The sequence below is a fragment of the Amblyomma mixtum genome, chromosome 3, assembly GCF_055824585.1.
Source record: "Amblyomma mixtum isolate Tamu chromosome 3, ASM5582458v1, whole genome shotgun sequence".
NCBI classification, from domain to species: domain Eukaryota; kingdom Metazoa; phylum Arthropoda; class Arachnida; order Ixodida; family Ixodidae; genus Amblyomma; species Amblyomma mixtum.
Window position 1 is genome coordinate 215,501,429 of NC_143014.1, and position 71,859 is coordinate 215,573,287.

The 71,859-nt window shown below is 46.4% G+C and overlaps 2 protein-coding genes across 2 annotated transcripts; both read left to right on the forward strand.

Annotated features, from left to right (window-relative positions):
- Positions 1-3,156: 3,156 nt before the first annotated feature.
- On the forward strand, positions 3,157-30,720 carry LOC149353652 (nose resistant to fluoxetine protein 6-like). Its single transcript, XM_089575843.1, has 8 exons — positions 3,157-3,457; positions 14,560-14,771; positions 17,034-17,148; positions 22,876-22,963; positions 23,058-23,161; positions 26,983-27,259; positions 28,989-29,087; positions 30,008-30,720. The coding sequence occupies exons 1-8, from the start codon at positions 3,157-3,159 to the stop codon at positions 30,504-30,506; spliced, it is 1,695 nt and encodes a 564-aa protein (XP_089431969.1). The 3' UTR covers positions 30,507-30,720.
- A 1,463-nt stretch (positions 30,721-32,183) lies between these two features.
- LOC149353653 (nose resistant to fluoxetine protein 6-like) lies at positions 32,184-44,154 on the forward strand. Its single transcript, XM_089577386.1, has 5 exons — positions 32,184-32,382; positions 32,461-32,583; positions 35,680-35,987; positions 37,415-37,557; positions 39,393-44,154. The coding sequence occupies exons 1-5, from the start codon at positions 32,348-32,350 to the stop codon at positions 39,639-39,641; spliced, it is 858 nt and encodes a 285-aa protein (XP_089433512.1). The 5' UTR covers positions 32,184-32,347; the 3' UTR covers positions 39,642-44,154.
- The last annotated feature ends 27,705 nt before the right edge of the window (positions 44,155-71,859 follow it).

Genomic DNA, 71,859 nt, shown 5'->3' on the forward strand with positions numbered 1-71,859 from the left:
CATGATGACGGTACGAACACGATAGCACCACTAAAGTTCTATGGGAATATAAATTCCGAGAAAATTTTTCGGAGCATCTAAGGATTCAACGGAATGAAAACAAGATCAGTCCCTTAAACTCTTCGGAGTCTTTTCGTTATTCAATGAACTCCCATTGTATGAAGTCTAAGCGGGGTGATGGTTTCTACTAAAACTTTAATAACTTTATTGTTAGCCATTGTCAAGTATTCGCAACCTTTACGATATCGCTGATTAGTGATTTCCAGATTATTCTGCTAATTTTGTAACTTGAGATATGTTTAAGTTCCCAGCTGCGAAGTTAGCTTTAGGCTGCAGTCTGTGCTCAAACAGATGAATAAAAGTTCGTCGAACGAATTGGCCGGCGAGATAGAGGTACCGGAGAGGCAGCTTCTTTCTCACGGGGCGGGCACTTAATCGATAAGTCCTAATTAGTGCGCATTATTTTCTTCTTTTGATGAACAACTTTTGAATTGAAGCCTTCGGTTTGATTGAAAACTTTAAGCTCGTAGCGCTTCATTTTTAACCCGCAAAGGTAAATCCGACTAACTGTCTCCAGAAAAGAAGCTTCTGAGTGATGGTTGCAGTTACCTTCATGCACCATAAGCATGCTCAGTGACCAAGGGTGAGGAATGGACATCGGAAAAAGAATTGCGCTTATGCTGCGCGAAAATTATTTGTTCCGCATTTACTTGCGTTTTGACCTTGAATCATTCGCTAATTTCATGGACAATTATTTGATTAGCTTTCGCATCCAGAGCGGCCTTTTACAGCAGAAACCTTCCTACGTCTGCTATTTACGTCTTCTGGGATTCTACTTGTTTTGTCGTTAAGTGTTACGGCAGCTGTGCGCGCTTCTGCTGATGTACAGGGGCGTTTGCATGCGAAAATTGTTGCATGAGTCAAGATCGAACTTTGAAGTTCTTTTATACAAGAACTAGACAACATAAACGCAAATATATTTCATTACCAATATGTGGAGGTGGGCTAATAGTACTTTCCAAACCCAATCGAACACGAATGTAATAGCTTTGCAACCTAATCGAACACAAATAATGTAGCTAAAGTCTGAGTCGAATACGAATCGAATAGTGGCAGAAGGGAGCTAATGCGAATCGAAGAGTTAACGAATATCTCTACTTGAGTTAATATTAGTACAAAACTAATAATAGGGCGAAGCAGCTACGCACTAGCGGCGGTGCTACGGAGCGGGGCTATAGCTTACGAAGTTGTAGCCATACAGCGGTCAAATTACGCAACACTGATGTCTAGTAAGGGAGCGCAACACGAACTCGGTACATTAACTCTATGACCATCATTTGATTCTTAGAAGGAAATTATCTGTTTGCTATAAATTACGGCTGCCAATAAGCCAGCGCCATGCCTCAGTAAGCGAGAGGGGCGTAAGCTGCATACGAGCCATGGCCGACGAGAGTGCGCACCAAGAGAGGGTTTGATGAACCTGCCTGAGCCCCGCCGCGTCGCCCATTCTTGGAGGGCATGCAAGAGCATTACGAACGCTGACACACGAATGGGGCCCGTCGCGGCGCTAAACACTCCGTCCCGAGCAGACCGACCGCGGCAGCGTGCTGAGAAGCGTCGAAGGCCTGTTTTTTTGTAATAGCCGTCGAAGAAAACTGCGGCGAGGATTACTAGAACTTCGTGCCGACTCGTTGTTTCGGATAATTTTGTACGTACGCTATTTGATTCGTTCTGAGAACTTAACTAGACGATATTCGGTTCGCTATTGAAATGCATCGATTATTCGCACGCCCTTACCGAAATGCAACTCCATGTGTTGCAAAAAGCCGAGAGTGCGGTGAACTTCGTCGCTCAGTGAACCGGCATCGACTCAATGCTGGCAATCATAGGGAATTAAGGAGCATAAATTTTCGACTGTATTTTACGTGCAGTCTTATTTTTCTTCTCTTACACATGTACACGCAGGAAATTCGGCATCCATCAAATCACTTTCACGCATGCAGGGCTGTGCTGCGAATATATCTAAGAAAATAAAGACCTGGGCACCCAATAAAGCCGGCTGTAAACGCACCGGTCGCGTACATGCTAAGTGAATAGACATGTGCTCCCGATTAGCTAAGCGAATAGCAGCGGGCAGCGTGGCAGTCAGAGCCAAATGGATCCGAACTGATTGAGGACAAAAAAAGAGTTTCTTGCTGGAAGGAGCATGTACCGGGGGCAAAAAATGGAAAAATAAGCACGGGAGCTCAGTTTGTACAACCTCCGCGGGTTTCCAGGTAAATCCACCATCTGCCACTATTTTAGGCACTCAGCCGAAGAGTAAAAAGCCTCAGCGAGGCTGTAAAGGGCAATACCCGACCTGCTTCAAAGGGTCTGAAGCATTTCCTTAAAATAGGCGAACTCCTGCGATTGATCCCCGTCACGAGCACGGCTGCCTTTCGAGAGCCAAACGACTCGCGCTGGGCTTTGAAAGCAATCTCCTAATTGTCTAGCGCAATTGTATACATCGCTGCGTCCAGGAAGCCGCGGGCTCGAAGCGCACGTCCTTTATCCAACGATACAGTTCCTATAGCGGCTGTCACTCGTAATGGCACCGGTATGGCTCAGAAAACGCTGCGCTTCAACCCTTAATCACGGCTCGCTGAAAGCGGAAACGCGCGCGCGATGCGAGCTACAGGCTGCTCCGCGGTCACGCAAAAGGGGATGCCCGGCCACATGCCGTGCGGCTGTACGTTCGCGTCATCGGTGCTTATGTACACACTCACAAAAGACAGGGGTCCAGAGTCTGCCGCCGCCCCCGTGTACGCTGCCCGTCTTTCCTGCTCTTGTAAGGCGGGCGAGCGGCGGGCGGCAGATCGTTGTTGTTCCGCCGGACTTCCTCGAGGAACTGGAAAGAGGAGAAGGCCCCTAGGAGGAAGGAAGGACGCACGGACGGACCGCGGCGGAAGATGGAAAACAGAGAGGGGAGAAAAGACGAAGAGAAGCACAACAGACCGCGAGCGAAAGAAGGCGAAAGGAATGAAGGAAGGAACCCCCTGCTCTCCATTCAGGCGAAAGGAGTTCCAGTTCTTTGCGGAGGGCCCCTCAGAGAACAACAACGCGTGTCCCTTCACAGCATCGCGAGCGTGCCTGGCTACCAGCTGGGCGCTACCCGCAATGTGGACCCGCACGACGCTCGCGGCCTGCCTATGCCTCGTCGCTGCGGCGACAGCTACGACGCCACCGCAAGTGTCCCGCGCCGTGGCCGACGAAGCGCCGCTGGCCGGCGCCACCACAGTGTCCGATGACGCACCGGACGTGGAGGGCCGCCTCCGCGCCCTCATGGACCGGCTTATCCACGAGTCGCTGCCTCGCATGACGGCCTTGGGCTCCGGCTCCAACGTGACCGGCGACTGCTCGGCAGCCCTCTTCCGGCTGCTCCTGGGAATGCGCAAGTTTGAGCCCTGGGCTCTCAGGCGTAAGTGTGGGCAGCTCGCGGTGCGTGCTTCGCTTGCCGCCTTGTAGATGCGTATTCTTGGAGCCCTGAAGACTCCACTGTGTCCTTCGCAATGTGTGCCGTGGCTGTACGAACAGCACCAGATTGAGGGCAGCCTTCGCGAGACCACGCACACTGCAGCTGCCTTGCGACAGCTGCAGTGTCCGTGGTGAGCGTGTCGGGGACTCGAGGTTGTGTGTTGCCGTCGTACCTCTTCATACTGTGCCGGTTTCTTGAAAGTTTGCCCGTCACTGCGCCTGATGTCGGACGTGTTGTCTATCTAGAACATTTAGGTCGGGAAAAAAATTGTCGGATAAAAAAAAGGAATAGGATAGAAACATTTTTCGAACATACTTGGGAGAAAGCTATCGCAGGATTCCATGCTCGTAATAAGTGGTAGACCTCTTTTCTATCAATATTCTTTCTTACAAAGAGAGCAGGGTGTTGTGAAAGTCGGGACTGTGCAATCACGGGTGTGGAAAATGAATTACTCCTCAGTGATTGCGTTCTCTCGCTAGCCAACGATCTGATCAATTCTTTCTTTGCGCGAATGGAGCCCGGAATTAGCCAGAAACTCACGGAAAGATTTGCTTGGAATGGCAGAAACAAACTTTACCAGTTATGCTTCACTGACAAGTTTTTTTTCGTACTTTTTGGAAGATAAACTTTATAAATTATATTCAACGGCCGTATTATGGTCGTTTACTGACAATTGGTGAATTTGAATTATCAGGCAACCGCTCTAAAACCAGTGATTACGATAGCCTTTTGCAGCAGTGCGAAAAATAGGATTCACCTCTCCAATCATGCCACTGCAATGAATATCGAATGCAACGGTGCCACCTAGCGCTCGCTGGAGGCGCCACAACGACCGCGCGCACCGGATCGACGCCGACTGGGACGGTGCTCTTCCTTATAGCGGCGAGCTTTGCATCTTTCCTCCGCGTCCTAAGGGATATGCGCCACCTGTTATGCAACATCGATGGCGCCAGCCCAGGGACTGCCAAGCGCGCAGCTTCCCGGTCCGGGACCGGCGCTGTGTGGGCCGCCAGCGGTCAATGTCGGTATCGCGCTGGCGCCTGTGCGGGCAAGCTTTCCTCAATGGCAGTCCTCTCTCGGACGCCAGGATAAAGTGGTGCCAAAAGGAGACCACTACGCCTAGCCCGCCAGCTGCAGTGGTCCTCAGGCCGCGAGGAAAGCAGTGCATCCGCGGTTCAAGGCCCCGTTATCCGGTGATCTTGGGCGCGGAAGAAAGGGGTCAGTGTATACAAATTGCTTCATCTGTTGCGCGTTGTTCGCTGGAGGCTACGTCCCTTGTCTTCCGGGAGTGGTGCATCCTTCAATTCTCTCTTGAACAATGAATGCATTTAAGACAGCGGTGACGACACAATGCTTCATTCTTGGTCCGCAGGAGATGCACTCTCCGGCACTGAGTGCACGGTGACATAACCTGTCTCTGTGCGGGGCTGACCGAGCGTTGTAAGGTATTCTTTGTACAGTTGTTATTCACAGGTTGTGTTCACCGTTTGGGACTCCTGTAAAGGCACGCTCTTAAGCTTTTGGTCAAGTTCAGCCGCCGCCTTCTCATTCACGTCAGCGGTAAGGGGTGTGATGAGCTTGTTTTATTACCGCTGTTTCCAGCAACAACAGTTTTTACTTTGCTCTGCACATCTTCACTAAATTAGCTTGGGCTCTTCAACGCATTCAAAATGTAAAATTGCATCCGGTTAATTTAAATTTTATGTTTTTTTTTGTAGGAATGCTAGCGAGGTTTTGGTAACGGCTACGTAGTAATGATCGTATAGCCAGCACGAAAAAGCTGTTTTTTTTCCCCTCGGGGTTGAGACACTCATCAGAAGCTGTGCAAATGCCAGTAACCGGATCCGTCGGTTATCGAGTGCAGCTTCCAGCGTAGAGCTCTCTTGAAAAAATAAAAGAAAAAGAAAGCATTTCTATGGAAGGCACCAAACTATCTGCGATCGAAGTAAATCAGTTTGCTTACGATGCCTCTGGCGACAGCATTGATTCTTTGTCGCAGGTCACTCATATTCGGCAAAGTCAGCGTGAACCGGCAACGCTCATAAGCGAACCTTCAAAACAAGGCGCACTGGCGCTGCTACCGGCACATGGCCAGTCACTGGCCATCACTCGAAGAGCCTTGAATGCAGAATACTGAAAACGTTAGCACGTATATTGATATCCGGAACTACAGTAAGGCGGATTTTCTCGCTTTGTAGTAGGAGCCAGGGAAAGGCTACAGAGTGGGGAATGAGACGAAATAGCCCCGACCACTGTTTTCGAACGTGAATTCGTGGTTTGTTCAAGTCCTGCCGTACGTACGAGAACCCACAACCTCTAAATCTCATGCCGCCGGAAGCCGCGGCAAGCGCTTGCTCGTGAAAAGTGCACCGCAAAAGCTCCCCCGTTCACAACGGCACCGCTGGAGGCGAACGCTGCAGGCGCGGTGCTCGTACACGCGTGGAGGCAACAGGCGTCCGCAGGGGGACTGGCGCGCTCGGCGGCGATCGGCCGCGCGCGCAGCTCGCAATCTACCGCGTCAGCTCTGAAGCACGTGTTACTTGCGCGCTCTATCTCTGGCTCGAGGAGCACATGTCCGTGGAGGAAGTTCCAAAATAACCCGAGACGCAGGGCTATATACTTTATCGACATCGCAGTGGCGGATCAAGTCCTTCCGTTCTTCCGAGACGGAAAACGGCCGACAGGCCCGCCGCTTACGCCCTGACGCGGAGCTGGCGAGGGCCATCCCTGCCGCGGCTATAGACAGCTGTTTTATGCGACTGGCTGGGTTCATTTGCTCGACGTGATCGTCGTTTACGGCTGTGCGGCTCGAACAAAAGTGAGAAAAGAATTCCTGCCTGAGGCAGTGCAAGGGGCGTAGACGAAGAAGGCGGTGCATAAACCGTCTGGTCTGCGCGGCGGCTGATGCAACGCTGCGTGGCATGACAGCGCGCGATGGCCACGACGGGGACTTTTTCCGCTGCGTCGGGCACCTCGCGCCGTTACGCATGGCGTCCCAGGCGACCTCTGTGAGCTGTGACCCTCTTCGACAACGGATTACCCAAGCGCCGTCTGAAGGACGCCGGGCGTGAGCCAGTGGCTTCCTACGTGCGCAAAGCTCCCCGGAAACAACGAATACGGCGCGCGCTTAGGAAGTCACCCCAACGGCATCCTCTGTTGCACGGCTTCCCTACAGCGCGGGCGTGTATGGGCTCGGAGAACGACGGCGCCGCGAATTCGTCGACTCGAGGAGCTCGCCACTACGCGGGTTCTTGGACGCTTTAGAAGTGCGGCTGCTGAGTGGAGATCGAGAACTGTTGTCTTGAATTTTTTTTACTTATTTCCCAGTGAACTCCAAATCAGAAAAGAAACCCTCCGACAATAAGAAGCGCGACTTGCTTTTCACGCGTGCCTGATTCGCCTTCGTTGTGTAAATGGCTCTGGTTGAGAACGATCTTTGAAACGTACGATATCGTCAGTCGTAGGAATAACCAATACAGCCCTGATGAAAGCGCGAATGTTCTGACGCTTCGGTGGTTTACACTTTCTGTTAGTTAATTTTTAGAATGATATGTCATTCATTTATCGTTCGTTACATGCTCGGCAGCACCTTCCGTTGTGAAGAGATCGTCGGTGACACATTTTATCAAACCCACTGCTTCAGAAACACTGCATTGTTTGACTCGATCATACGTTTGGCCTGCATTCCCCGAGTGTGTGCGACCATTAAACTGATTCTCGCCATCCCGAGAAATGGCAAATAACGGCTTCGTAACCACGTCAGGCGCAGTCCAAGTCACCTCAAACTATTGCGCGAACTTTCACTGAACTGCACTCGGAACGTGTTTTCATTCGCTCGCTCAGATAATGCGGCTAGATGTACACATGAACAACATTGGGGTGTGTAACAGTGCATTTAGCGAGAAAATTTTTCCGCTTGTTAGGAGAGTATACGTCGATGCGCATTAGCGTTTGGTGCCCTTTACCAACTCGGAAGAGGAACGACCGTTCATCCAGTCGGGGTGATAGGCAGGCCGCTACTTTCTATTTTTCCGTTTATATCGGCCGTATCCTCATACTTTCGCCAGCGCGAGCCGGAGACGACGAAATTCCGTTCCCGAACACCGACTGTTGCGCAAACGGGTTCCGTCGGCGTAAGTTCCTCTTGACCGCCAAAGCAGGACAGTAAACACGCAAGCTTACGTAAGCAAAGCCAGATACGGAACAAACAGGCAAATATCGCTATCTCAGCTTAGTCGCCGTTTGCGCAGGGTTCCTCGTAACCTCCCTGACGCGTCGTTTCTCGCCCGCTCTTTTCTCTTGGTTCCGACTCTGCTTTGTTTTTCGTTTTTTTTTTGTCTTCCCTCGTGGCCCGTCCAGACTTCCTCGCTTTAGAGGCGCCCACATAACTTCCGTAATCTGCATCCGGTGCGAGCCGGCGCCAGGACGGGTCTCTGAGCCCCCCAGAACTTCCTCCCCGCTAAAATTAACTTGACAAACGCCAGAAAGCGAAGCCCGCGGAGTGCTTTTGAGGAAACGAGCGGGGAATGACGGCTACCCGCCGCCGCCTCCGCCACGGTGGCTCCACGCCGGATTGTAACGAGCCGCGGACTGCCAGAAAGCGTCCGAGCACGTAAGAGGAAAAGCAGCGAGATTTGTCCGCGGCCCAGAGCGAATCAAACTGCGCTGCGCTGCAGAGCGATGGCGGAATGAACGCCCGCTGACGCCGCGCGCTATTCGAATCGCTAGTGGTACCCCCATGCATGCCGCTCGGAGGTAATTTGCCACCGGAGCAGCCATTTGTTTGCTTTCTCGCTCAATACGATGCATACGTTCGTTTCTCAGCTTTGATGAGCTCTGGACTATTAGCGCAATAGGCGGAGAAAGTGGCTGCTGTATATGTGTGTCTAAAAAAGGGAAACTAAACAGAAAAAAAGCCAGCCTGCAACAACCATCTCACTCGAAGCCTTCATATGGCTCATTATTAAAAGGCCTAATTGGGACGGTGTGCATGTTTCGAGCTTCGTCTCATGTTTGACATTTGCCTGGCATTGCTATGAGGTTTTTGTATTCTTTGACTGGCGGTCGAATTGTGGTTCAAAACGTCGGGGCTGGTTTCGAATGGAGATCAGTATGTAAAATCGGTGCGTTATAGACTGGGCCATCCAGGTGAACTAACTATCACGTTGACCAACGAGGGGATAGCTGACGCTCTCAGCAATCGCTAACTCATATCAAATCACCACGTAACAATTTTTTCCATATGGTCTTCATTGTTTACAAATTGCACTTACTGTCTGACTTCGGCAATTTCCCTGGTTTATATGAGGCCAGAAGAAGCAAAATTTGGGCTAAGCAGCAACACATTTCAGCGAAGTGAGCAACCGATGACATAGCGTATACGGAGACAAAGTTCCAAGGTCCTTACGTACTTTATAAGCTCTGGAAAGCCTCTTTGCTTTTCATAACACCAGAAAGATAAATCTACGCGAGTAGAACGATTTCATTTTACCCTGAAAAGCAATACCATAGGCGGGAAACTACAGTTTCACTTATACATGAGCTTAATTTTCTGCGCTGTAGACCGCTCACTGAGTTACCGTTCGCGGGACTGAATTAAAACTGGCTAGTGACAAAATAAAGGCTATCTCCATGGTGGTTGATGTACCCAGAAGATAGATGCGAATATATAGAAACAGATCAGCTTAAATGTTCCAAGAAAAGTACTGATAAGGTAAATGCTGGAATTTCCATCACACAGATAATTTCTCGGTTACAACGATGCTGCCACCGAAGGCCATAAAGAGTCAGAGCTCTGATGCAATGTGGACTCATGCTTTTGTGTGCTATTTTCTACCCCTCACCAGTTATACAAACAATACGACGCCACCGCTGGCGTAATTTCGTTCCATTTCGCAGGCAACAGCCTGTGTACAGGAGTTCCGACAAGCTTCGAAAGCTGCCGGCGTACACGCAGCCGAGTGAGCTACGTGACCTGGGGAGGAGGGGGGCCCCCCGTGTGACCCACGTGGGAGGTATGCGCAGGTTGCGTGCTCCGTGGATGGTCAGAGGGAGCGTGGCAGGTAGAGCAGCACAGAGGGAAAGTCCTACGACGAGAGCACGGTGAGCCTGAGACAGAGGGAAAGAGAGAAAATGAATTTCTTTTTGCCTTCAAAGTACAGCTCTTAGGGTATAGGTAAATATACATTACGGATGTAATGGACCAGCTGGCGCAAAGAGTACGTGGTAGGGAAAGTGGGGCGCGGTCTAGGCGGGCCAGTCTGGCGGCCGCGGCGTCATGCAAACTCGGTAGAGAGTAGGAGGCGTAACCTGCAGGCTATGCCCAGGGAGTTAGGTTATTGTCACTGTACGCTTAGCCGTGAGAACGCTGAGGGAGATACTGTCCCCGCGAGATTTAGTGTACTGTGTGAGTGGTAACGAGGGAGAGCATCTGCGTTTGACAGTTAATTGCAGGCATTCATGAGGGACAGCAGGATGAAGGGAGGGAGAAAGAAGGAAATGTTAGAGCAGAGGGAGCGCAGCAGTGAACGGTGCTGTGGCCGGCTTAGTGCTTTGAATGCTACGCTCCCTTTTTAAACATGTGTCTCGGAGCATCACCCACAAGAACTGGGAGCATGCCTCTGCCCTCTTCTTGGGGGCTGTATAATTCTCTGTTCACGTGATCTGCAAGCACGGCATTGATCATTAGAGTACGTTCGCATAAACTCCGCTCTGTTTAGTCATTACGGTCAGAATTCAGCGACAGTAGATGCAACTGTTCGCAGCTCAAGGGGCCTGCACAGCAAGGAGATGGTATGAAGTTGTGTTGTGTTGAGTTTATCGTACAAAGTATCTGAGGCTACCATGCGCCAAGCATGAGGTTAAAAAGTGCGTTTGTTTTTCTATTTAACTATAATTTATCTAATATATACTTTTTAAAAATAGATTTGCTTCTTTTAAAAACCTGAAATCATAGGACAAATGAACAAGAGCTTTTTCACCTAAGAGTTGTTTAGACCTAAGAGTTGTTTAGTGTTGGGTTTGATGGCACTTAGGCATCTAAGGCCATCATCATGCACCAAACGCAAGGTTTAATTTGTCTGTTTGACGGGAGGAAGTGAAAAGGTTTTATAAAATTTGTAACTGGTTTAGAACCGTTGCTTCTTTTTAGAACGAAACAACACGGAAAATATCGAAGAGTCAATTTTATCCGCAGAGTAAACTATTAATGAAATGGTATGTGTCGATCGAAAAACAACGGAAAATGCTTTTTCCTTAGTTTCTCAAGTTTCGTACTAGAAAATAAAAGGTGGCTTGTGTTGACAAGCTCTTCGCAAAATTCACTCGTAGGTTCATCTTGTTTTACGAGAATGAAGTGGTGTGTTAAGCGAGTGTCTGATGCGAAAAGCGGCATAAAATTATTTCGATGAAGCTTTGGAAGCACAGGATCCTTAAACATAATTTTAATTGCGGGGCAACTGTGGAATTTTGTAAGGTACTCTTATGGAAATACTGAAGGTAAGTGTTCATTGTTCCGATGGGTAGCTAGATCTTTCTTTTAAAGTTAGTCCATCCCTTGCATCGACAAGTTAGAAAACCAATAAAGAATGCTTTTGACGACAGCAAAAGCGTTAATAGCAAAACAAATGCAAGTCTGCCTAGGGCGGATCTGCGGCAATATTGATTGTTACAGTGGAATTTTACGACATAAAAAAATTGCGTTCATAAACAGCTGTGCATTGAAAAATACACTTGTCCAGAATTTTTGGACAAGCTCTTGTCTATAGGTAGTTCGTTGTTTACTTCCCACGTGGGCTGCCATTTGGCTCTGAGTTTTCTCTGTACAAATTGAATGATATCATTATGTGGTATATGTATTTGCTGTATTTTAGCATTACGGGCTGCTGCGGAACATTCCTCAGCTCCCTTGTTGCCACTGATTCCAGCGTGGTTTGTGGTGTCATGCCACATGGTGTATTTGCTTATATTATTAAGACAAAGGAATAATTACGTAATGATGTGATCTTGCTGCTTCACTGGAGAGTTTTGATGACAATACGAGGTCAAAATTTTCCTTCGCCACACACTTCCCGAGAAAATTCCTGCGTGAGCGGTCCTTCCTGACCGCATGGGTTTGATATCTGCCGTGAAATACACATGGAAGCATTAGGCTACATTGAAACCATTATAAGAACCGCTCTTGCAAACTGTGTACGAGAAATGTGGCATTGGTACCCTTTTCAAAGATTGTTGAACCAAAAATTCTAATATGCCAATTTATTCCGATGTATTGCACACGTCTTTGTCACGAGGCATGGCGGCTACCATTCTGGCAGCGCTGCAACCCTTCATAATGTGAACCGGCTCATCACTGGCGCATGAAAGTGTTTGACCGCCAGTCGGGGTCATGTTTAAATGAGCCCAAGCCCTGAGTCTTCTACAGAAGTCTTCGCGAGGATTCGTCTTAGAGCGCTTGCACGAAATTCATTCCGAGGGATTAAGAAGCCATGAATGATACTTAGGCCATTCACATTCCATCGTCGCCTCCTTGCCTTATCAGCCTGTGCTTAATAGTAGCCTCAACAAGTCCACTAGCTCCTCTCGATACAAACGCGGGGCCCCTCCCGACAAACTATTCTACAGAGCAATATGAGCCGGGAGACATGTCTTCAAGCGGTCCTATAAGGCATCTCTTAATGTGTGAGCAGTGTGAGTGTCATTAGGTGGAAATGCCGGCGTGTGTCTCTGCATGACTACCTCGTGAAGCCTCCGGGGTCTGCAATGAGCCGAGTTCGAGAGCTGTCTCCCAACGGCAGGCGAGAGAGAAAATTTGCACCGACGGAGGCGGAGAGGCGGGCGCAGGGACGCCGACAAATGAGTAGAGAGTGTGGAGAGATGGCAAGTGCCGCCGAAATCGAGGGTATAACGGAGCTAGGGCGCGCCATCGCCTGACCCAAAGCGGCACGCCAAGTAAAGCAAAATGTGCATAATGCAACAAATGTAAACGAATGAAAAATATTTAGTGGGCCATAAGCCCAGCCAAAGCAAAGCGAAATTATTTGATGCAACTTTAAGGGAACGGGTTGCGGCAAAAGGGGAAAGTATATGGAAAAGCACCGAACAGAGAAGCATCGGACGGAAAACCAGCACCCTAAAAGCGCATTCCGCTTTCTCAGTTCATCGCATCGGACTATCTGAGCGTCTGCCATTTTTTTCTCAGGCTGATTCTCACTTGTCTTCATGGTTGCTCCCCTCCCCTATGGGTCACTAGCGCACTAAAAGCTAGAGTAGATAGCATAGGTGACGCGTGCGAAAGGCTTCGAGGGCTTGGCTAATCGAACCCATATTGCTGCGCGACTTACAGTGATTCTTGTATCAGGAAGAATATGTGGAGTGTATGGCATCCGTATTTAACGTAGTTATAGGAGTTGTACGTCGCAACTTGCAACTGAAGTCAGTCTTGCGATGTCAGGCAATTCAAAGGAGCCTGGGTCATGTGGGCTACAGCTGTACACAACCATTGCCCTTGAGAGGGCCCACCACCAGCGGGAGTAGCCTTGCGTTTTTAGGTAATGAATTACGGTCGACTGTTCACGACACAAATATTATGTACCAACTGTCTCAATTTTCCCACCATTAGTATGAGCGTATAAAAAAGTCACCAGGTGAAACCGCCATCACCGATACTCCAGTTCAGTGTCATGGAAGTGCAGAGGAAGACGGGCGGTTGAGGAATCGATACAGTTATCGCCCATAGTTTTGTCACCCCTGGTAAAAGTGAATACCGAGAACTTTTACCTTCCTTTACACTGAGGCGCTCGTGCACGCACACTGCTCTGCTTGCGTGAACTGGAGATGGGCAATGGTCGTATAGTATTTTCACATGTTCAGCATTCTTGGAGAAAATTTTTTATTATATTAGAATATTCTAAGGTTCTGTTTCGTAAATAATGAAAATAATGGTTGATTCTTCCGATACTTGCAAAATCCTTCTATTGCAGTCTTTCCATCGCTTGCATCGAGCAGTTAAAACTGCCATAGCAAACCAACGAGGTACGTTTTTGACGATATCTAAAATCTTAATAACAAAAGAAAGCATAGCTGCCGGCGGGATATCTGCGGATATATTGATTGTTATAATGAAATTTTACAATATATGAAAAAATTGCCTCCATAAACTCTTTCCTCTTGAAAATTGCTTTCGTCCAAATTTGCTGGGTATGTTTTCGAAATAACGAGATCAGAAATTGGGAAAAATATTGTCAGGTCGATCATCAAACTGGATACGAGAAAACTGCGATGGCAGTTAGATTTACCTTTGATGATTAAATTGATGCTTTTACTCTACTGATTGCGTTTACTCTAAGCCGAGGCTTCACCTACGCGGCATAATTTTTGTGGGGAGTGGAGGTCGGAAAGGGAGGTGGGCCGAGGACGGCTGTGTGTGGGGGGTGGCTGGTGGGTTGTGCTTCTGGAGGACAGAGTTTGGTGGGTGAATGGGTGAGACGGTGATGGCAGCAGTATAGAACATCTGAATGTTGTTACATTTCGCCAATACTTCATAGAAGGTTATATTTCGCTCTTTTCGAAGCGGTAATTTGGACCTAACCGAACCAAACAAGCGACCTGCGCCGCTGGGTGCAGCAATGATTGCCATCGCACACTATTCCATTCCTTGTTCCTTACAATGAACCTGATTATTACGTCGATGCCTCATTTCTCTCCTCTAGTTAAACCGTTCGAAGCCCACCCGCTTTCGCACGCAGGAGCTGAATTTCTACTGACTAGACATGCATCTTAGACGTACCTCGAACGCTGTTCCACTGCGACCGGTGGTCGCTGCGAGAGCCGAAATCTCTTCGCGTGCCTTGCGTCTCGTCTTCCCCAATCACGAAGTTAGCAAGGTGAAATAGTCGGTACATATACAAAGACGCGGGCATTTATACTGGGGCCACCAGGAACAACAAGCGATCAACAAAACTTGACAGAACAAAAACTCTCATCGCAGGGCACGGAACCCGCCAGACGCATGCCGCAGGTACTGAGATTTATTGTTTTGTGCGCAGTGCTGGACGCCAACTCTCGCCCACCGGGGGGTCTCATTTCGGGGACGTTCAACGACCTGGGCACCTACGACCAGTGCCTGTCCACGGCGGCGCGCGATGCCGACGGTGGCGTCCACTTCTCGGGCCAGTATTGCACGCTGTACCTTCAGCCACGCCGGCTGCCCTTCTTCGAGAAGATTGTGCGCCGGCTCCACGACGAAGTCTACGATGGCGTGAGTGTTCCCCTCTTGGCTCTTCGGTCTCTCATAGCGCTGCAACCTCGGAAGGCCATGCCCAATAACAAGTCTGGACGAGCAGTTATTTCCCGTTTCTTTCACCAAAGGCCATATACTATAAAGATAATTTTTTCTTTCGGTTTCTACCTAATCTTATCGTCCCCGGCGCCGCCTGGAAGATCGTGGTGATAGCGGGCGCTTGGTGCCGCCGTAGTCAGTGACGAAGGGGGAAAGTAATTTAAAGTAATCCGAAATAAAAAAAAACATATGTTAGACCACACCTTGTGCCTTGCAGCTCACTTTGGCGATTCTTTTTACCTATAATATTTCGCAATCAAAGAAAAAGAACAAAATTCTTTGTACGAAGCTGGTGGTTGTGGGGAGCCTCAAAACGGAAACTGAAATGCAGAGGTCTTCACATGAATGCGGTTGCGAAAAGTATTCAGGCTTGCCCTAAATGCAGCTGTATACTTACCAAGGAGTGCTCTCTAAACGCTGCGCAGGTTAAGCTGACACAAGAGAAGGCATCAATAAGATGAGACATAGATTACGCAAGAGGAGGCGGTCGTGTCCGGTTCAAGCATGTTCAAGCCAAACAGGGAAGCTGGCAATTTCTGCTCGCGTTAACTGCCCTAGCTTAGCACTTTGTTGCAGGCAATGGTACTTCTGCCAGGGCGTCTGGCATAGGGCACTCCAGGTTGTGTGCCTCACAGGATCGTGCCTACACTCTTTGTATTTCTTTCTTGGCAGAGTCGCCGCAATCTACCGAAGGAAGCGACTGCAGTGCGAGTTTAATGGTGCGCGAACGACGACAGTGGAGCCAGGTACACGTTATGTGAAGTCTGTGCCTGGGCACAAGCGTGCGAAGAAGCAGCAGACTAAGGAACTCCGTCGAGTTTTATTTGTTCTGCGATACTTCGTTCATTGCAGTACGGAGATAGTAAGAGATGGATTTGCGTATTTCGCACCAAAAGATATCTCCTGTAAAAACAAAAAAAAATTGACAAGCAGTCCAAGAACCTACTGAGGAATAGGGGAGGCATAGTGCAGGCAAGTTAACAAGTCTAAATAGGCTAAAACCAATGAACACAAAGATACGATAAAAATTCAGTGAACACAGCTAGCAAAAGAAAATAAAAAAAAATCATTTGCATGTACTTGGTCAAAGACATGTTGGTGTTGCACGAGGGTTCAGTACTTCCACCTCAATGTATATACCACCCGAAATAATCCTTTGTGGCAGTCTTCAATACAGCAATATTTTGCAGTAGGAGTGTATGACGTAGCGCGCACGGTGGTGGTCTATTGTTGGGATCCGTAGCATTCAGCCTGTGTCTTTGGTATTTTTTTATCTGCCTTGTTTTAATTAAGACACTTTTTGTGGTGTTCGGGACTGGCCACTTATTTCAGAAGAAAACTCACGGGTTCCGACACCCCTGTTTACTTCCTGAGAAAAATCTACTACTTTCTGTGCTGTTTGGTTTTTCTTTTTGCTTGCTGTCCTTGGGTGCATACATTCGCGTAAACACTTATTTCCCCAGCGTTGATTCATGCGGGAAGTCTGTGGCTGTCACGCCGACTTCATTTCTGCTACTGTACTTTTAGCGTCACGAAATTTAATGCACGAAATATTGCTCCGAATATGCCCTAATAAATTAGCGAAAAATAACGAAAGTTTTCATTGAACAGGTTGGCACTAATGTTTATGCGCTTTTACTGACATCAGTTTGTGTCCAATGTTAGTCCATCCTTGAATAGAGCATATTGAAATATCTCTCAGTGTTGGTACCCCACGCTGCATAATGTAGTAGTAGTAGTAGTAGTAGTAGTAGTAGTAATAATAATAATAATAATAATAATAATAATAATAATAATAATAATAATAATAATAATAATAATAATAATAATAATAATAATAATAATAATAATAATAATAATAATAATAATAATAATAATAATAATAATAATAATAATATTCTGTTTATTTCAACAAGTTTATCCAGTAAGCTGCCAGCTACGCTGTAAAAATGTAATTACTCTAAATACCATAGATTTTGCTTCGATAAAAGGATCATCCACATTTTAATAAAGGCACAGTGTGAGACTGCGCCTGCAAGGCCTTCATTCTGCACCAGAGACAACTCAGGCCAGAGCAGAAATATCCGCTTTGTCACGTTTTGTATTGAATGTTTTTCCTTGAGAGTATGTGATTTTATGCGAGTATGTGAACTTATTCGGTGCGTCAACTTTTGTTTACAGGCAAAGCTGGACTTCTTCAGATTCATGTACAACGACATGGCACACGGCCTCCGCCTCGGGGTCTGTTTTCCTTCGGCGTGCTCAGCGCGCGAGTTTCAGTTCCTCATCGGATCGCGTAAGTACGCGGGCGTATTGCGTTTTGCCCGTCTGATTTTAAAGACTATAAAAGGCGAATTTCACTTACATGGAGCTAATATTTTTTTTTTACCAGAGGCTGCGAAAGAAAAGGTATTCCAAGGTTAGGTAGACGCGCAATATCGAATGCTTTCTATTTTTAGCGTGTTCACTTTCCATGAAGCTTTCAATGAAGGTGCTAGGAGCCGCGAAAACGTGTTCTAGCATCGTTACGGTCTTTTAGCTCGCGCTGATAAGTTTGCTGCGAAACTTCTCGAGTAGTGTTTTAAGGAGTGACTGAACGCAAGATACTTGTTCCGTGTGCATGCGTGTTGCTGGGTTTGCACCAGCAGCGCTACTTGTGAACAATTTGCTAAACATTGCAGTGTGTACAGAACGATAAGGCTGGATAGCTAGCTCTACAATCAAAGTGTTCTTTTTAAGTAAGGCGCGTATTTGCGTGCATTCACATGTCCGGCAGTGATTGGTATGTTTGAATGCACGGCTGAGTGTTTTAGCAGGATGCAGATTATTTGGGTGGCAGAAAGTTAATGTCAGAGCAGATCATAAAATTAGATGGTACCATTTTCTATCCCTCATTTTGACACAAAGAAGTACTAAGGTGCTTAGCATGGTCATTTAACAATTTCCTTCGCGACTTGCTGCGGCCCTCCACACCTCAAATATAGGCGGAAGGCGTTTGCATGCGGGTCTCCAGATCGAATACTGCTATCATGTACCGGCCAGTGCATTTTTCTTAGCTTGCGGTTAGGTTCTTTCTGCTACCAAATCAGCTACCTCAGATTTTTCTGGTAGGCACTTGCAGCACTTTTCACATTCCTAAAATTACAGAAAAATTAATACAGCAACCATCACACAGCTCTGAGCGTTGCTTCGGCGCGTATTTGCCTATGTATGCTGAATAGTTGGAAATAAATCCGTGCGCTGTATGCATAGTTTGCCAAGCAACACAAGTAACGCCAGACCCGTCACATGTACTAGTCATGTGAGGCAGCACGTGCTTTTTAAAGGGCTGTAGATTGGCTTTGGTGCGATAAAACTAAAGCTAGAATGTCTTTTCTCTGTGGGATGGGAAAAAGTCTAGGAGGATTTTTTCTTTGTCACATCATAGTGTTGTGCGTCCTGTATTGCATCTTTTGCGGGAAGTTAGTACCCCAGTCCTTGAAATGACTACATCGGTGTTTGAAGCTGAAAATTTTAGTCTTTGAAGTTGTAATTTTTGTACTCATAAAGCTCTTTACTTGATTTATTGAGCACTTCACAGGTCATTGCTGTGTTGGCAAACCACTGAACGTATAAAATTTAAAAAAAAAAACAGGTTTAAAAAATCAAAAACAATTATTAGTCCATAAAATGGCAGTCTTGGCAAAACCACTGTGATCAAGATGGACACATAAGCACACTATACAAGTATGTACACCTTATATATTCAGGAGCATCGCATACAAAATGCACTGTTGCGTATGCGCGCTTCCAGGTAGTCACCCGCATTTCTGTATCGAATTTTTTCCTGTCAGCCTATGCTATTATTTAGATGTTACAGGGGATAGTTTCATCTATATCCCGAAATCCGGAAAGCGACCTTTTTCACAGAGCACCCTGTGATGATATTCTCATGAAGAAGCCTGCTTGTGGGTTCTGATGGATGGTTCTTACTTATTGGGACACTGAGGATGAACTGAAATTGGGCTGTATAGATGGATTACCGTGTTCTAGCGGCAAATGTGCTACTTTATCTGAAAACGGAGCTTCTTATAAGTAAGGAAGGGTCAAAAAACGAAATACTGGTGCTGCCACCACCAGCTGTTTTCCCAAGCAAACTGAGCGCGTCGATGCAATTTTTTGTCCGCAGATCCTTCAGGCTAGGTTAAAGCGCTACTCACTCCCCAAACGGTGACCAAGGAGTTTTTTTTTTTTTTTTTGGCCCCGACGTCACGAGTTTGAATCGAGCACAGGGGAAATTTTTTAATCCAATGTACGAAGCAATAAATCGCCTTTTGCTGCCGGAAAAAAACCAACACAACGAGAAAGACCCATGGAATCGATATTTACTGAGGACAATAACTGAATGGTTGGTTGGTTTATGGGGGTTAACGTCCCAAAGCGACTGAGGCTATGAGAGACGCCGTGGTGGAGGGCTCCGGAAATTTTGACCACCTGGGGTTCTTTAACGTGCACTAACATCGCACACTACACGGGCCTCTAGAATTTCTCCTTCATAGAAATTTAATCGCCATGGTTGAGATCGAACCCGCGTCTTTCGGGCCAGCAGCCGAGCACCATAACCACTGAGCCACCGCGGCGGCCTGAAAATAACTGACTGAAGCGGTCCTACGTGCCCATTAACTGAACGCATCTTGCTTTATTTAGGAGCATCATAGTCTTAGTTGCTTTTCCGCCATTAAACTTACTAAATAACTTACTAAATAACTTACATTATTAATGTCAACGAATATCTGCAGCTGAGTACTCTGAAATTTAGGAAGAGCTTTAGAAAGAATGGAAGCATTGTAATATTCGATAAAGTGTAAAGGATTTCGACGGATCTACATGCGAATCAGTAGGAAATAAATAATGCCACCTGGTATATTTTATTTCTAAATACACAATGTACATTTTTGGTAATATACGCGAAGCAGTAGGAAATAAATAATGTGACCAGGTATTTTTTATTTTGAAATATACAATGTACATTTTTTTTATAATATTAGCTCAAAGAGGTGCTTACATCAATAAAAATGGCAGCCTACCTTAGTCGGTACACATATAAGCATATTTAAGGCTGACCAAATTTCTTAAATGAAGACGTTCATACCGTGGCGCGCTCGCTCATGAAAGGCGGTAAGTTGTGTAAAGGTGAGCTATCCATAAAATGTCAGGAAGATTCATCACGGCTCGCACTCTGTCATTAAGTGTTGAAGGTTACGTGGCAGAAGTAATGAAAGAAAGTTCGTCTGCGCTGTATTGTAATGGCTACCTACATTCTACCACGGAATAAGCTGCCACAGAGCTCAACAAACAGTTGATTCTGAGCTGGCTTCGTGTGACGTGAAAGCCTGACCTTTCTGAGGTCGATCAGAAACCAACATACATTATTTTAGGGTATAGAAAACAGAGACGAAAGACGATCACAACCTTCTTTCTTCTTCGAGTTATGGACTGGTTGCTTTATTTCCGGTAACTGCTTTATGTAAGCTCACACCAAGCTAAGTAACCATGAAATGATACGAAAAAAGAAGGAAAGTCCAAGACCACGGTATAAACTGTTCTGTTCGTGTCATCCATCTGATTTTGCGATTATGTGCAGAACAGCAACAAACTTTCTAAATGCGCAGATGCAATAAATATGTGAGTGATAGCTCTCGTTCCAGTCCAACCAGACCAGTCATCCTTTCCTGGTGTGATTTTTGCTCACTTTCCAGTAGAAATAGCGATTCAGTCCTTCAATGCCGAAATTATGAAGGAGTGAAAAGAAGAAATCGGTACATAAAATATGGTAGACAATGTACGCATTCAAAGGAGAAAATAAAAACTTTGTTAGTGTCGCTAAGACTCCAGATAACGGTATGTCGTCGGTACAGCAAAAATTAGCATTTTGTCAATTTTGTGCTGCTAGTCTGAGTTATGTGGAACCCCAAATCGAATACCTCGGATCAACTCGATGGCCCAGAAACTGTCGACAGTTTTTTATCCAGCTAATATCTCGCTATTCTTACTGTGAAGGTTGTTAGGAAGTTAGGAAATTAGAGGCGAGGGATCGTTGGACGCTGGCTGGAAGTCGCACCAGCCTGATGGTACCCGGAGGATAGCTGAACGCATGCATTTAGTTCGCCCTTTTTGTAAAAATAAAAACTGCGTTAAAGCGACTTCATCGGAGTCGGTTATTTTTTGAGAAATCAGCTTCACACCGCGTCAGAGTGTTTCATCCGCGCCAAATGGAACGCGAACAGAACAACTGAAACGCGAGCACAATCAAAAATATTAGCGGCTGGAGAGGAATTACTTGCGTGGCCTAATAACGCCTAAAAAGAGCGGTCTTTTCGCCTTCGATGCGAAAATCAACTGATTTAGTAGTCTGCCTCTCGAGTCTAACATCTTCCGGTTTTGCAGTTCGCGCTATTGATCGCCTATTGATCGCTATTGATCGCAGTTGATCGCAGTTGATCGCCTTTCATTTGACGCTCAAAGTACCTTGAATGCGTACATGCGACTCTCATTTATCTCTTTTATACTGCCCCGAAGAATGTTCGGAGTGCAAAATGAGTGTCTTGAACCCTCGACGGATCTTGTCCGCACGCATTATCTGTTCAACCCTTTTGTAGTACGTTATTCATTTTGTGTGCTTTATGTTATTTCATCTGTTTTTTTTTAATACGAAGTAAGAACTTGTAGTCATGGCTTGTATTGCCGACAAAGTCTTCCTTACTTAATTTTCTTGAAACAAAAAAGGGTATACGCTTGGAGGTCATATATATTCCCCCGTCAGAGCGCGCATACATTATATGCTCGTGTGTGTTTAACAGCCCTTAAAAAAAAACAACAACCATCCCTTCTGCAGCCAAAGTGCCATTGGAAATAAGTGAGTAGTCACTGCGCTTCCTAATAGCCTCCTTTTCAAGATTTGTGCACCAATAGGGGCGCTTTGAGACGCCTTCCAAGTTGGTTTGTTTGTCTGAATTAGCTATCAGCAATTTCCTAAATTAATAGCCGCCACGGGGGCTCAGTGGTTATGGTGCTCGGCTGCTGCCCCGAAAGACGCGGGCTGGATCCCGGTCGCGGCGGCCGAATTTCGATGGAAGCGAAGTTCTAGAGGCCCGTGTACTGTGCGATGTCAGTGCACGTTAAAGAACTCCTGATCTTCGAAATTATCCGCGGAGTCCTCCACTACGACGTTCCTCATAGTCTGAGTCGCTTTGGGACGTCAAACCACTTGAAACCATTTTTCGAAATTCGCGAGTAGCCACAACTTCCAACACTATAGCCAAACGGGCGAGTTGGTGGTACATATTGAATGCCAACAGCGCAAACGACGCAGACAAAGTAGAAGAAAACACAGGACAAGCGCTGTCAAGGAAAGTAGTACATTTTATAGAAAAAGTGGCCAACTTATCAGCTAGTAAACACAACCCATGTTTCTACGTGGCATCAAGGTATGCAACCTCACTGTCATATAAACACAGGACAGCGCTTGTCCTGTGTTTTCTTCTACTTTGTCTGCGTCGTTTGCGCTGTTGGCATTCAACAACTTCCAAGCTTCTCGCGCTTCACTGTGGGACTGTTTGTGATTTTTACCTAAATGTGTGCACTCCAGTGTGTGTATAATAACTAAATATGCGTCACAAAGCTCTGCTGCAAGTTTATGAAGGCACTGAAATACGTTGTACGGAGCACAGAGAAATGTCACAGAAAAGGAACCGTGGACCAACGGATGCACAAAGTTTTGCTCACGTTCATGTAAACATTCAAGCTTCGGCTATATATTTTAACTAGCGCTGACAAACGGAACTTTTGCCGAGATATCAGGAGGATACAGCTTGTTTTGTAGACACATATTATCCTCGCCATTGCAAATAACCGGTCTAGTAGCACGCGTTCTGTAGGTAAAAATGACACACCTTAGCACAAGTCAGTGCATGTGTTTACATAACAGGTTTCAGCTTTCCTGCTATGAATGAACTTATATCTACCTTGCACGGCTTCTTCGCAGTGGTTAACCAACACGGCTTTGACGCCACCGTCAAAGGATGCGTGATTAAGGAAAAGACGCCGCTGAGCGCTACGGAGAAAGCCCTCATGTAAGTCTCGCATAGCCTTCGCGCCGAACGAAAGGCTTGAGCGATGCGGAACGGCGGTCATCCATCGTCTCTCTCTTCCCGGTTGCGCGCGCAGGTATTTCATGGCCTCGTGCATATCTTTCGTAATCGTCGGCTCGCTCACGGATATCTACCTGCGCAAATACGGCAAGGAAGCTGGACACGACCTCAACAACATTGGTGAGTGCTCACATTGGCTCGCTGGAGCCGCCCAAGAAAGATACAGGAAAAAAAAAGAAGGTATGCGCTAAAAAGCGACCTGTAGAGAGGTCATTCTATCCACGTTGTACAGCAGAGGAAGGAAGCGTTTTCTTCTGACGGAAGAATCGCTCAACTTTTTGAAAGGTTTTTCAGAAGTATATTAATCTCTTTGTTGTAGTCTTTCGAGACAGTACTTGAACACCAGCGCTCCTGACCTACGTTTCGACTATAGTATAAGTAAACTTCAACAGCCGCGTAATATAAAGCATGTGTCATAGATTTTTTTTTAACTGATCTGTTGCCATCATAGCTTTTGAATACAGTCTAGAATAAGCTCTCTTCGATACCTCGCGCCACAGCAAAATGCTATTCTGCATTTATTTATAATTTGTCTCACCTGTTACGCGCTGCCCTCCACTCGCGTCTGTTTCACTACTCACATGAGTAATGGGGATAGACAAGACGCGGGCCAATTCGCTACCCAGGTCGTCAACAGGCACAACTGTAACCATTCAATACTGCACTACCTCTATCGCTCTCATTTTACTTGAGGAAGACATAGCGTGCTGTCGACGTCGAATAGACGCTTGCTTGGCAGGTGCAACCCCTTAATTAGCTTTGAGATAAACGGCCACCTTCTGTCCTAGCTTGATAACTACGGCGAGGAAGGGATGGATTAAACAGGGGTGGAGGGGAGTGCCGACTTAAAGAGTATGGTGTTAACATTAGATGATGCTCAGAACCAAACAATAAGCATTCCGAAATTGCCTTGCGCACGGGCGGAAGCAAATCTTGAGGGTAAAATCAGTCTTCAAGCCTGCAGGGCCTGTTATTTATTGCCAGTAGGGCTGGAGTACTCGCCCGTCCCAAACGAGGCGACGCTCGGTATCCGCAGTGTTGCATTGTGGGCATAGTCCCGGTGAGAATCATCTTCGTTAAAACTATGTCAGCAAGATGTGAAAGTAGCGTGGGCCTGAAGTTGACGAAGTTGTACATGTCATCGTGTGTTGGTGTTCGCATTCTGAACGTGTTGCTGTACAAACCGACTGCGCTGTTTGGCCTGCGTTCGAACTCAGTCGATATACATAAGGTTTAGATGTTCTGGAAACGTTAGTGCGGAGGAAAAGACGTCGTTGGTTTTCTGGGTGTAGTGCTCGGATGCAGAGATTTGCCGTGCAACGACGTGACACTTCAGCGTTCGTGTTAAATGGGTAGAAAAGCAATGCGCAGACGGCTGCGACATCAGCATTCAAACGCAACTAGACCATGTACACACAGAGATTCCTCGCATTGACGCTGCTTCGTTAAAAATATCCACGAATTGTTTTTCCGTTGCACAAACAAATTCTGAACGAACCATACATTTTTCCTTTTATTTCACTTTCTGTAAACAACTGCCTGTTGCATTCTCTGACAAGTGACTTCACTACTCGTGTTCTTACACAGCAACTTGAAAATGAGGGTTCGTTAAACAGCATAAAATGAAATCAACGCTGCGCCGGGGACCAATGCATCTACTGTGAGAAAAGTGAGCCGCACGAGGTTCACTTAAAAAGCTCTGGTAAATACTGCGCAGACATAACGGTAGAATATGAGTTGCCTGTCTGTCCTTATCTGTCTGTAAGTGCGTCTTTGTCCCCTCTCATTCCTAAGCACCCGCCGCGGTGGCTCAGTGGTTACGGATTTCGGCTGCCGACTCGAAAGACGCGGGTTCGATCCCTGCCGCAGCGGTTGAATTTCAATGGAGGCGAAATGGTAGAGGCATTGTGCTGTGCGGTGTCAGTGCATGTTAAAGAACCCCAGGTGGTCGAAATTTCCGAAGCCCTTCACTATGGCGTCCCTCATAGCCTGCATCACTTTGAGACGTTACCCCCCCCCCCCCCCCCCCCCCCCCTTTCCATTCCAACTGATTCGAAAGCGAGGACAGATGAAGAAGGGACTGTATGAAGAAAATAAGAAAGGCACCGTAGCGAATTCGACCTTCTGCATGGGTTTCTTTGACATGCGCTGACATCGGACACCACACGAACGTGTTTCGTATTTTTACGCGGCCGCCGCAGCCATGCGATTTCGGTATAGGCGGTTCAGGTAAGAGCTATGACTCATGCACGTAATACACCCGACGCGTTTCTTTCTCACGAACTTCAGAGGACACCTGTAAATGTACCACTCTCATTCACTCTGTACATCTGACGCTGCTATCAGCGCTGAAAACATTTGTTGCCCAGTTGCTGATGGCCGTAACTCATGGTTCCGCCGTCTAGCGCCGGCTCTTTTGAAGCGCACTGATTTACCTTTCATTGCAATTCACGCTGTACATAACTCGCTGCAACCCACTGCACATAAAGATGTGGCGGGTTGCACACACGGACCACGCGGAAGGGACGCTGACCGCAAACGCGCTGCCCGAAAACGTGCACAAGTGTTTGCCCACATATTTCATGGACAAAAATTGGCAACGTTTACGCCATACTGCGTAATGCGGGAAGCCCTGCGGCAGAAGTATCCCCTGTCCGCGTTGGTGACGCTTCACTTTTGATTCATAGCATGACATTGCAGGATGCATGAGCGTCCTCGCACAAGAGTTTCTCGTTATGCTCTGTCTAGTCGTCTAGAGCGAGAATACGGTAAGCGAGCAACTCTGTGCATTTTTTTGGAGGAGTTCAAACTTTCCAATGCAGCACAGCATCCACACCTCAGCACATGCCGTGACTGGACACACTTAACGCTGTCTTGGAACGGAGTCGCAGCCTTACAACGAACTTACGGCGTGATCCCACCGAGATCGTACTATTATAGCAGCAGCGTTAAGCTTTCAAGGCTCGCGGAAGCTCATGCTCTAAGGGTGACGCTAAATGCAGGTTGCCCCTCTTTGCTGATTCTTGATAGCCATTTTTTTCTCACTGCGCGCTCAAGTAATTTTCAACAGCGTTTTCAGCTCCACAAGTAAATTTACGCTGCGCCATTAAGGAAGAGAGCTTCTCAAGAATTAAGCGGCATTGTTGGCTCTTGTATAGCATGTTGATCTTAACAAGAGTCGGAAAAGGACGAAATTTTTCGACACTAGCCTACACTATAGTTTGTTCACGTTTACGTAACATTTTGCATTTCGTTTCTCTTGCAAAAGGTTAGTGTTTCTTGCTCTTCTGTGCTGTTTGTCCGGGAAATGTAGCTTCAGGAGCGGCAAGCTATACTGTGATTTTAAATACGAGCAGATCTGAGCCATAACGCACGCTCTTCGTGTCTGTGCGCTTACCTTAGCAGCACGCATGATGACATGTAGAGTCTTACTTATGGCAGGATTTACAAGTGACTATCCATAGATGTCACGTCACAAAATGCGGTGATTATCCGTTAAGCGCATTATCGCTTAATTTCGTTCCTCCCCGTTGCATTTTACATCGATAGTGCGCATAAGTAGTCTTTGTAATGCGTCGGTTCTCACCCGAGGCTGAGCAACTATACCAAAAGGAGGCGACAGCCGATGCATCGATCGCTCACGGTCCGAACTTAAGAACTGCAAGTATTTGCGAGTCTAGTCCCACAAACGAGTCAAAGGAACAAGTGAGTAGGTTTTATGCCGCATTTTGAGCGTTCATAACTGATTATTGCAGTATAAGTACGTATCCTGGAACACGCACCGTGCTTACCTCGCGCATTATGACCGGCGTGCTCTCTGGAATGAAACCCACGTACCCAAGCTGACGAGTAAGCTGAACTCTTCGGCGAACCGCCGTGGCGCTCTGGCAGCTTATGGATCCTGCCAGTGACTGACCTGTGACACTGGTGTGGGCACGCAGGAACCTTCTTCAAAGTGGTTCTGTCGTTCAGCGCGGTGGCCAACACGGAGAAGCTCCTGAACGTGCGCGCCGAGCGTGGTAGTGACGCCTGGCGGCTGCGGTTCCTACACGGCCTACGGTTCCTCAGCGCCAGTTGGGTGATTCTGGGCCACAGCTACCTGACCATCGAACCGACGGCCGTGGGCGAGCTGCTGCGCATCGTGCGCTTTGGGAAGAACTTCATCTGGTGCCTCGTCGGAAATGCGTACCCTTCTGTCCAGACCTTCCTCTTTATGAGGTAATGGTGTTCACACATCACAGCCGCTAAGACCTTCATAATGGCTATTGTGGATCGTTTGAGAGGCTAAAGCGGCAGCGGAAGTGCTAGCCGTTCTCGAGTGTCGTTCTCCAAAAAAGATATCTACGGTGGTTGAGCACCAGGAGCCGACATTTCCGAGCCTATTCCGTGCCTCTAAGCCTGCAACTTTAACCGCTTCTTTGCGCGAATAGTTACTTATACCCCTGTCAAGCGCTCAAGCTGAGTGCACTTACGGCGAGTGCGCTTCGGCATCTGGAGTGATACTTAAGGCTACGCGGTGCTAAGCGGGAAAGCAAAGTGCACTCGTAGGAAAATAATGAGACAGAAAATGAGCAAAATATTTGAAGAGGGCGAGGGAAAAAAAGATTTTAAAAATTTATTGTTTGACGTAATAGCGCAAATAAAACTACCTTAAACAGTTTTTAAGAATAAAAAAAAATTAAAATAGCAGAAAGAGCCAAGACAAGCAAAGACTATCCAGAATTTTGACAATGCACAAGATGGCGGCGCTAGATAGCTGTGCTAGAGTGGACTTTTAGCAAGTGACACTCTTCGTAAGTGTACTTTATTTTGCGCGCTTGACAGGGGTATGAGATGATTAGCACGTTCACATGGCGCATTTCAGGTATGCGCCTGTCCTGTTCTCTTGTCTCATGTCCAACATTCTGGGGCAAGAATCTTGGAAATTGAAAAAAATTATAAGACGTTGTTATGGAAATATTGAAGGTTCTAGTTATTTCTTCTGATATGCAGCATAATCTTTCTTTTGTAATGTATCCATCGATCTCATCGAACCGTTAAGACAGCCACAGAAAACCAATGGGGAACGCTTTTGACGAAAGTAAAAACATTAATAGAAAAAAAAATTTCATGACTGCCACGGGGTGATATGCGGATATATTGATTGTTATATCGCAATCTTACATTATATGAAAAAACTGCTTTCATAAACGGTTTCCAGCTCAGAAAAGCTTTTATCCAGAATTACTGCATATGGTGTCACCGCTACAGTTGTTTCTTCAGGTACAGTATTGTGAAGTACATCGCCGTATAGCTCATTTTCCGATTCTATTGCATTTCAATGGCGTACGTATTGCTTCATGTATATTTTATGGTCGCACGACTAGTAGTTGGCGACAAAAACGTTTTCCCTGAACTTCTTGGGACTATAATCGAAGCGCTGTCACACTGGGGCAGTGTGCGTATGGACTTCCCTACGATGGAAGCGCTTAGATGAGGGCCATAAAGTAAAAGGGAGAGCGCCACACTCAGCTGTTACTTCGCACCACTATATGCTATGAATAATCGATGATCTATGAGTGTAAATTCGATAATGACCAATTCCTCATATATGGGCGTTAACCCATCAAAGCCATCTTGCTATACCCTTAAGGCAAAGCCTAAGTGTCCTCTCTTATTTTCTGAATGCACACTGCAGGTCAGTGCCAATGCCTGCAAAGCACAGTAATGATTTTTTCAGAGGAAGACAGGACCGCGCATGTCACGGTGGCCGCAATAACAGCCGGGAACGAACAATCTTTAATCGCTTATATCTTGCCAGCGTATCTAATGTGGTTTCCTAGACCGCGTGACTTCATAGATGCGTTGTTCGTTAGCGGAAGATGCGTGTGTACTGCTCCGGCAAAAGCACGCACTCGTGGTAATTCCCGTTTTGGTTTCTTTTTTATTCCTCTTGGAACATTTCCAGCGGATTCTTGCTGAGCTTCAACATCGCCAGGCACTTGAGGAAAAGAAAAGGAAGCCTCTGGCTGCCGGTTACCTTGCTGCTAGTGAGAAGATACATCAGGTAAATATTGTGACTCACTGGTTGCTCGTTACAAAATACATTCCGGCTAGGCTCGTTCGAAGGCAGCGGCGGCCGGTGACGAGCCGTGTTAGGCTTTCCGGCACCGGGATTTCGAAAAGCAGACATGACTCAAAAAACAGGAAAGAAGAAAACTTACCATTGGCGAAGGTGCAGCCCTATCGCGGCGTGCATTCTCTTTTATCACGTGGCAATGATGCGACTACGGTTAACCATTACCAGCGGCGCAGTGATTATCGCGCGACTCTTCCGCTTGTCATTTTTAAAATCGCGGCTAGAGCACGAACAAATGTGATTCGTGAATGCACATTGCGTTGCTCTTACAGATTTTATTAGTTTGATCCGCTGATTTTGCAGTTCTAATATTTGCTTCGCCCCCGTCTCCTGCTATTACTTATTCTGCTGTGTCTTGCATGCAGCTTCCATGTCCTTCGTGACTACTAGCTCTCCGCTACAACGGTGATAGTCTTAGACCTAAATATTTGTTTCTTTATTTCATCTTTTTGTTTCTTTAATTTATTCTCTTGTTTTTTTTTTCTTTTTCGGCACCTTTATAATGCGCCAGAATCCGTACTTGCAGAGCCTCCTGCCCAAGCACGTGACAAGGTGTAATTTAGCGTCGGGGTCGTGCTACTCTTCCGTCCGCTATCGTAACTGATCAGCCCTTACGTGACAGCCAATCGCGCGATGCTCTCCCGTGAAATGACTGCTGTCATTACGGCTTCAAATACGTCTCACCAGTAACAATAAGTTTCTATCATCCGCTCCCGTGAGTCAAGTTCACTGCGGTATGTTTCGATGGCTTCGAACCTACAAGCGAAAAGATAGCTTTCAAACAACGCACACAGTAAGTGCAGAAGGGTCGACTGAAGCGTCGAGGCTGGCGCCTGATTGTTTTCCAGGTTGACAGCGCCGCTCATGTTCGTGATCGGCGTGTGGCTGCTCGTCCCGCTGGTTGTGGACGGACCGCTGGCCAAAGAGCACCACCCGTCCATCTTCGCCACTTGCAACCGAAACTGGTGGCGGGCGCTCATACACATCAACAACTGGAGCGACCTACTAGACATGGCAAGCAAACTTCATGCTTTGTGGGCCTTAAAACGGCTCCTTGCTTATAGGAGATGCGCACGCAGCGCGTTGCACATAGCAGCGCTGGCCGTGAAGAGGCAGCAGGGTAACCCTGAGCAAGATATTGCTATGTTTGGGGTTTGCGCCATCACCGTTTGCACTACTAGGGCCCCCACTTGTGCGATACTCCCGCCGACACCACGTCGCAGTCGCGCTCCGCCATCCCCGTTCCCGACGTGCGAGAGCCATAGGCGTCGGAATCACGCGAGCAACCACGCGGCGGCTATGGAAGCGCGCTACTCGTGCCGTGTCCTTTCATGCGGTTGCGTTTGAGGCGGTGTTGGCTGAACTGCCTTCGCTCGTCCTACTCGGTTTAACCACGTAAAAACCATACCATTTACTACATGGAAAACAGCATGATAAGCACACATCAGAAAGCCAACAGTAAACTAACAAGAAAAGTCAACATTCACGCAATTCTGCTTTCTCACGTTTATATAATTTAAGCAAAAATTCCCTGTCATTTTTTAGATCTAAGCTTACTGGCTTAGCGCATTAATTCAGTGAAAGCTGATTAGCATTAACAGCCAAGAAGTCTGTGGCAGGCCCGTTCGGGGTCTGCCAGTTCGGGGTCTCTCAAAGGTCCGTTTCGGCGCCTATACACTCACATTCATACTCCGCCTTCTTCCGCTTGCGGTCTTCGGTTCGATCGCGTTGCCGGCACACTTCACGGACTGAGCGACCGCTTACACGAAGCAAATAGTCTTGTTCCCAGCGTTGCCTAATTCGCAGTCTCAGCCCTCCGTTGGTTCTGAGGAAAGGAAAGGCGCATAACTGGAACATTGGATCAATGGTCACCTCAATCACACTGTGGGGCGGCGGTGGTGTCCACATCGAAATTGAGGCAGCTACGCGTCTTTCCTATTCTCAAAGTGAACGGAGGGTTTGGACTCTGTTAGTTTTGAGGAAAGGAAAGACACATAACTGACTGCCTGGGTCAGTGGACACCTAAATCGCATTTTGAGGTACGTGGCGGTGGTGTCCAACTACAAACCTACGTTACGCGTAACGTGTTACACGGCTGTTGTTGTACCCCCAAATTGCTTGTAATAAAGGCTGGTAAAAAGCTATTACAGCTTTCGCTGAAATACGGGCCCAGTGCAGGCAAAGTTTCATGCTACGCTGAGCTGTCAGTATTTAACCTATGTCTACTTTCTCGGCCATTTACACTTCTGTAAGGCTCGAGCAATCAGTTCCATGATTAATGTGTACGGCTATCCATTTACTGCACTAGTTTCGCCATTGGTTCTGTTATTCATAAATTTTTCCTCCGAATTCATTCTGAACGCAGTATGTCCATAGAAGAAGCGAGGCAAAGCGCATTTGTGATGTTTTCTTTCTTGTTTTTAAAATAGCAAACAGCGCTGTGCGCCGGAACTAACACTTTACTACTGGATAAATTATAAAAAAGAAAAGATTTCGGCGCCTGCACATGGCGCTGGCTACTTTTTGCATTCTATATTTCTTCCTGGGAAGACTTGCGAGGGGGTAGCGATGAGTAATAATTTTTGCCTTTTGTGGCTTAAATTACGAGTTGTTGCTCGTTGTGGTATATATTCGAATGAAACACAGCCTTCGAGTTCGCATGCAGTCGCATGCAGTCACTTTGGTGCGGTTCGGCAAGGAATTTACACAGCTGTTTCGTATTGCTAACAATAATGCAGCTCTGGATTTGTTTTTCAGATCACGAGGCAATGACCGTAACATAGAGTGAACATTGATGTAATGGCGCCTTAGAAATTTTCAAAAATATCTAAACTCAAGATGCATTGGAGCACAAATACTAATAAGTTTGCAGGAAAGTTTCTTCGAGGCCATTGAAATATTCATCATGAAACCACCTTCCAATCACCTGTTTCATTGTCGGCATTTGCGAGGTAAGAAATTTCTCCAAATCATTTGCTTTTTATTTTCCCCCCAAAAGTAGAAGGAATTAGGTGCCTATTCTCTGCGCGCCGCGACCACACGAAGTCTAACAATATCCGTACTTTTCTTCACAAAATGACTGGCGAGGTGTACGGCCTGGCAAAAGTGTGCCAAGTGTTAAGTCTTCCAATTGCGCTGTGCAGTGTCTCCAGCACAGCTGGTACGTAAGCGTCGACTGGCAAATCTACATGTTCATCTGGATCATTCCCGTCGTCATGCTGAGGTAAACACAGCTTCCCACCGGGGTGCGCCGGGTTGCCATGAGCAGTGGAGGTACCGATAATGCGTGTTTCCATTCCAGCCGCCCAAGAATCGGCCTGCTCTTCGCGGGTGCCCTGGCAATCGGGACATCAGCGGCCGTCACAGTCAACGCTTACTTGTACTCCTACCAACCGCTGCCGTTGTACGGCCAACCTGAGATCGAGTAAGCTATAGTCGATTTATGCTCACGGTAGGGAACACTTTGGGTGCTTCGTTTACTATCGAGAATAGGAATCTCTGCCAACTAATCATGGTAGCAGATATAGCGATGGTACTGATGGCGGGTCTTTCAGTTCATTTCAATAGCGCGGCAGAAGCGTAGGAAAGAACTAGCAGCATTTGAGAAGATACAGCGCCTCTTTGTCCAATCTTTAAGAACGCAAGAAGAAACAGCGGTGCCAGATTCATTTCTATCAGGGATATAATTCGCTATAGGAAGTTGCTGGAGCTGCTTAAAGGGACACTACAGTGCATATCTGGTATACTGCTCTATTTTAAGGGATATGTTGCATGAAAGACAATTAGACCGTTTGACACTCGGATCCTAATTCGCTTAGGAAACGCAGAAAGAGATGAGTGGTTTTGCCACTCCATAGACGCTGTTGTTAATTTTTTATGTGACGCACTACTGCTTGCTTGAGTATGCTGGCTTAACCAGCTACCAAAATTATTAGATAAGCTGGACGAGGAAGCCTAGCAATGCAAACGGCTTTCCCTGCAAATAATGCTATCAGAAACTCGCCCGGCAGTGGTTTTATCAGTGACGTCACTCAAGACATCACAAATAGAGTCAGAACGTGGGAGGTACTAAGGAAAACTGAAGAGATTTTGTCGTGTAGGAGCGTCTACACCGTCAGAAAAAAGGGTGTGGCCCAGAAAGTAGCCCAGATATTGTGACCTCCAGATTGTGGTAAGAAAAATTCGCAGTAGCATGCGTTCCTGGACCGACACGTGGGCTATGAGGCCGTAGTGGAGGATTCCGGAAGAAATGAAAAGTGTATGCATTAGTCTTAAAAGTCAGATGAAAATAAATATCAAAGCAAACACTCTACAGCAAGGAAGTGTGAAAGGGCAATTGTGCAGTTTTTCATTTCCGTTTGTTATTTGAGGATGTGAGAATGAGTGACAAACTAGCTCCGGTACTAAGCGCCTGCGTGCGCTCTGGCAGTCTGATGAACAAACGTTGTAACTCATGCGCTGCTTTCTTTCTTCAGCGAGCATAACCATATTTTTTTAACGTTATCTTTCAAGGAACGAGTGCATAGCTTAAGCTTTGCCTTTCAATAATGTTCGCATGATTATGCTCTGTCTAAATTCCTGACTTCTCCTCACTCGATTTCGCTGTCATTTTTCAATCAGTAGGCATGCCTCCAAAATGCAAGGCTACAAAACTCCGACCTTTCAGGAGATCTCTAAGTGAATCGGCTCCCTTTCAGCTATACGATGCGCAAAACAGGTATTATTTAGAGAACTGCACGTGTGCTTCGTATTTCGGGAAACCGTTGCAGCGCCTTATTCAACCCTTTTCTGCCTCAGTTCTCGCATGTATACCAAGGCAGAAGCAAATGCTTCGAATCCATCCGGCACCAGGAGCTTCATGCAAAACACAATTACCTGTTTTAGCAATTCAAAAAAAAAAGAAAACAAGCGCTAGACAAGGTAGTAGCAAAAAAGGAGAGGACAGGCTTTGTCCTGCTGTCTCCTGTTACGTATATGTTTTTGGCGCTGTTTTTTTTAAAGATGGCACCACATCAACTGTCCAAGCTATCTATTTTGCTCGATTCTAAAAGCCATCTGCTCTAAGACTGGTAGCTTAGCCCGAGTAACCTCTGACTTTGTTCACTCACGGGCTCCTTCTTGTCATCCGAAAAGAGCGAATAATAAGGTTCGGCTTGGTGCATATCAACGAAGCAAAATATTTAGCTTTGTTTTCTGAAGACACCTTGAAGCCTTTCGTTATCTTAGTTATTTTTCACTTCGATACAGTGACATAATGGTCCAATTTTTCTGAATGTTCAATTGAAATAACCATCCCCATGAAATAACCATGAAAGTAGTCACATGCCAGGCTTTCCTCGACATAGGCAACTAACGTACGCCACCTGTTCGCCGCCGCTAATGAGCACCGTGTAACTGGATCGGGACAATTTAAACTTTTAATGTTGCGAAAACAAGACAGTGTCGAGAAATTCTGCTCGAACGTGGTGATTATCATGGCCGACTCTTTCTCCTCGCTGCAGAATCTGGCCTATAAAGTGCTTCTTGCGCTCACACCATGTATTTCCGATGGCAATAGAAAATTAATAGGATGTAGCGAACAACTGAAATTTCTGCGGGATTTTGAGTGTTCACTGGCGCCACATGGCATATGGCGGCAGCCGCGCAAACTGTATAGCCGGATGCTACTCAGGAACGAAGCGGCGGATGTTGCTCAAAGAGGGCCCTTACATAATGCCTGGGCTAATCCGATTGAACCTTCGGTTAATCCCCTTACATCTGCTACCCCCTGCGATGTCAGACTAGCAGGTACAAAGGCATTAACCACGGCATCATGAGAATTAGGTTTGGTTTGGTTTATGGGGTTTAACGTCGCAAAGCGACTCAGGCTATGAGAGACGCCATAGTGAAGGGCTCCGGAAATTTCGACCACCTGGGGCTCTTTAACATGCACTGATATCGCACAGTACATGAGCCTCTAGAATTTCTCCTCCAAAGAAATTCTGTCGCCGCGGCCGGGATCGAACCCGCGTATTTTGGGTCAGCAGCCGAGCACCATAACCACTGAGCCACCGCGGCGGCCATGAGAATTAGGTCGCCGCCATTGGCTGGAAGGTCTCCTGGGAGGAGCATTTGCCACTTTGTTCTTGAGTTTCATCTGACTATAGAAGCGTTTTTGCAAATTTCAGGGGCTTGATTCGATTAGGGGGGGGGGGGGGGGGGAGTTCGTTGTGTGCCGTCACTTTTCCTGCTATTAAGAGGGGAAATGATCGTCTAAAAGATAACGGAAGAGAAATAATGGCGTCGTTACATTTGTCCCGTCAAATAGCGGCCCAGGATTCAAGTTACCTGTAAGGGGCTGCGGGATGGGCCATGACAAGCTCGACTGTTGAGCCATTGTTGGGTACGATTAGCTGTGCTTCCTGCCTTACGGCATGCCCCTCAATGGCTGGAACAGTGTCACTTATGTCTCGCGCGCTGCTAAGCCCTTGGGCGTGCTGTGTTTCAATGGAAACTGCCCACTTCTGCCCGGCGCGGACAGCAAGACACTGGACATGATGAAGTTCATCTACTACCGGCCCTACGTGCACGTCACCTCTTACGCCGTGGGCATCATGCTGGGCTACGCGGTGAGCTCCAACGCCAGGCTTCAACTGCCGTGCTGGGCGCGCGCCTCGCTCTGGGCGCTGTCCACGACGCTGGCGCTGCTCGTCGTCTTCGGGCCATTCAAGTGGCTGCGCGGGGACTCGTGGCGGGGCGGCGACGCCGTGGCCTACGCCGGCCTCAGCAAGCTGGCATGGGCGCTGTCCCTCTCCTGGGTCGTCTTCGCCTGCGCCTCCGGCCGCGGAGGTGAGAGAACGGCGTGTCCGGACGCGATAAGGAAGGCTTTTATTGCGAAGCAATACTACTTTCGCTACCACCTCAGCCCGTATCGTGCCGCGGCCGCATGGCCACGCTTGACCTTTCGCGTGACCTCGCTGCGTGACGTCATACCATCTCTGTAAAAACGGGGCCCCATCTCACGCCGTCGCCTTGCGCGGCGCATAGACACGGCCTAACTCCCGCTCCTCTCACCAGGGGCGCTGCGCGCTATGTGACGTCATACCATCTGCTTAAAAACGGGGCCCCATCTCCCGCCGTTGCCTTGCGCGGCGCATACCCACGGCCGCGAGCCATACTAGCATAAGCATAACCAGAGCATCACCACAAGCGGTACAATAGCAGAACCACGTATTGCTTCGCAATTACCAGGCTTGACTAAGCTAAGCCACAGCCAATTTTTTGTTAAACCGTTTTTAAAATATTGCTTTCTTCATTCGCTATTTGGTATTTTTGTCCGCCGGGTGCGAAACTATTAGCCAGAAATGTTCAGACGCTCCATGCTAATCGCTTTGAAATTAAAATCGCTCAACCTAAGAAGCATGTGAAAATGGGCTGGTTGGAAACTTAACCTAGGGTTAAGAGCGGGACGAGTAAGGGGGTTGTGCGGAAGCCATTGTTTACAAAATACCGTTGTCGTGTGCTCGGTATACCGGGTATTTTACTCTTTTTTTTTACTCTTACTAAATTATATTTTAAAACCTGCAAAAGAGACGTTGGTGAGGTCTGTGCAAGTGGCTAGTAAAGCAAGGTGGACATCATATGCATGATAGGGCTCAATATTAGACGAATAATTAACTAAATTGCCTAATTATTTTATAATCATTTCAACGGGGCAAGATTATATAGTTAAATTGAAGACCGTCAGAATGGAGCTATGTTTAGTTTGTATATTGTGTACAGTGTCACCCTATCCCTGTCCTTTCTTTTTGTCGCTCCCCTCCTTTTTTACCCCTCCCTGTCATCCCTTTTATCTCCATTAGCCGTAGCTCAGGTGCTTCTAACTTCGACAGCAGATGCCGCGGCTAGCACAATCCTTTCCTTGCGTTCTATTTTGTTTTAAATAAACAACTAATATTGATAAAATTGAAGGTGAGCCCAGTTCACAAATTCTCATGATCAGCTAATGCTTTTACTAAATAATTTTGACAATGGCTTCACGATTAGCGGGGTTGCTTTTTCTCTACTTCACCGCGTTCTTGCTAAGGACACAAAATGCGCTTTTGAGGGCAAGATAAATGAAATATTATTTCAAAGGTTTGTTGCAGGAAAAAGGAGAAACACCTCAACAGTACACCGCATTACGATCTTTTATAGAGTCAAGTGACTATATGGCGGACGTAAGTTGCCACAGCGTGTGATTCAGGCTTTTTGTGCTTTTGTTGTTTGTCCCGCAGGCTTCGCCAACAGGTTACTGTCGTGGAAGCCCCTGATTCCGCTCAGCAGGCTCTCGTATGGCGCCTACCTCATCCATTCCCCGCTCTACCTCATTCGCGCCGGCATTATGAGAGAGAGAATGTCCTTGCAACACTTCAACCTGGTACGTATTTCAAGCCAAGTCATTTTATTTTCGTTCTGTCTCTCTGGAGTGTTCATTAATTGAACTTTTTAGTCTCTGCAGACTCTTTTGAGAAACTATGTGTTTCTCGAAAGCACATGTTTTGTGATGTTTTAAGTTTCAGAAAACACGAGATGTTTTGTGAAACCATGTGGTTTCTCCTGCCGTGTTGTTGCCATTCTTTGCGCTTTTATTTTGCGAACCTCGTGTGCAATGCCAGTTTAAAAGGTTTTTTTTTTCTCGAATCGATGAATCTGACATGCTTAAATATTTCATTTGATCGCGCTTGCAGCTAAAAGCGCTGAAACTACGCGCCTATTAACGGCATAAAAACTGCTTTTAGCAGCTGGCTAACAGAACAGCCACATATATAAGGACCAAAGCTAGAGACAATGTGCTGCCCAGATAAATTCTAGCCTAAAAACACTCGTCTTGGATGGCGAAATAATACTTGTCTACAGTGCCAGCAACATTGCTTCTTCTGTTGCGAGCATATTTTGTTCTTCAAGCACATGGCTTCAGTTGAGACCACTCAAACTTGCTCACTTCTTTTTTGGATAGGCACTCTGTTTTAGAGCCAGAGGTAGTGCATTGTTTCAAGTAAACGCATTCATGTGCGTTAAATAACAGTCGTTTGAGCAGAAATCGGAGGAGCTTAGTCATCTGCTGCAGGCATCCTTTCAACTATATGCGTACTTAAGTCTGTAAACCCTTCTGAGTGTCGTTAGGGACACATATTGGGAGACATACTCAGAGACACGAGACACCTTGCACCCATATGCTGGTGGAGACCTCATACTGCGATTACATTTATGTCACCACTTTTTTGCGAGTTGACAATAGGAATTATCTTGTGGAGAGAGAGTGTCTCTAATCATGCCTAGGGTATTTTTAATGACTTGATTCTCGGCCAGTTTTATCGCCATCGCGGCATTAAAGAGTCAAGGCCAGAGGGACACGAGTTATGCCTTGGTGTTTTTGAAGATGATTAGCTGCTGCGGTTGTTTATGCCACGTATGCGTATCAATGCGATAATGCATGTTCCCTACCCGGACATCTGCGCATCTATTATCATTTGTTGTATTCCGAGCCATCATACATGAGATCATCGATAGATAATAATCGGCTGTGAAACCCTCCGCCTTTTGTAACACCCCTTTAAGTGGGCCTTTTAGAGACTAATAAATAAAAAGAATTGGTCAAGAGGCCTTTTCAGGATTCTTACCAAGGTATCCAGGTTTCGAATATCTGGTCCCGTTTACAGCATGCAGGGCTTCTACGGACAAATTTAAATCGAATCGGAAGCTCCTTTTCAACTGGGAGTAATTGGACTTCATAAATATACAGCAGACTGATTAACATGGAACACCTGCGTGCATATAGTTCTTGACCGATGCTCATCACAAGTGATGGGAATTTCACTACACGTGGATTTCTCCGTATCACTGCTTCGAAATGCAGGTACAGCGGCCGGGTATAATGCACCTGCAGCTGTGGTATTAACCGCTGAACGCCGCGTCTGCACCGCATGTGCGGTGGGGCATATGAATGTCGGAACAAAACCTACATCAGTCCCAGACGAGCCCTTTAGGTTTCTGCTCTGTATACGGAAGGCTTCTAAAATATGTCTTGGAGCAGCTATAGTTACGAGCTTCTTTTGAATAGGTTTACGTGTCTGCTTCAATTGTTAAGTGTAGACAAGTGCGCACATAGAACGTAAGCCTCTGCAATCCGGTGCGATAGCCATGGATGAACAGGCTCGTTTACGCAATGAGAAAGGTTTCACTAATCTTTTAACTTCCACGGGACTCACGCAGGTGAAGGACTTCTTCGGCTGCCTCACTATGTCGTTCTTGATGGCCTACCTGCTGTACCTAGTGTGCGAGGCCCCCGTCGCGTCCCTGGAAAAGCTGATGCTGGCCCCTGCGACTCGCCGCATCCAGGCGGCTGCGGAGAAGGACTCCACATCCGACGCCTTGCAGGGCGAGCGCGGCCGGGAAGAAGTCTGCGTCACGGTGGCCTCTGCCCAGCAGCACGTGATCTCCGAGTCCAAGTGCCGCCTTTAGGACTACTGTGCGCGTAGGGAACAGCCACCACTTCATGCCAGCACTTTTAAATGCGCCGGCCGTCCCGTACAACGGCGCCCGTCTCGTCGCCGTCTTGTGTGACAGCGGGCGCCACCATCTTCCCGACAGAGACTCATCGACCGGTTAACGTGTCAGCCTTGTAGATAGCAGTAGCATGTGAAACACCTCCTCAGGTCTTTGGTTACCACGACAGTGCGAATTTAGCCTCGGCGAATTTTACAGCAAGCGGTTGCAGGGGTGCTTTCCGCCGCTGGTAGAAGGAAACGTGGTTGGCAGCCCGGTTTTGAAGCCTAAGAAAATTCCCCTTATGCGTTTTTGACGGCGGCCATACGTAGCGAACCTAAAGCGACGTTTACATAGCTGCAACATAAGCGCGTCGCATCCAGTTGGCGCAGCGTTTACTGCGACATGGCATCGTTTACATTGGAGCCCATCGACGCTTTCGCGATGGTGGTGCCCCATTGTGTCGCAGCTGGAACTTAGGATGCTGGGAGGCTGGGTCACTTCCGGCTTCAACGATTTCCGTTTTTTTGCCTGGTTCGCCAGCTCTCGACACTAGAAAACAACCCCGCCGACTCGCCTTGTCAACCGGAAATCCTTTTTTTTTTCAACGGCTCCATCAAGGCCCTCCCTTGCTTCGCTGCGGCACGTCTTCGCGAGCACATCATCTTTAAAAGACGCAGACGCGTCTCAATCCACCCTCGTCTGACACAGTGACTCCTTTGCGACTCCGTAGCGAAGACAGCCATATACATGACGTCGGCACGAGAAAAAACCTGTCTCGCTGCGATGCTGTCGCAGCCATGTAAACGCCGCTTTAAACTAACCATGAAATTAGCAGCGAGCTACGGTGTGGCGGGAGAACGTAGTCGGTTTCGACTTGCGAGTACTGAGCGGAAATCGCGTTCTCACTACACGTCCCCCCCCAGCTTGAACAGAGAAGTAACACTCCGTACGAAGGTTCTGGCCCGTCACCATAGATGCTGCTTGGTGAAGATGTCTTTAAAGAGCAGTAACTAAAGCTGCCCGACGCAAGACTTGAACGGATACGTTTTTTTTTGGGTGTTCTGTTGCTCAACGCGCAGGTCAGGCCGGCATACGAGACTGAACATGTCGGCAGAGCGTGAGGGACGTAGACGGGAATACTAAAGTGCCAGCAATGCAAGCTAGAAAGAATGCCTTGTAGCAGGAACTTTCCGGAGCTAGTACGGAGTCGTTCTAATTGTTTACATTAGGGAGTGAGGGAATTCCGGAAGCCTCCAGCGGCTCAGCTTTGTGTAAGGATGGAACTAGCTGTTTTCTTGTATATAGAAAAGCCGCTCACTACCTCTTAGGTTTGGTTATTTTTTTATATCACCCATCGTGCATATTTTTCCTTATATCAGTCATGACTACACAGTATATTAAAGTGACAAAACTTTATTTGAGCTCGCATTTACCTCCGACGACAGCATTAAAAGCTGCTGGCACACACGAAGCGGAGCACATGTTTTTACCATTTTATCACAACTGCGTACGGCACAGTAGGCGTTATACACAGGAGCTGGGTTGTGCCAACTATCTGGTCAAGTCCTCGTGGCTTCTGGTCATGTCTTATCTACCACTAAGATAACGGAGTGCCGTAAACACTTCAGCACTGCCATGTATAGAAATTAAGCGCCAAACCAATGCTGTTCTTGGACCCTGTCGACTCTGTGTGAAATACTTAGCAGTAAGTTATTCCGCGAGACAATTATGTACATATATTCTAAAAAAGAAGTAAGAGAAGCTCATACGCCACAGATTAGCATTAAGTTGTTATTTTTCTCGTTAGTAGGACGTGCTTGCAGGCTAGCTGGTTCATTTTCGACGGAGGTTGTAAACTACGCAAAATGACGAGGACAGGAGGTAAAGCAAGGAATAAGACACCACGTGCGCAGACTTCCAACTGTTTAATCAAGGAAGCGAAAGTACAGGGCATTTAAGGCGGAAACCCTAGCGCGCGGCCAACTTTTTTCAATTTCTCATGTACTGATAAACATTGGGCAGAAAAATCTACAATAAACTGTTAACAATACGTGAGGTCAGGTGAATCAACTAGGAAATCTGAAATCGCATCACACAGGAAATAAATATGTGAAGATGGCAAACTGTCTCTTCCAAGGTCTCTTCCAAGGCAACTAGAAAAAAGGCGAAAAGTGATAGAACAACAAGAAAACACGCGCTGTGGAAACCAAAATAGTAAAATACAAAGCAACGGTTAAGAAGAGTAAAGGCGAAGGTGAGGCGAAAAAACGCAACGTGACTACATAGATGGCGGTATGTAAAACAACGATCATCCAGAGATAAGGTTGAAGCTGAGGCAGTAAAACGTGGTAAGTCATATGAAAATGGAAAAACAGGCATGAGGGCAGGGTAACAACATTGAGCGAATGATTGGGCATAAATTCAGGTAAATTCAGGTAAAAGAAAGAAAAGTGTGGCCTAAAACTTTTGAACTAGAAAAGACAGAAATGATGAAAACAGTGCATCAAACGTTCCGCAAAAATTTACAAGCAGCCTTCCAGAAAAGCGATTTCATTCGGTAGAAGCAAAATGGACGGAGTGCTGACACATTTGTCGTTTCTTCACCTGCACTCTGTTTGATTGTCGTTTTATATTCCACCATCTACGTAGTCATCTGGCGTTTTATCTCCTCACCTTTGTCTTCCCTCTTGTTAACTGTTGTTTTGCGTTTTGCCATTTAGGTCATCATAGCGCGTGCCTTTTTACTCCATCACTTTTCGCCTTTACTCCAGTCATCTGTTGAGAGGCAATTTGCCATCTTTACATCTTTGTCTGCTGAGTGGCGCAATTTCAGATATCCATGTTTATTCACCTTCCCTCAAGTATAGTTAAGTTATATTGTAGATTTTTCTGCCCTATGTTTATCTCCACATGTGCGAATGACAAAGGTGGTCGCGCGCCTGGGTTCCCGCCTTAAATAGCCATTATACGAGGTGAACAACAACAACAACAACAACAACAAACAGCCTCTGCTTTCGCTTCCTTGTATAAACAATTGGCAGTTTGCGCCTGTGGTATGGTGTTGCATTCGTTTGTTTACCCCCTGCCCTCGTCGTTTTGCGAAGTTTCTAACTTTTTTCTTGTTAGACGCACAATGGAGAAGGTGAGAATCAGCGTCAAGGTGGACGGCCAGCTATTTTTTTTTTCATTTGTCTAGTGCTATAAGCCTGCTATAAGTCGTGAAGCCCTTAGTTACACGCATTAAAATTAGGCAATCCCATAACTTTACGCAAGCTATATTAAGGAAGTACCCATACACAAACGCTGCGTAAGATCTCAAATTCCTTTATTTGTTGCATTTCGAACAATTTAGACTTAGTTTTGCGCAACAAAGAAATTAGTGGGGAAGAGGGGGGATGTACGGGAAAGGAGTTTTAATGAGCGTGTAACTGACTGGAACCTTTTAGCAATGAAGAAATTTTGTCATCTGCAGTCGGGCTTTTGAAGCACATCTTGCCAAAACTTGCGTTTCACTGACAGTTCTGTATTCGCGTTGAAATACATGATTTTCTAAGTTAACGAAATTTCATATCGAAGAGGAAGCTTTATTTTTCTTTCTATATTGTATGCATACGGCAATACGGCATAAACTGGATAGCTGCAGTTCCGACTAAAACGAACGCCAAAGCCGAAAGTCAGTTGTTCACTCACCTGATGAATGAATTAGCTCAATTTATTATGGGTAATCTTGCTTTCCAATTACGCACTTATTTCTTGTTTTAGATATATTTATTTTTCGCTCAGAATTTATTAGGAGAAAGTGCTTAGTAAATTTTTGATTCTTTTGCGAAATTCCCATTCTTTATGAGTAGAACAATAGTTACATATTTTTCATTTACTTCTTTTTTATGTTCGTGCTGCACGTTAACAGGCGGATTGTGTGGGCTGTAGGTGACACGATTACGCAATATCTGCGCGTAATTTCGGATGGTGCGGAATAAATATTTGACGCAAAACTTCCCTACTTAATCGTCACAAGCCTATTGGTGGAGCTTTGAAGAGTCGGATCTTTTCACCGGGCCCCATTTTTTATAAAATGACGTCACACGCGTGGTGGGCCAGCTCTTCTTACACACCAGTACAAAGGCAACAAGAGGCATTTACTGGAGGCGTTCACAGCATTATGGCGCTGTTTTCACAAAGCTGTTTGCATTTGCGTTCGGTCCGTGACTGACAGCCAGCCACGCCGGCTCCAGCGACTTACCGCCAGCGGGAAAGGGACCGGCTGATAGCAGGCCATTCTCAACTGCGAAAAGCTTTGCGAACCTGAGGCCCATTTTTCTTCTTTGCTCACTGCGGATGCCCGCGTCATGAGGACCCCACCTATTAAGACAGACAAGATTCAGACCGTTCTCCCGACACCTTCGGCCAGGATATTCTTCCTAGTATTCGCCCTGGTCACATAGACGCGTGTATATGTTGTAAATATTTGGTATCATGAAGTAATACATGCCTGATATTCAAGATTTTCATGTCATTAAAGGAATTTATATGCGACCTAGTGGTTTGTGTCGAATTTTTCTTTCGTTTAATTAACTGAGAACTTCTTGTTGGACTGGGCGCTGTGGTAGGAATTTATGACAAAAATAAGGCACAGACAGACGAAAGAGGATGAACAGATACAGCCGGCCGATTATTTGGCTGGCGTGCGCGACGTCCGCTTTTTCTGCGCTCCTCCGATTTGCGACGAAGCAAACTTGCGTAAGGTTCAATATTAAGCGCGGGCTTAGTAAGCCTGTGCTTAGATTTGATATTTTCGCAAGTTTCTCCGTCATAAGCTGCAGGAGCACCGGGGACGCGGCCGCCACGCATGCCAACTAAAGATTTGGCCGGCTGTACGTTCGTGGTGTGTACCGCTCTTGTGTCTGTGTCATTTAGTGCCGTTCTTGCTCATGGCTGTAAACAGTGAACTCACTGAAAAAGCCACCTGTGTGTGCACAGGGTCTGTGGCGTCCTTCTGGTGAATACGACGTTGCTGGTTCAGTGCTGGCCACAGCAGCCGCTTTTTGAAGGCGGTGAAACTCAAGAACGTATAGTTTGCTGAGGTCTTGGTGCACGTTAAAGACCCGTATAGGCGCTGGCAACCAACATGGCGCCCTCCCCTACAGAACTATGGCAAAGCCGCCTGTTAAGGTTTATCAGGTTAGCATACGTAAATTACTATTCATTATTACTTATCACTTGTCCTTCTGCAATAAAATACATATACTAAGAATTTGCCATTTATCAACGCCACAAATTAATATTAATTAAAAATAGAAATAATCTCCTATGCTCCTTGGTTTCAGTGACAGTTGGCTTCCTTCTTGTATATTAACTTGGCGAGTGATTCTTTGCAAAACAGCGTCCAAGGTAACAGGAAAGAGAGAAGAAGAAACAGACACAGCGCGGACACAGATACAGACACAAACCGACTGCCATTTTGACGTTTTGCTGCACAGGCGAGCTCGTCCGTGCGCTAAGCGGTACACACAGCTTGGGTCGGCCATGCCGTACACTCATACAAAAAAAGTGCATCGAAATTGAAAAGCCGCAAGTTTCTGGTGTTATGACAGCGAGTGCAACTGTAAGCCTGAACCCTCGCCTAAGAAAACGCTCAGTTACAAAAGGAAAAGAGCCCTTGCATATTTTGTATCACCATGAGCATTCTTTTCAGATTGAAGCATGCCATCGATCAGCCCTGTGGCAGGTGAGGAATACATACCAAACACGCAGTTTGGTATGCATAAATCCAAACACAAGGGATGAAAGATGAGAAAGACATTGATTTTTTTTTTCAAGGATTCTACGTGAGAACTGAGCTTCTCGAAAGCAGTATTGTTTTCTATTTCGAGGCTCTGGAATTTCCAAAGGGTGACATTCCGCGCGAATGAGCGATGAAAGTATAAGTGCCTCGAAGGTCATGTTTCATGCAAAAAAATAAAGTGCGCGATTTTGGCACTAGGCTCTCAAGCCCGCGTTAAGGCACTTGTGTTGGAGCGCTAGCGAACAGGAAGAGATTACCGCCACGGAAAGTCCTCCGCCTCCCAACGCTAGGTGTTTGCCGGAGAGATCTCTCGGTAAACCTGTGGTATACAGGGTGTTTCGCGTTACTTGAGCCATGGATTAAAAAAAAAAAAGCTTTGCATCGCAGGTGGGTTGAACCTATATACGGAATATGGTTTCCCGTAGTGTGGCGTTCCTCAGTGTATATTTTTTAAATTCCGCCTAATTAGTTAATTATGTGGGATTTTTTATGGAAAATATGAATATTCAATTTAAGGGCGAGTGTGTTTTGTTGTAGAGGGTGTTATGAAACAGTCAATCCATGTATTTCACTAATGGATTTACCACGTGTTCCTTTTTTTCTAGCATTTAAAGAAAGCCCTCGAAACATGAGAAAAAAAAAGATCACGGAGTTGCTCTCGTGTGCTACTGTTTGTAGCGCTGAATGAACAAAGAATGCGCGGTCATCGACTCGAAGTGAGCGGCTGACGCCGCTGTCAGCACAGTCTCGAAAGTGCGTAAGCACATTTTGCCGGAACGTGGAAAGCGGGCGCAGTGATACGCGATAAGTAACAGGCAGTACACCTACAGCCAATCCAGATAGAGCTTTTATTGAGCCATCATACGGACAGAACCAAAGAAGTAAGGAAAAGCAGCGAATTCGCGTACTTCAACGTCGCCTGCATTATTTTTAGACCCCTAGACGTGGTCAGCGCGCACATTTCGTTCGTTTAAAACAAAGTCGAGAGTTGGACGAAATCTCGTATGGTCGGGGACAATCATAATAAAACTTTAAAAGAAAGGACGCCGAACAAAAGGTAAAACAAGAAAAGAAACGGAGAAGAGAACAAAAAGCGACGTTTCGGCTCCCGTACGGAAGCCGAAACGTCGCTTTTTTCGTTTCTTTTTTCTTTTAGTCGGCGTACTTTTTTTGCCTATGGGAGCCTTTTGGTCCGCGTACGGGAGCCTAAACGTAGTTTTTTTTTTTATTCTTTTCGCTCTTTTTCTTTTTGGTCGGCGTCCTTATTTTAAGATTTATTACGTTCAAAAAATAATCGGAAGCGCTGCAGTGTGGTAGTGTATGAACGCAGTCGCGGGGTTTCTTTTCATAAATCGCGGGTTTCCTTCAAACACCGGACGTACACTCAGGCCGGAATGAAACGCGAACAAGTATCTGGCATACTTTTCTACTTTGCAGAGAGATATTACTTTACAACCGGTCTATGAATACGTATTTCGGTAGACCCTTCCCCCGGAAACATGAATTATACAATTTATATACCCCAGCTGAAAGTACAAAGATGAATCATTTTGTTTTGTTTTCAGGCGCTGTTTGTTTTTCATTGCCACCAAATTGTACGTTGACTGAAAAAAAAAAAAACAGGATTGACTATTTTTAAACCCTCTCTACAACTGAAATGAGTGGAGACACAGAGGTTGCGGGCGACCGTTGTCTTGGCTTGAAAGAGGCCACGAGCCTAGTAATCATGAAAATTTTCATTTCATTTCATTTATTCCACGCACTTCAGCACATTAAAACGCCAGTGCGCTGCCTATAAATAATTAAAAACCGTAATAATAATTAATAAGGTGCTATCAATAATTACATAATTTGATTTTAATAAATAAAATCAAGCTATTTTAAGATCAAATCATCCTAATCACATTCCTAATGATTTCGGTTTCCGCCGGCGAGCACAGGTTGTTCCTGTGAACAACCACCCAGGGTTTAGTGACGTCACAATAAATGGGACACGTGCACCTTGACGTCACTCGATGCGGGTGGAAATGCCAAGCGGCTCCTCGGACAACATTCAAAATCATATTAAATTGCGATCCACTTCACACCTGCGACCGAAACTTCTAGAAGGCGTCTCCTTACGCCTACCAAACAAATCGTATCGTTTGTTTGCGTTCGAAACATTGTGCCTGTACCTCTTTAACGAAAGTCATTTGGCCCTAAAGGCAATAATAAAAATTTTGCATAAATCATCTCTCTTAACTAATTAAACAGAATACAAAAAATACTCTCATGAGTGCCACATGACGCCAGACAATACGTTTTCGGTTTCACCGAGCTGCAGTTTCCCGCATTTTTTTTAAAAAAAATAATGGTCTCATGTTTCGTGGAACACTCAGTATATTCTCTCCTTGCTACTACGTCGAGGAGTGCAACCTTTCTGCTCATTGCCTCTTCTCCCTCATCCCTGTTCGGTGCATTACTGCGCGACCGACTAGGCGCTGCGGTTCTACGTGGACGCCTTCGACGGGAAACCCCGTGAGTGTAGGCCATACATTTGTCTCCTTGAAACATCAGAGCTCTCAAATACCGTATGTTCGTAAACCGTCCAAATTCGCCGTAACAACTATACATTTATCATGCCATGAGGCACTGCAGAGTTGTTGGCCCATTAACAATTCCAAACATACCTAGGCCTTTTTGATGTGGCCTGACCAGTTTACATAGAACAAAGAAATAAAAATACGTACGCTAAATATAGTGCGTAATGTTATACGGCAAATTTCATTACGTGGATTCCTGGTTCCCTGCATTTATGAGCCCTCACGGGGGAATATTTTTAAGAGCCAAATAAAGAGCAGTAAGCTGTTGGCTTCTTAGGTTTGGTCTCCCCGACGAAAGCCAAACATCTATGGAATTTTTTTCTCTCCGTTGAATTGTATACATATTTCTAGGAGTCTATAGCTGAAATGTAAATGCAAGCCCACTATTTCGGTGAGCATTCGTGAAGAAAAAATAGTGATGATCGAAGTTTTAAGGATTGTTTTCCGACAAAGACAGCTGTAAAGGGACAAAAGGTAAAATAAAAGCCGTAGAGTACGCTGTTTACCCTCCGGGCACGTTTTCCATTCAATGGGTTGCGCAACTGCTTAATGTAGCTTTTACAACAAAGGTGTCGAAATTATTACGTGCCCGCTTCTCGGTGGCGGCCAGTACTTCAAAAGACCCCGTGGTGGGGTAGTGGCACTGGAGCGCGTAAGTTAACACCGTAAATATTAATAAACCCACTCTAATTGAGTTTTTCGCTGGTAAACTTCTGCCGCCCGCTTTACGGTTTCAATGCTGCCGCTATGATAATGAGGTTCATTATTTGACAGAGATGGTGCTTTCAGCCGCATTGATTAATACTGAATTAGCCATGCGAATAATAAATTGCGAACAACAATAAACGCAGCCGTATTGCACTCCTTTCTGCGGCTGCAGTTTGTTTGAAAAGGAAAAAAAGAGACCTAAAAATAGAAAACGCTTTTACTTAAGTATACATTTCTTAAGAATAAATTCCGTGTAATCGCTTAGTGAGGACACGAGCGCCTTCGATATTAGAAGCGCTTCGATTTAGTTGAAAGCTGCGGCATTTATACGCCTAAAAATCCACCAGAGTTGCCGCATTCGTTCGGATAAGCTTATTACCCCTTTAGTTATTACCTCAATTTCTGAAATAGCACCCGCCCTAATGTCACTAAAAGGCCTTGCGTACGTTGTGATACATCACCTGTGATTTTTTCTTCGAGATACGTCCGGCTGCTTACCGACCACCTCTACAGGCTCCCGCGCCGCGAGTACCTGGTTTATTATTTCCACACGGATTCACAGCGCTGAGAACCAGTCTGCTCTTAGAAGGCTGCAACTGGCTTGCTTAATGAACAGCAGAGGCAGCACAACACGCTTTGACTTGAATCTGACACGTCAATCCCTTCTCCTGGCCATGTGTTCGTCAAACGTTTCCTTAGTTAATTTCGGACGCATTCTGCAGGCAGGTTCTATGGTACGGCTCTTCATTAACCTAGATGACAGCAGCGCCTGTGTACACTTCGAACTGCATGAGCTCTTACTGTAAGGTCTACAGGGACCTTGGGGACATTGTTTGTTCCCACTCATTGCGTGCAAATCTTAACACGACACGCTATCCGATGTTGTTTCGCAACGTTTTACAGTGTGCTTGTGACTTACAGCTTTCAGCCGTCACCGTCAGCCGTGTCCAACCCACGAACACACATAACTTTTATAAGACGTCTTCAAACAACTCCAACATCTAGCAACGTCCAACTCTAGATTGAAAAGTTTAAAAACATCTCAGCAATGGAGGCTTATGCACAAACGTTTTAAAAACATACTCACAAAACAAGTTTATTTACAAATGTTTTAAAAACTTCTCTAAATATACGTTTTCCATGCAACGTTTAAAAAATTTCTCTGACGAGAAGTTTAGCCGGGCACGCGTTAGCGAGGTTTTTTAACAGCAATTTGTTCCGAACGTATCTTTGCATGTATGTCCAAGTACTTGACACAAAAAGTCAGAAGATGTGAACTAACGCCGCAGTGAACCTAAGTCCAATCATACGAGTTTTTATGCATCTTTTATATCGGTGATTAGAAACGACTGAGCTAGTAAAGTACATGACTCAGCGCCAATTAACATAGGATAATTGCGCAAGGCCGTTAGGGCAGCAGGAATATCCACGCAACGAACGTTGTAAATAGCATCCTTCTTCGAAGTCAATATACAGTAAAAGTAATAAGAGCAATATAGAGTCCGCGTCGCACGTACTGTACGTAGTAGAGCGCGCGACAATTTCTACGGCCCCTGCAAAGCAAGCATCGTGTTACTTCGTTTTAATACCAAACAATTTACTTTTTTTTTATTGGACACATATAATAAACTGTGGTAGACACTGATGAATCGGGTTTTCTTGTCTCATTTGCATGTATATTTATGCTGCAAAGGGCAGCTGCCGGCCCTTTGTAGTTCGAGCTATACTGCACATATCTCAGCAAACAAAATCTGCAGCTCTGAAAAACGCATGAGCACTAAACCTAATGAAATCCCACTGGTTGATTTTAGAGGGTTATAAATATATAGCAGACTGGTCTTTATTCTATAGGCTTCATATAAGCAGCTATTTCCAAAAAAAATGCTTAATGTGTTCTTAACGAGTTCTTACGAGTTTTCTAGGCCGTTTTTGGCGGAGAATTAGCAGGCATATAACGCCTCTTTTTGCCTCATTGTCTACAAAACATCTCAAAATATATTTCTTCTAGACATTACCGTATACTTTTGTAGACGTTTGTTACACGTTGCGTTGCACTTCTTGTGTTTCGTGGGAAGGCTTGTGCAATGATTGGTATCCTCCCAGACGAACCCCACGACATCAGCATGCTGTGGTTACTGTGAGGCCTCTCTACTGCTATGCTCTCTGCGGCAGTGCGGTCTATCTCTTGTGCGATGTAAGAATACATTCAGGTGTTGACACTCCGCTCGACTGCGCGACCGGATTCTTGTTCGCCGCTACTTGTGCTTCTTTCGAATGCGGGCAGATGGCGCCACTCGACGCTGGGTTGTAGAGTCGCCGAGCTGCAGCGGCCGCACTGCAGGTGTTGCGGATCGTTCGGTGTGGCGGCTTGTAGTACGTGCGCTTGTTTGAGTGCGGCAAGACACATAAGGATTGAAACTGCTTTCGACACCGAGTCATGTTACGCTACTTCGTGTTCTATTTGCTGGGACTGCATGAATGGGCGGAACAGCAGCGAGGGTGCGCTCTGTGGTCCTCCGGAGCTCGTTATCAAAATACATTCATTGCAAGGCTTTTCCGTTCATCCGCACGACTACCCAGACATGGTTAACGATGCCACCCCTTAAAGATAAACGGTCGACCTCAACGCGCACGCTCCCGGGACATTTGGGCCAAACAGTCTATACGCTTATATTCAAACATTGCTAAGCAGTATCATGAGTCGGCGCTGCAGAGAACACAGTTAACACTGGCGACCTGAGTTCTTTGATGTGCACACAAATCTCAGGGGCGTTTCCGCATTTCGCCTGCATAACAGATATGGCCTCCGCAGCCGGAGATTGGACCCGCTCTCTCGTGCTTGGTAGCAGAATGCCTCCGCCGCTATACGTGCAAGCGCTGGGAGCGAAAGGAATACCAAGAGTGCGACGTTTTTGTGGCTAGTGCAGTGAACCTTTAGCTAAGCGACGCGAAAATTATTTGCGAGAATGAAACTGGAGTTCCTCCCCCCGAGTTCATCTATTACGCCGACACCGACGATGCTGAATGGCCCACGCTCTCAAGGAAGCAGTGGAAGTTCCGAAGAATTGCAGTGGGCATGCTAAAGGGGATATATGTTACCCTTAATAATGTTCTGCCACAAAAAGCGACACATGTCATTAGAAAGTCCTGCAAACTATGCACCACTATATTTGTTATAAACATTGCCAGAATATTTTCTGCCTATCATACCATGATTAATTTCGTACCATTCATTAATTAATTTCTACGCTATTGTGCCATCTGGCACCTAGAGTGCCTAGTTCTGAAGTTCTTCGGAAAGTGACGAGTGATACACATAGACTAGGGAGGGTAGAGACCACAGTGAGTAGCGCCAATTGTTTAGTTTGCTGATGTCGTGACGTCCAGACTCGTGAACCCGAGGATACCTCAGTGGTTAGAGCGCTCGGCTACTTTGCCGGAGGACACGGGTGAACCCCGGCTGCAATCGCTGCGTTTCTATGGAGTCGAAAGACAAAAGCGCCCGTCTGCTGGCGATGATGACGCACAAAAAAGAATCTCAGGTGGTCTGAATTAATCCGGAGCCCTCCACCGCGGCCTTCCCCATAGCCCATGCGCCGCTTCGGGATGTTAAACTGCACAATTTACATTCATTAATCAACTGCGACCTGAATAGCCGTCTTGTGCAGGAAAAAAAAGCTTGCAGAAATAATGGTCGTGCTGAGAGATGTGATTTCGTGCATTCACAAGATTAGGCACAAAACTCATTTAGTCGTAGCTTGATGGGCAATTTTTCGGTAACCAGGTGGCTAGAGCCGTGGTAGCAGTTTTGACAGTCACTGCATCTGTAGACTTGGACGATGAATACGTAGTGTTCTCAGAAATATGCATCCACTAAGTGCCGAACTGATAACTGCAGTACAGACAGGGTCTCTTGGTTGCAATATCCTATCTGCTCTGGGTATGACCCTGCGCCACAGTTCCAGGCAAGCATGCACTGAAGGAGCTTTAAAACGCGGCATTTAATCGACGCGAGTCTGCTAGCCAACTGCAGTTGGCTGCAAAGCAATGCAATACCCGTAACAGAGCCGAGTCGGCTTCTGGACTCGACTGCACTTCGCAAGTGTTCCGCAGAAACAATCTCCCCATAAAAGCTCCACCAGGCGCATAGGCCTCGGCGATCGTCCACGGGCTCTGAACGCGCCATCACGGGAGCCAATTGCGTGGCCATCACCTATGGTGGTTCCAAACCGCGACACAATTAAGCTTAGTTTTAGCAGAACTTGTTCGTGCACGGTGCCCACCGCAACGTAGAAGCAGAGAACCTAATGTTCACGCATCGACATGAACTCTGTCAGGACAAAACGTGGGCAAACACATCATGAAACGCCACCGAAAGCCGGGCACGCCGCTTAGCTGCGTCCGCGGCTTCGCAACCGGTTGACCCACTGCCCAGCAGCGCCACCGCGACGCTGCAGTAGGCGCATGTACTAGGGCACGAACATTATCTGCGTGCGCTCTACGCCGCGTTGGGCGCTCAGTGTCAACACCTAAATATATTTTTACGCCGTGATCTCTTGCGACAGCCAGGTATTTCGTGAGTGCGTTCACTGGACCGTTGTGAAGACTTCAGCGGAAAGGGAAGGAATTGTGTACTTACCATTTGGTCAAATGGTGCGTGGACTGAAGAAAAAGATGAAAATGGCGAAGCGTCACATTTGGCACTAGTGCAAGCCGCTCAGGCTTGCCCGTTCGGACTATTGTAATTAGTGCTTAGGTTCGGCAACAAATATTACAACAAATTAATAGCAAAAACAATAATGCAAAATAATCAATGTTTGATTAATTGATCAATCTTTATTTAACGTGCCCAGGAAGAACGCTGCGGCCTTGGTAATGCAGCGCAATTAATATTAATGAAAAAATAATAATATTCATCACCACGATGATTACTGATGATCACTTTACTAGGTCGCTTTGAGGGCAGACAAAGCTAGCTGGGGGCAAAACTGGCTAGCTTGAACTGAACAGCCCCTGCCTCGTGCCGTTGAGACTAGCGAGAAGGCTGCGCTCCGGTTTTGGTAATGCTAAGAATGCAAAATTACGTGCGCACAGTCACGGCTGTCTGTCTTACATGCGTAGGAAGTTGATTCGGATAAAAAAATGATTACGGATAATGAGAGCCGCCCAATGTGAAGTTTTAACTGAATACTCTCTCTGGCTCTATTGAGCAACTCGGCCCAGACATTGCTCTACAAGACCTACGCCGTATTGTAGTTATGAAAACAAAGGTGCTGCAAGCCCGCAATTCGTGGAAAAAGAAACGTCGGTAAAGAACTTAGCTTGGAGAGAGCTACGCTGACGCAATTTTAGTTCGCAAAATCGCCGAAGAGAAAGAGCAGCAATGCGTTTGGAAGAAAGAAAAAGAAAGATTGATAGAAGGGCAGTCACGTTCTCCAGGAGCTGTAACGTGGGAAAAGTTGTTGCGGGCATACAATGCTCTCACAGTGAGTCTTCTCTTGCATGACTTGGAAAACCGAGGACGTCGGGATCCTTAATGAGCGGCGAGTAACACCACACTCCCACATCGACCATGGGCACTGCGCACATTTCTCGCCTTTCCGCAACGAAAGAAAGAAGACTGTGAATAAGCGCTGTGCAATTTTTACACGGAGCGCGATACCGCTGAGTAACTCGGTCAAGAAAGTGGGGAAAAGAAGGAGCGAAAGAAAGTTTAGTTTATGGTTTACGGGGGTTTTTAATACCCTAAAGCGACTCACTATGAGCGATGCCGTAGTGGAGGGCTCCGGAAATTTCGACCGCCTGGGGTTCTTTAACGTGAACTGACATCGCACAGTACACGAGCCGCTAGAATTCCGCCTCCGTCGAAATCCGACCGCCGTGGCCGGGATCAAACCCGCGTCATTCGGGTCAGCAGCCGAGCGCCGTAACCACTGGAGCCACCGCGGCGGCTACGCGAAAGAAAGTGTGTGAGAAGAAAGCAACGCGAACTTGTGCACGAACAAAAATCACGAGCGCTTGTCGCTGATGCGCGCAGTGAAAGTGGAGTGGCCCGAGGCAGTTCATACGAGCACTCATTGCGGACAGTACGCCTAAAATGCAGCATGCGATTGGGAAACGGCACAAAGACACGTGGATTTAATGCATGTTTGCGCCGTAGCTATTTTAGCAGCTCTGTATGACGCTAGGAATACTTGCTGTTGACATCATATTGAAACTCACGTTCGCGTGCGGGATTATATCCAAGAAAATTGGAGAGGATAATGGGGGAGAGGCTCACTAATGTACCTGCTTAAAGTGCGCAATCGCAGCATCTGCTTGGCATGTCGCTCCGAGTATCTTTATTTCAAGAGGATGGCCCGAGGATAAATGGGCGCTCTGATAGATTTTATCGTTTTCACTACGCAGACTACAGCCAACGAACTTAATTATGCGCAGATATTATTTCATTGTAGAACATCTCGAAGAACCGCGCAACGAAGGAAAGAATACTCAGGGAGCATTCGGAATTTAAAAGGACTAAGCCAAAAAACGAAACAAAAAATGAAAGGAAACCTGTCATGCATGTCTGCTTCGTCTTCGGTGAAATAAGGGATCCTACTAATCACTCTTACTGCTCGCGAAATTTGCGTTAAGCTCTCTGCACAGCTGCTATATATTCCTCAGGAACTAAGTTTTTCATGTACCCTGCCTCCTAGCTAAGTAGCTCTCCTCGGTTGGTGTTGTTATTACGGCTGCCCTTTATTTCAGTGCATTTAAAAAATAATTTCTCTCAAACAGCTGTACCTACGAATTGCAATCTTTCTTCGCTCAAGTATTAGCACATCAGTACAGCACCAGTTACTGAAAGTACCTGTTGGCTCAAATGCGTTCTTTTGGTCGCGTAGGCTGCACCTCTCCGCTGTCCCCTTCCACATGTCCCTCCAAGTACTTCCAAACCCTTCCCTCAATCTCGCCTGACCTCCGATGGAGCTAGGTCTTTTTGTACTTCACGTCTTTTCTTTTCCATCCTTCTACTATTGATCAGCCCTAGTCTCCCACATAATATCTGACTAGAGTTGCATCAGCTGTTGTTTTCTCGGTCTCAGTGTCATGCGCGCACAAGTTCGAATGGTGTGGGTTCGTTTGGTTCTGGAAAAGGACACTGCATAGATTAGCAATTAGGAGAAAGATAAATAGTGTCGTCTTAGGGGAACCGAATTCATCGACCCTTTTTCTTTTGTACAGTAGCTTAGTGGTGGTGGATGGCGTTTCTGGAGGGGAAAGGTGAATGGGGTAGTAGGGAGGTGGGTCGAGGGTTGCCGTGGAAATATGGCTGTTGGGTGGCGCTTCTGGACTATGGATGCTTGCTTCATCGACGCTTCACCCAGATAATGCCGGCATTGCCGGCAAGTGCCACAGGTACTGAACCGCAGTAAAAGAAGAACATGCTCTGCTCATTCGATACCCCTGCTATGAGCATAGATCTGATCAGGTTAGACAGACCAGGCGACTAAGTCCAGATTTACCGCCGAAATGCCGCAACTAATTAGTGTCAGCGGGCCGCCGCAGGGCTCCAGCTATTGTGAGCCGCTCGGTTGGAGGGCTACGTGGGAAGAAGGCGAAATCTGAAAGCAGCTAATGAATTGCAGATGCACATATGGCTGCAATGTTTAACGCGAGCGTTGCCCCTAAGAGCCAGCAGCTACCGCTAGATTTTGCTTTTTTTTCTTATACACCGCGCCATCTGAGTGTTCTTGTTATGTGGAGCCCAACAGGCCTTTTCTTAAATTTCTTCACGCAGAGCGATTGCGCAATCACGAGGTTGGCTCCTCTCCTATTTATTTCAGAAGTTGAGCGTGTCTTGAATTGCTCGCATGCATACCTTCAAAAGCTAAATACAGCTCTGCATGCGTAATGCGCGATAAGACACCATTCCAACAATATTACACTCGCTATCTGGTCAGATTTTCCGGCTTGTAAGCTTACGCAAATGCGAGCTCAATGTGCATCTGATGTACGGGAAAGCGACATGTAGTCATTTCGCTCGGCAAGAAGCAAAGGCGGAAATGACAGGTACACTCTAAAGCCTGTAGGCGTATACGTAAGACCCTTGGCAGCATAGGATTGAACCAGCGCATTCTGACATTAAAAAGTTTATATTGCCTACGTTATCTGTGCAAGTTTGCCGGATAGGTAAGCAACGGTTAAAGCTCATTTTCGGGGAACTGAAATGAAAAGAATTATTGCTGAACTGTTCTACTGCACTTGCTTTTGCTAAGTGCAGAGCAGAAAGCAGAATCTTTCGATCATCAAAGCTTCGTACGAAGAAAAAAAAATAATGCGACTTTTCTTTTTTTTTCCTACGCGCTTTTGTCCTTAACCTTTGCTGCTGTTGTGACGTTGGCGTTTCTGAGTTCTATTTGAGTGACCTAATATCTTCGTATTGGGCCGGAAACAGGCAAACGTGCAAGTTTGACCTTCCCCAGAAACATCCCTCATGCGCTCAATGGGTCCTACGGTGTGCGCAAGCTGACAGGGAACACTGGCCAACGTGTAAAAGAAGGACGCTTACTTTTTTTTTTTTCATCGTAGTCGGTATAGCATATCTGTCAGTGCACCTGCGAGCCTCCTCACCGGCTGTTTCAGAGAAAGGCTGTTGTTGAGTCTGCTGCTTCGTGGCCAATGGAGAAGATATTGGAGGACGGCTCATTTGTCCGGTGGCCACTGACAGGCTCTGCGCATCGACACCGGCACTAGTGCTGTGAGCAATATACTTGTCGATTCCTTGACTTGTCCGCCTGGTAGCCAACGATGGAGCTCACAGACAGGACTTAGCAAGTTGGCAGGTAGCCCTGCTTTCCGAGAACAATACCTATATCTTACAGGCAGTCGAGACGTGCAGCTTAGACTAGACGGAAGTCTGAATACCGTGACAGAATACCAATAAGTCCTGCGGCAATTTCAACTAAAAACTTTGAGTAGGCCGCAAACAGCCGCGCCTTAGGTCACGTGCACGATTGCGCAACTAAATTTTTCTGTCTGTTCGAGTTACGGTTTTCGCAAGCATCTAGTTTGAGCAAGTGTCCTCGTATGCCGCAAGATATATTAAATTTGCGTTTAAGTCTGTTACCCTCAGGTTGGTTAAGTGCGGCGATACGAAATATAGATGGTGCGTGGCAATGAATACTAAGAAATACATAGCTACGATCGCGCACATGTCCCCGGGCGTGCATAGCTAATAGTCGTCATGAGGAAGATATAGTTACGCGCTACAGATAACACGGGCTCGCCGTCAAAAAGCTGGTAAAAGGTAAAAGCTGGAACAACCGGCTGAGCCATCGCGGAAGGAGTCACAGCGCAGAGTACGGTCGTTTTGACGCGGAATTTCAATAAAGTTACTTTACATCACACTGCCTATATGGAAAACCTTGGCAATCGCTTCATTTGTTCCGTTGGACCCAGCATCGAGTGCATATTCCTTGACCTCGGCATGGCGGTAGATTTACTCTATGAGTAACTCTCGAAACCAGTAAATACACATGCAGCTTTGTTCGGACAAAAATTTTTAATATTAGAATACTGCAATGTATTGTTATGGAAATATTGAAGGTAATGGTTCATTTTTCCGATGCGTAGCTAAATATGTCCATCGCTCGCATTGAGCACTTAAAAGACTACCATAGGAAACAAATAGGGAATGTTTTTGACGATAGCAAAAACGTTGATAGCAAACAAAATGCAAGCCTGCCGACGGGTGATCTGCGGATATATTGATTGTTATAGCAAAAAAATCTTGCAATATACAATCTTGCAATCTTGCAATATACAAAAAAATTGCATTCATAAACTCTTTCCGATTAAAAAATGCTTTGTTCAGAACTGTTGAGTGTGGTCTATCGTACAATGCCGGTCTAAATAGAAAGTTATCTTAATAGCAAAACTCTATTCCTAGCTGCTAACGACTTCATGTTTTCTCTCTGTCCAGTTTATTCGGGCGTGGCGCCGGGCTAAGTCCTCGGTTCTTTTCTGTTTATAATAGACCCTGATGACTTGCCTAGCCTGGTTAATCATTTTTAGACTTTTAGCTGATGACCATAGAATTTATTGAATAAAATGTTCTTACTTTGGCGTTTCCTTAGAGCAGTCTGATATTAGCGTAATCATCAACTGATGTAAGACTGTTGGGTAGAAGAAAATCAAACAGACCGAAATGAAGACCGGAAGAAACAACAGCTGGAGAATCTATGCATCGCATAAGCATCGCTGCCGCTCTCATCATTGTCATACTCCCTGGGAAAAAGGAACTCATTAACTACTAACGAGATACTTGTCAAACAAACCACTTCTGCCTTTGTAACTGGAGGTAGTAAAATGCAAGCTAATGAAATTTACTACCACATGAAGTTACTAAATAACACCAGCATCTGTTAGCACTAGGGCAGGTTAAAACACTACATATAGGTTATTTTTAATTATGTCGCGCCATGGTAATATGGTCGTAGGAACGTACTAAGTTTTTAAGTAGTATGCAATACTACTTGACCTAGTGGTTCGTACAAAGCAGATTGTAGAGGTTTCTACTCTGGAAGCCTAGTATCAGTTACTGTACCTACATGGGGCTAGTATATGCGCTCTAGCTCAAAAATTTATTCTTCAAATTATTAAATATGGTAAGAAACTAAAATTGAAAAATTATTGCACAAGTTCAATGTGATCTGCTACTGCCATACGAAAGTTTCGTAGAGCTTGAAGCTCCTGGGAAGAAAGGATACAGTTTTATTCACATTTTTTTCACAATCATTTATAACTAATAGCTGTGGCATCTTAAAAGTATCGGGCAAAAAAAAAAGTTTATTAATGCCACTCAGGAAAACTAAATGTCTGTTCAAACGTTTTTTCAGAGCAACGGCTCATGTCAAGAGCAATGGCAATGATGTCGAGAGCCTCCACTTTCAAATCTTGAAACGTGGAATAGGTACCTCTAAGCTTCCTTCAGCTTTTCTTCCTCTAGCACTACTGAAGGGAGTTTCTGTAAGCGCAGCGTTCACAAAAAAAAAAAAAATCAGGAGACAAAAAGGCACAAAATACTTCAAGTGCGGGTACAAGAGGCCAAAATGAGCGCATAACCCTCGAGGCTTATCCTATCAAATAAAAAATAAGGGAAGTAAGTGCATTAGCATTTCTTAGGTGAATATTCTTGTACCGCACGTACTTCGCCGATTGTTTTTCTCGCATTCCCCATCGTGCACTCGAAAGCCACTTTCGCGGGCTCTGCGGGCAAACGCTGATGGGCACAAGTCTTGTCACAAGGTGAGACAACTGTTACGGACAAAAAGTTGCAGAGCATTTCGTGAGCTCGGGTATCTAACTGAAATAACTGCTAACGCATCTGCAGTTACATAACCTGAGGCGGCGGTGTCGCTAAGAGCCAGATATTCGTGCATCGATGATAATGCCGGAGATTCCTTGAGCTTTCCTGGGTACCTATGGTAAAGAATTCCGAATAATATTCATGAGAAGATAGAAAAAAAAACAGAACGTGTGGCTACTCACAATATTATTTCAGTAGTTCCTTGCAGGGCCGCCAAGGTTATGAGAGTGCAGAGGCGACGTTCTTGCGCTGCGCAGTATAGTAGAAGCATAAAAGCCTCCTCCTTGATTGCAGAATCACGATATGTATAGATGTGGCTTGTATAGTGGCATATTTCATCGAGGGCGCAAAATAAGCATAGTTTTATGCGACTTGACATTAATTCTTAGTGATATTTTTCAGTCAAGAGCAGTGACATTAAAAATAGTTCTCCCCCTTCTTCCGGTGCCCTTGTATATACCGCCATTAAATAACACATCGTTTGATATATACTTGAGTCAAGTTTTTACGTGTCCCTGAAATAAAGTTCAGCGCTCGTTTCAAGTACAATGACCACTAATACCCCGAAGAAAACGGAGAAGGGCAGGAGGTTGGTGCTTCTGTTTTAGCAGAGGTGGCCTCCGGCATCGCTTTCACAATAGAGGCTTTTAGAACAGCTTATGCATGTTTACGTGCGCTAAACGGAAGCATTTAGTGAGCCGCTGCCCAGTGTGTCGCATCACCACCTTTAGTTGAGCCATTTAACGTACGCAAACACCGACGCAGCGGTGACTTCAGTCACAGTGGCGCCATCCGGATTTTATCATTAAACAGTTCCTATCAGCAAACCGACGACTATAGTTATGTCTAAATAATGTCGAATGATCGAACAAAACAAAAAGAGCAAATATATCGCCCATTAGTTTTCTTAGAGGCGAGATAAAACGACGAAAAACTGTATGTGATATTTAGAACCACTGGACGTATTGAAAAACGCAGGAACAACGGCGAATTCAATTCGAAGCGAAGGGCTCTTCTTGAGATCGCGTCACCATGTTGCCCCGGGCTTCTGCCCTTGCTAGATCTCCTCTGCATATTTGCTCACTGATCTTACTAGACAATTTCCACGGTTTAGGTAGTGTTGAACGAGTGTTTTTTTTTACCGTTCGTAGAAAACGTTTTGTTCCTATTTCTTTCTACTCGCGGCGTGCCGCAGTGCTTGTAGAGACGTTTGAAAAACCAGCTCGAAAGAAGAACGGGACGGAAGCACGGAAACACGGTCAAGCGCTGTTTCACAACTGAATTTATAGATAGGAAGTGCACAGATTAAATAGCAAAGAACACAATGGCTGATTGTTCTTGATTGGCTGAGAAACCCTGTTGCTTCCATAGTAGTCCAAGTTAGTGTATAAATGGAGCATAGGTAGTAATATCCACAGTAAGTTAGCGACTTATGCAGTTTCTACCTTGATATTATCTTCTGTTCCAAGAGTGTAGGGGTTGGCACGTCGTATACGTCACTGCCAAGCTGACGCTAGTGACCGACTCCTCTTTGCGGAACGGTACCAAACCGAAGCAGCCATCCTCCCGAGGCTGCGCAATCAACTATACGGCATATGGCTCTGAACAAATGCCCCTTCCTGGCTTGGAAACAGACGTCCGTTGTAACGCTCACGCACGAGGTTATGCATTACATTTCGTTTATGACGTCCCGCTGTTGCACCATCTCTCCTGGAAGAGCGCCGCAATATCCCCTGGTAAATATCCGCTTAAGAGAGCCACCCCCAACCTCCCTCATCTGTCCTCGTCATAACAGCGCCCCCCAGAGTCATTAGCTGAAAAATATCAGCGGGAGCCCGGCGCTTTCCGCATCGATTGATTTCTCGGAGCTGCACCCTTTCCCTTCCATACAATGGGTTTATTCTCGGTCATTTTGCAAGTAGGCGGAAACGGCCAGCTCATCACGACCTTCGCGCGCATCGGAGGCCGGCATCTATTCCGAGCTTTGCGACGCACTAACTGTCTCCGGACGGCTGCGCGCCGATATCTCGCGCTAGCAGAGCGCTGCCTATATTTAGCCGCGACCAAATCACGAGCGGTCGCTAGAGACGCCTAGCGAAGCTCGCAGACTGTGTCCCCAAGACTGCCTCGAGTTGGGTGCTCAAAGATGCGGAAAATTGCCGCCAAGCAGGTGGAAGCTGTCGCTAAAGACGTGCACGTGCTCGATTCGTTTGCTAATGTATAGAAGTTTGGTAACGCTGTTCGCCGCCCTCACGTGGTGTTCTGGCAAAATATTCACGTCACCAGGAGTGGGATGACGTATTTTACTGTTGGACAGCACGTCACACTGCAGACAGATGGATGAAGCAAGGTATGATGACGTATGAAACCGGCTGGGACAATTCGTGCAGCTTTGACGTTCCGGCAATGCTCGAGTACACCGATGACATCCCAGTAGGGTTTTCTTTTAGATATTGTTTAGCTTTGCGCATGCATGCCTGGTTGCCTAAGGGGACAAGGTATTCTTTGCTACCTGTTTACTCTTAACATACAATTACTGCGGACAAGCCAGATATGGCCCTATCTGCGACGGGAATTTCAATTCGGCAGAATTTGAAGGAGCCACAAATTTCGCCCTGAAAAATTTCTGGAGGGCAAGATATGCCAAGGAGTCCCATCTTCACCCCAGAGGACGTTGGTAGCTTCTTTGGTGCCGTAAGGGCGTCACTATACTGCTCAAAGGCAGATACTCTGACCTAGGGACTTTTGAGCAGCTCTTTGCGCACACATTTAATGAATATGCTACAGGCTCGTTATTAGCTTTTTGAATTCATTTAGGGCTGTTTTCAGTGTTGGTCAGTAGGGAAAATAGCACTGCACAAGTACTCTAATGTCTGGAGAAAGATCGCCGTGCATAAAAATGTGCTCGCTAATTTTCTTCGTGATGGCTATCTGCGGCTGTCGTCGGCTTCGGAGCGTTGGCTTCAAATGCGCTAGCATCAGCATATCCTACAGATCCGTAGTTACCTTTTCGCACAAGCTACGATGTGCTTTGTTTGTTTGTTTCTTTTATTTCTAATGAAGAATTATCGTTCCTGATGCCAGTCGTATTATCTAAGAAGTAGCTTGTCCCGTTATAAATGCTTATTCTTTCAGTTACTGCAGCACTTCAATATTGCGTTAGTGTCTATTCGTGACATCGCCTTGTTCGTTATACGCGAATTACCAAATAATGCGTCACCTGGCGGCGAAAGCAAGAAATGGGGTTGGGGGGTCCAAGTAGCAGACACCCCTCGCCAGCCTCATGGAAACCCGTTACCGCAGCGTTCACGGGGCCACGAAATACAAAAACAAAAACGAACTGAAAACCAAATGTGCAGAATTCCACAGTGCGTTCCAGCCCAGACACACATTATTTCATAAATTTAGTTTGTCCTCTAACGATTGGCACCGGAGGATTTGTGAAGCTGACGATACTATTTTCGTCAGTTTTGATGGTACGAATTCTTCTTTCCTGATATCCCTCTTCCTATAAGTACGGAACTCCTGCGCAGCTCTTGTGCTCGTACTCGCCTTTGCCATCTAAACGTTACCATCCATAAACAACTGCAACAGTGAACAGAGCGAATTTCAAGCTCGTGCTACTAAGTTAAACCCATCACTAAATGCCCAGAGGGGAGGAATGTATGACTGTCGGCTTTTTTCTCTTTATCTTTTCTTAATGGGACGGCGTCAACAGGCTCAATCTCGGATAGCGCGCGTTACTGCGGCAGAGGCGGGCTGCGTGATCGTTCGGCTATGCGGCCGCTCTCCGGGATTGGAATTTATGCAGTTGAAGCATGAACCCCGTATTTGTTACCTGGACCGCGATGAAGCGACGACCGGCCGACACGGCAACCGCAATTCAGTAGTCTTTATCCCAAATAAGGTCTGCGAAGGGCGCACGCCTGGCAGCCAGGATCACACACAAAGCGGCGGGTAAAGCAGGGGCGCGGGCTGGAAGGTATGCGTTGCTCGCCCGCAAGGGGATGCCGCGTTGGCATGCAGGAGCTACTTCTAGATGTAATGGGCGTCCAGACCCACCAACTACAATATCGATAGTCGATAGCGCTGTCGGCGATCAGGTCAGTCACGACAATCAGTGAACTGAGGGCCTGCCAGTTTCGTGTTTTTTTTTTTCATTATTCGCAGAAAAGATGCCAAATCGGCGGTAACAGCACCCTCTTGCAATGCGCTCATTTGGACAAAAGTTTACATGCTGTTAATATCTTACGAACTACGGTAGTAGAAGTGAATAATGTACTTACACGTACACATGTCGCATCCGGAAGTAGCCTGGCCTTTAATCAAACAGCTGTCATTTGCATGAGCCCATATTTTTGAAATTATGATCTTGAGCGCGCTTTATACGCCTTTAATTAATCTTGCACACAGTTTAGTTCAAGGTTATTTGACATATGTAATATATTCTGAAGTAAAAATGAAGTAAGCATCGCACAGAAAGGAAAGGGTGTGAAGAAAATTAATAACTGATTTACAGATATATCCAGACATTACCGTCTCAGCTGCCATCATACGGAAGCGTACATACTTTTGCGAAGTGATATTTAATGCAGATTTGTTATAAAAAACGGATGCACGCGACTTTCCTTATGTAGCGTACCTTGTAAATCAATTGTGCACGTCTTCCTTGATATGTGGCAACTTGTTGTAAAGAATTATTTTCAGCTGCTCTAGAGGCTCTGAACCTCAAAACAGCTGTGAAGTGGAGTTATATACGAAGAGGTCCATCTGTTACAGCCTGCTAAGCGCTGAATGATAAGCCACACAGGCTCAGCAGTGCGTTAGGGAAGAGGGCTGTCGTGAATTCCTTTCAGTAGATTGGCATGCCGTCTTAACAAGGCGCAAATGTTTCATTGTCCCCATGAAATGGACATACTGTACATGATGACACGCCTACATCCGACATACTTATCTTGGATATTACTTTTTGCACTATTCTTACTTTTTAATTGGTACCTAATTAAGGCTTAGTAGGCGACAGCAGCAAGCGTGGCGGTGTTGGAGTTGGGCTAGAAAATTGTATAATCATGGGAAAAAAAAAGATAAGGGTGCCTTGCGGTATAACACACAAGCATATGTTATGGCTTGTTCTATCTATAGTGGAAGTCACATCAAATAAAATAAACTTAACAACGACACACAGAAACAAGGCCAATAACATAGCTATTGGCTCCTATGTACCCACATAGTGTCTGTACTGTCACTGGAGCTGCGCTTCACGCCTTAAGCCTTCACTTAGAGTTGGCACATCACCAACAGTCCTGGACAAAACTGTTTTCGAGCTGCAACCATTTATGAACGCGTGCCGCCGCGGTGGCTGAGTGGTTATGGTGCTCAGCTGCTGACCCGAAAGACGCGGGTTCGATCCCGGCCGCGGGGGTCGAATTGCGATGGAGGAGAAATTCTAGAGGCCCGTGTACTGTGCGATGTCAGCGCACGTTAAATAACCCCAGGTGGTCGAAATTTCCGGAGCCCTCCACTACGGCGTCTCTCATAGCCTTAGTCGCTTTGGGACGTTAAACCCCATGAACAAACCAACCAACCATTTATGAACGCAGTCTTTTATATACTGTAAGATTTCACTATAACAATCAATATATCCGCAGTTCACCCTACAGCAGTCCTGATTTTTTTATTAACGCTGTTGCTATCGTCAGAAAAGTTCGTCATTGGTTTTCTGTGGCAGTCTTAGGTGTTCGATGGTGTGGATGGAAACACTTTAAAAGGAAGATTTTGCTACACATCAGAAGAATGGACTGTCACCTTCAATATTTCCATGACAGTATCTTATCTTAGACCCGCCGACAATAAAGAAAAAAAATCTTAGACCCGCCGCGGTGGCTCAGTAGTTATGGTGTTCGGCTGCTGACCCGAAAGACGCGAGTTCGATCCTGGCCGCGGCGGTCGAATTTCGATGAAGGCGAAATTCTAGAGGCCCGTGTACTGTGCGATGTCAGTGCATGATGAAGAATCCCAGATGGTCAAATTTTTCGGAGCCCTGCACTACGGCGTCCCTCATATCCTGAGTCGCTTTGGGCCGCTGAACCCTCACAAAAAATAACAGCAGCTTTCAATTTTCAAAATTTTTGTTAGAGAAGGTTGGACCAGTACACTCCAATATTACCTTTGAATTTTCATGTTTTACAGCAGTGTTCCGCTGTCTCAACTAGAAACTCGTTATAATGAGCTTACACTGGGAAAGAATTTGGCTGCTTTTGCATGAGTAAGCATACTCACATAGACACTATGCAAATAGCATATAAACGCAACAAGAATGACAAACTACTTTTCACTTCAGACAGCTATACCGAACGCATCACCGCCCTCACAATACCATTCAGCGCCAAAAATGTCACCTCATCAAACACAATAAATAAATAAATTGTAAGATGGGTACTGGGATGGTTAGGTACGGGGCGCCGGCGGTAGACACAGAGACACAGGCCTCGTAAACACAGAGGTCGAGCACCACGAGCACACACCCAAAGCGATGGCAATGCCGCACAACACAACGGTCAGAAGTTCGTCGTCGTCTTCGCTTGAACAGCAACTTCTTCGTCGTTACAACTGCCCCCCGGGGAGGAGGGGAGCCATCCTGGCGACTTACGGCGTAGGTGGGATGGCCGGGTCATAATACGGCTTTAGGCGCTGCACGTGAACAGTGTCGCGTCCGCGCCGGCGAAGATCAGGAGACGGCATCAGCGGTTCCACCACGTAATTAACAGGCGAGGTGCGTTCCACAACTCGGTAGGGGCCGTGAAACTTTGAAAGAAGTTTCGAGGAGAGGCCCGGAGTACTGAATGGAATCCAGAGCCACACGAGGCTACCAGAAGAAAAGTGCGGGGACGTGTGATGGCTGTCGCGGCGAGATTTCCGACGGTATTGGGCCTCAGTTGTGAGAGAACGGGCGATTCGGCGACACTCTTCTGCGTGTCGTGCATCTTGCGAAATAGGAGTACACTCAGATGGGTCAGGCTGGTATGGGAGAATGGTATCGAGTGGAGCAGAAGGATGACGGCCGTAAAGAAGATAGAACGGGGAGAAGCCGGTAGTCGACTGCGTTGCGGTGTTGTAGGCGTACGTCACATACGGAAGGACGAGATCCCAATTGGAATGGTCTGATGAGACGTATATAGAGAGCATATCGCCGAGGGAACGGTTAAATCTTTCTGTAAGGCCGTTAGTTTGCGGGTGATAGGCAGAGGTTGTTCGGTGAATGATGTTGCACGGGCGGAGCAAGGCTTTGACAACTTCCGATAGGAAAACGCGGCCTCTGTCACTCAGCAGTTCTAGCGGTGCGCCGTGGCGAAGAATGAACCGTCGCAAAATGAAGGAGGCTACGTCAGACGCTGAGGAGGATGGAAGGGCGGCGGTTTCTGCATACCTCGTCAAGTGGTCAACGGCGACGATAGCCCAACGGTTACCGGCTGCAGTGTAGGGAAGAGGTCCATACAAATCAATGCCTACGCGGTCGAATGGACGCGGTGGGCAAGGTAGCGGCTGAAACTCGCCTGCAGAACGGTGAGCAGGGGGCTTGCGACGTTGGCAGGGCAGGCATGAGCGGATGTGCTTAAGGATGAAGTTATACATTCCGCGCCAGTAGTAACGCAGCCGGATCCGATTGTACGTTTTGAAGACTCCTGCGTGTCCGCATTGTGGGTCAGCGTGGAAATAATCACAGACTTGCGAGCGGAGATGGCGAGGAACAACTAATAACCACTTGCGGCCATCTGCGCTGTAGTTGCGGCGGTAAAGGAGATTGTCGCGAATGGCGAAGTGAGGAGCTTGGCGACGGAGAGCGCGTGATGGAGAAGCCGCCGTAGGGTTAGAGAGGAAATCAAGCAGAGACGCAATCCAAGGGTCCATGCGCTGCGCTGAAGGCATGTCGTCGATGTGAAGCAACGGAGGGGAGTCTTCGAGTGTTGAGAGGCCGGCGAGCTCAACCGGAAGGGGGCAGCGAGAAAGGTCGTCGGCATCTTGGTGCTTGCGTCCGGTGCGATAAACTACGCGGGCGTCGTATTCCTGCATACGAAGAGCCCATCTTGCGAGGCGGCCGGAGGGGTCTTTCAGGGAGGATAACCAGCAAAGCCCATGGTGGTCCGTCACGACGTCAAAGGGACGACCATAGAGGTAAGGGCGGAATTTGGTAAGAGCCCAAATGATAGCCAAACACTCTTTTTCCGTTACTGAGTAATTGGACTCTTCCTTCGTCAGGGTGCGGCTTGCATAGGCGACAACGTACTCAGCAAAGCCAGGTTTGTGCTGCGCGAGTACAGCCCCGAGACCAACACCACTGGCGTCGGTGTGGACCTCAGTAGGGGCCGTCGGGTCGAAATGGCGCAGGATAGGTGGTGCGGTGAGGATGCGGCGTAAGGTATAAAACGCGTTGTCGCGTGCGGGTGACCACTGTGAAAAGTCGGAGCTGCTGGATAGGAGTTGTGTTAAAGGGCAGCAATCGATGCAAAGTTTCGAATAAACCTAAGAAAGTAGGAACACAGGCCAAGGAAGCTGCGCAGTTCTTTGACAGATGTAGGCTTGGGAAAAGCAGCGACCGCACGAAGTTTGGCTGGGTCTGGAGAAACGCCTTCCTTGGAGACAACGTGCCCTAAGATAGTGAGTCTACCGGCCGGCGCGGATCGCCGGCAGCTCTCATCGCCGGCGCAGATGAGAGCTGGTCCCGTTTGCACAGATTGCTTTTGGGCGTCTTCTGGCATTTCAAGCGTGGGAAGAATGCGGCTACGCAGCTCCACGATGGAGATTTTTACCCAGCACCTCCACCAAATGTAAGATGGGTGCTGGGATGGTTAGGTACGGGGCGCCGGCGGTAGACACAGAGACACAGTCCTCGTAGACACAGAGGTCGAGCACCACGAGCACACACCCAAAGCGATGGCAATGCCGCACAACACAACGGTCAGAAGTTCGTCGTCGTCTTCGCTTGAACAGCAACTTCTTCGTCGTTACAAAATAAATAAATAAATAAATAAATAAATAAATAAATAAATAAATAAATAAATAAATAAATAAATAAATAAATAAATAAATAAATAAATAAATAAATAAATAAATAAACACTAGAGCTTCAACTAAGCGCGAAGTGGAATTTATTGTTGAAAAATGACTCGTCTTATAGCACTCACCAATCTCAAACATTTCAATCACTACTTCACACCAGTCCCACGCATTTCCGTGAAAAACATTATTGCCCTTATTAAATCCCGTTGTTGAATATGCACTGGAATCTTCAACAGCAGTATCCACACAAAGTTGGTGAACATCCACTCACAGTGAAACCTGAGGTGAAGGATTTATTGAGTACGAATGAAAAAATTCTTCATGTGAATCTTTGGCGAGCTACATAGAGCAAACAGCAACTTGTTTAAAAGAAATGAAGCAAATATCTAAATCAGATATGAAATGTTTGCAGCAATTATGTGATATGGGCTTTCATTAGGCGGCATCAAGCATTCATGACAGCAAAGTCATTGAGAAGTTATGAAAGCAAACCAGAGGCCACGAGATACCATGCGTGGTAGACATGATGCTCTAAAGATTGTTTAACTAATAAATTGGCATTCTTCGGCTGGAGTTGCGTTGTATGTTGTAAAGGTTTATTTCTTACGTACAGTGTGGCCCTCATGTACAATTTATGCAGCATTTACCAATGTGGGTGCACGCTCTACTAAGCTGCAGAGAGGTGAGTGACGATTGAGTAGTTTATGAACTAGCTTTGGGAAAGAGTGCCAACTTGGAGTGCTTAACACCTTACTTTATTCAGGAACTTTGACATAATTTGTGCCTTGCATATTTTTACAATCAAGTCTTTGAATGCAGGGGAACCGCAGTGCACACTAATGCAGCAAAAAAAAAAAACATGACTGCAAAACCCAAAGTGGCCTCTTTTATATGGCGTTAAGGCAAGCTGTGTCACCTGCCTGCCATTCAAGTGCTTGATTTTTTTTTCAGAGCACCCAGTGAGAGGGAGCTGGTATGAAGTGACTCTTGTCGTGCATGCCTCGAGTCCTCGGCTTTATCTCTGGCCATTTTTGTATGAAACAGATACATTAATTTCTTTCGTGGTTCAAGCAACCATGGCTATGGCATAGACAGGTTTGCTTCTCAGGATTTCAGTAAAAAGTGGATAATTATGTGACGTGAATTTTGCAAGAAGAGCATTTGCACAGAGTACAGATGTTTAAGCAATACTTGCAGTGAAGGGGCTCTTTTGATATCTGAGCCACTGTAGGGAATGTTGCGTGTCACAGACTAGATTTGTCTCCTGCCACTTTCTGTGTGCTATATATTTCACACATATGCCTCAGGATGTATTCCAACCTTCTGCATGAGCTGCTTAGCCTGGTTCCTAGGCAGCTCCAGCGAAGTATTTGGGCTGCCTTCCTGAAAAAAGCACGATCAGAACAGTGAAATTGTTAGCTCCAAGTGAAAGAATAGCACGGCTCGCAGAAATTTCACAAAAATAAAAGTATGGGTGAAGAAAGCCTCAGTAAAGAATCAAGGTGTCTAACCTGTCTGCTTTTGTTGTGAATAAGAATTAAAAGTGCAACCAATAAGCAGCTGCAGAAAGGGGTTCGCAAGTGAAAGCAGTAAAAAAAGTATTTCTTTAATTTCTTCACAAAAATGTCTAATGCTTTAGAAATTTAAAAGAGACTATACTCCCGCTGGCCAACAATCAAGACAATCGACGTATTCTCTAAGCTTCTGTCGGCATACGTTTCGACGTATGTCGTCGCAAGGTAATGACAGGATAGACGGCAGAGTCGCATGTGAACCCCCGTGGACAGGCGGGCGTCTCACCAGAGAGCCTTTGTAAGCGAGAGCTCCTTAGGTCGTCGCTCGGGAACGAGTTTATGGGGTCCGTTAGCTGTGATGGATACACAAACAAATAATACACAAACGCCACAGACAGCCAGTAATTCTGTACAGACAACACAAGAAGCCATCGACTCGACTTGTTATATTGTTGATTGCTACAAAAAGTTAGCGGCAACAGACACGGCACATTAGAAAGCGCGACGACCAGAGGCACCTCCAGCGAGCATGCCGCTGCTTTCCTGATGAATAATCGCAAAGTTGCCTCGGTCCTTTCTTGTAGTAATGCATAAACAACGCGCCAACATGCTTTTGTTCGTCAGAGACATCGGCCACGCATGAACACTTCGCTTTCTGCACGGTAGATTACGTAAAGACGTTCGTCAGCTGGCGCGATTTTGCGATTATCGCCAGGCATGCCGGCGCCACGACTTAAGTCTCTAAGCGGTTCTCTGGTGCTATATTGCTGTATTGGGGTTTATGGCTCAAAAGCTACAAATTTTATGATGCGCCAAGTTCTCTGGTGCCCTTAGAGCATATCAAAACTGAATGCTCAGTGTCAAAAACGCGATTACCCCTTCACGAAACAGCGTGAATTTCGGCACAAGCAAGGAAGGACAATACATTTTAAGCGACGAGCTATGCGTTGACCTCCACTGATTCGCCATCTTGCCCACTTTAGCCAGGCTTCGCAGCGCCCTCTGAAGTTGAGTTGCTCACGAATAGTGGCAGTTAGCGACATAAGTGATTCGGCCGTTAATTTTAATTTAACGGCAATGTGGTACAATTATAATGTTTCACCGTAGTGCGTACCTACTATTTCCTTACTCAAGCAGTAAAAAACAAACACATGGAAAGAGGAGAAACACATTTTATCTAAGTATAAAAGCC

Bases quoted from the DNA above. Each gene is read 5' to 3' on its own strand.
- LOC149353652 (XM_089575843.1), top strand. From the start codon at position 3,157: ATGTGGACCCGCACGACGCTCGCGGCCTGCCTATGCCTCGTCGCTGCG. The intron at 3,458-14,559 runs GTAAGTGTGGGC...TTTTGTGCGCAG, and splicing joins TGAGCCCTGGGCTCTCAGGC to TGCTGGACGCCAACTCTCGC. The intron at 17,149-22,875 runs GTAAGTACGCGG...GCTTCTTCGCAG, and splicing joins TCAGTTCCTCATCGGATCGC to TGGTTAACCAACACGGCTTT.
- LOC149353653 (XM_089577386.1), top strand. From the start codon at position 32,348: ATGTTCATCTGGATCATTCCCGTCGTCATGCTGAG. The intron at 32,584-35,679 runs GTAAGCTATAGT...CGGCGCGGACAG, and splicing joins TACGGCCAACCTGAGATCGA to CAAGACACTGGACATGATGA. The intron at 37,558-39,392 runs GTACGTATTTCA...GGACTCACGCAG, and splicing joins CCTTGCAACACTTCAACCTG to GTGAAGGACTTCTTCGGCTG.